At 42.4% G+C, this 72,089-nt stretch overlaps 3 protein-coding genes across 4 annotated transcripts in view; 1 reads left to right on the top strand and 2 right to left on the bottom strand.

Moving 5' to 3' along the window:
- cnksr2a (connector enhancer of kinase suppressor of Ras 2a) overlaps positions 1–3,696 on the bottom strand; it is a 172,868-nt gene extending 169,172 nt beyond the window's left edge. Inside the window, exon 1 of the mRNA XM_060900564.1 lies at positions 3,633–3,696. Within this exon, the coding sequence (XP_060756547.1) occupies positions 3,633–3,696 (64 nt within the window). The remainder of the gene's footprint in view (positions 1–3,632) is intronic.
- Positions 3,697–13,087: 9,391 nt separating this feature from the next.
- Positions 13,088–46,434, bottom strand: chrnd (cholinergic receptor, nicotinic, delta (muscle)). 2 transcript variants are annotated; one of them, XM_060899704.1, is made up of 12 exons: positions 46,302–46,434; positions 34,536–34,681; positions 34,375–34,419; positions 31,260–31,369; positions 31,025–31,180; positions 30,818–30,933; positions 28,931–29,131; positions 23,679–23,790; positions 23,466–23,580; positions 21,880–22,147; positions 20,939–21,057; positions 13,088–13,782 (listed from the first exon to the last, which is right to left on the bottom strand). In XM_060899704.1, the coding sequence occupies exons 1-12, from the start codon at positions 46,351–46,353 to the stop codon at positions 13,600–13,602; spliced, it is 1,623 nt and encodes a 540-aa protein (XP_060755687.1). In that variant the 5' UTR covers positions 46,354–46,434; the 3' UTR covers positions 13,088–13,599. The 2 variants fall into 2 exon arrangements, with proteins under 2 accessions (XP_060755687.1, XP_060755688.1); XM_060899705.1 differs by having other exon boundaries at positions 21,937–22,147.
- A 3,527-nt stretch (positions 46,435–49,961) lies between these two features.
- Positions 49,962–50,489, top strand: camk2n2 (calcium/calmodulin-dependent protein kinase II inhibitor 2). The gene is made up of 2 exons (XM_060900815.1): positions 49,962–50,130; positions 50,419–50,489. Exons 1-2 carry the CDS (start codon positions 49,962–49,964, stop codon positions 50,487–50,489), a joined length of 240 nt encoding a protein of 79 aa, XP_060756798.1.
- Positions 50,490–72,089: the final 21,600 nt, after the last annotated feature.

Raw genomic sequence — 72,089 nt, 5'->3', positions numbered from 1 at the left:
AGGACACAGTTATAGAAGCCAGTTATTTATAATCACGCTATCTGTTATCACCCAAATGAGGATGGGTTCCCTTTTGAGTCTGGTTCCTCTCAAGGTTTCTTCCTCATGTCCTCTGAGGGAGTTTTTCTTTGCCACCGTGGCCACAGGCTTGCTCATTGGAGATAAATTAGGGATAAAATTAGCTCATGTTTAAAGTCTTTAATTTTCTGTAAAGCTGCTTTGCAACAATGTCTGTTGTTAAAAGTACTAAACAAATAAACTTGACTTGACATCCCAGACCTCAGAAACCACAAAAACAGTTGACACTGATTCAGTTGTTTCAGCACACAAAGAAGCTCTTCAAGCATCCATCAGAAATGTCCGACGTGCTCAAATCAAACTAAGTAGAACATTTGTTTGTTATGAAGACAGGTACACAAATGACATTCTTCGCTTGTTTGAAACCCCAGCAGTTGCCTTTATCATCAAAACCACCTGGGATCTTGTGAAGCAACTTTCAGGCAAAAGAACTCATCGTCTCATATTTATCACCTCAAAATTTGGTAGAACCACTTCAAAAATTTACTGAACGTTTATCCAGTTTCACATAATGACCAAGTTCGAACTGAGAATGTTTTTGACACCTTCACCCAATATCAAACAAGGCATTCTGGCATTAGCTGAACTTGACGCAACCATTCGATAGTTACAGAACAGTAAAGCTCCAAGTCTCAATGGGCTCGCACCAGAATTTGGGAAAATGCCAAAAGTGAGATTGAACCTGCTCAAATTTTGCAGTGAGACCTATAATTGAAATTGACCAAAAGGATGGGGAACAGCTGGTCTGGTACCTACACCAAAGAAAGGTGACCTGACACAAACCGACAACTACCGTAGCATTTCATTCTCTCATGTTGCGTCTAAGATCGATAACCGCTGCTCGGTTTGCATATAAATAAATAAATAAATAACAGGAAATGAGAAGAACTGTGCAGGAGGAAAATCCAGTCATCAAAAATGTCTTTTCCTTTGTTTCATTCTTTTCCACAGGTGAAAGTTCTTTATCCATGGGAGCTAACGTCTGATTTGTGAGGAAGACATAGCATTTCGGTGCTCGTCCTGTTTTTCTGTCAGCCTTGTTAAGTAACGCTGCACTGGCTGAGTGTAACGTGTAGGCTCGAGGCTGAACACGACACACACTGATCTCTCAAGCGCACCGCGGCTGTCTGACTCACACACTCCAACCCATTATGAGCCACAGACGCACAACTTGTTCATATAATCCAACAATGGCTTTTTCATCACAACCACACAAACTCACTCTCTCTCTCTCAGAAGAGCTTTTTCATCAGCGTCATCAGTTCTCCTGACACATGACAAATGATAGGGACAAAAGAGCTTGAATTAAACACACTGCTTTTATTTATCTACAGTATGGAGATAGATAGATAGATTGAGAGAGAGAGAGAGAGAGAGAGAGAGAGAGAGAGAGAGAGAGAGAGATTCACGCTACTATTTTTTGATGAGGTTTAGCCCTATTCGGAAGCTCAAGCTTTATTGAGCCAGACACAATGCTCATTAACCCATTTCTATTCCTATCTCATAAAGTTTTTCATCTTCAGTAAGCAATTTATCTGGTTCAGGATGGCAGTGGATCCAGAGTCTATCCAAGGAATACTGGGCCCGAGTTGGAAATACACTCTGGACCACACACACACACACACACACACACACACACACACACATATTCATATCAAGGGTCAATTTAGAGTCCACCATCATTTTGGGAAGTTGGAGGAAACCAGAGAACCAAGAGGAACCCCACAGAGACATAACATGTGTAACAGGACTTTAATGGTGTGTGTGTGTGTGTGTGTGTGTGTGTGTGTGTGTGTGTGTGTGTGTGAGAGAGAGAGAGAAAGAGAATGTGTGTGTCCCAGGAAATTCCCATGTGAACGACACAAAATCTGAACATCACTGATACATCAACATCAACTCCAGTGAAAGACGCTTCTCTTCTCTGTAATGCAGCCCCAGTGCTTTCAAATAAAATAAGTGAGAGCATCTATCCACCTACCCACACACACTCACACACCCACACCCACACACGCAGCAGGAGTGTGGGTGTCTTACGCCAGGCTTTAGCTCTGAACTGTCACCATCTTTCTCACCTGTTTTCTCACAGATGCACTGACTGTGACTGCTCTCTCTCTCTCACATGTGCACACACGCGCACATACACACGCGTATAATCCGAGACCACCACTGCAGCTTCAGAACCACTTTCAACCCTAAACCACTTTTTAAAATAAAGGACGTTTACAGCAATGATGTATCTGTCCTTTAATAAATAATAAATATAAAAAGAAAAACAGACAATGACATGCCGTTACAAGCAACATGCCACACTGACAAGACACAAAGTCATTACACCATGATAGAAAAAAAGCTGAGATCTGGCTTTATATTTCTATGATGCAAAAATAAATGGAATAAAATATTGATGTTCCTGCTTTATTTCTAAGTAAGGATTTGAATAAATAATCCAAAGCGTTGTTGTTACATCAATATTTTCATTTGTTAAAGTTAAAATAATCTCTATTTAATCCACGAAGATTGAACACAAACAAATAAATGATGATTAGACATGGACTTTATTCGTCCTGTAATGTAAAGAAAAAGAAACAGTACAGTATATCAGAGATCACTTTGACTTTTTATTCATTTTTTTCTTTTCCTGTCACTTTTCTTATTTATTTTCCTTTTTTTTTGCTTTTTTTTATTTCTGTTTTAACTTTAAACTCTAAAGCCCTTTGAGCTGCATTTTACACATCTAAAAGGTGCGACATAAAGAAAGAAAGAAAGAAAGAAAGAAAGAAAGAAAGAAAGAAAGAAAGAAAGAAAGAAAGAAAGAAAGAAAGAAAGAAAGGTCACATGAGTCTAAAGTGAATGAATTTTCTTGTGTAATGTTTTCGAGATGGACCGAACACAGAGGTTTTGTGGAACTGGATAGGAAACTATCCAGTTACTGATACTGGTGTTGTAGAGAATCCCGGTATTCTCTGGGAGAACTTCCAGTTAATCCCAGTATCTGTTCTAATCCTCATCACCTGGACCAAGTGCTTTCAGTCTGAACTCTTCAGGAAGAATGGGATCTCCAGAGGAGGAGGAGCTGGTGCTGTTCTTGAAGCTTAATAGACATGTTAGTCGGGGTGCCCTGAGGGAATGTCTACAGCTCGTTCTGTTCTCATGTCGAACAGGCCACGCCCACTCACGAGAACGGCGGCGGTGCGTTATTGCGTAATTTCCACTGACCTGATGGTTCACTTTTCAGCTGCGACTGCAAAAACATTCATTCATTCATCTCTCTCTCTCTCTCTGCTTCGTGTGTGATGAAGTTCCATGTTTGTCCTCACACACATCATGAGTGTATTCGGTGTAAAGCAGATCCTCAGCCTCTCACAGCCCCACAGAACAGAGCACACACCACTGACAGAGAAGAAACGTGATGGTGGAACCGGTCACCATGACACACACACACACACACACACCTGGTCACAGCCAGAACGCGGCTCTCCTCATCAGGAACCACAGCAATGATGATATGAAATCTACAAATGTTTGAAAGAATTGAACTCATCTCCATTCCTTACCTTTCATCCAGTCCACCACCTGACTGGGACTCCATTTGCTCACTGGTTCCATGACGAGGGCCATCAGGAAACTTTCTCTGGCCGTGCGTGATGAGCAGGAAGTGTGTGTGTGTGTGTGTGTGTGTAGAGGAGGGGATTCCGTTAATGTTGCGGGTCTGGATCTCGTCCCGCACCTCGGGACCCGTTCAGACTCCGCGCCTTTCAGACTCCGGTTTCATGACAGTGTGAGGATGTGCACACCGGACCGGACCGGACCTCACCGCACCGCCCGGACACCGCTCCCACCGCCTCTCAGCTCATCTCATCCCCTCTGGGTTTAGCTTTCTTTCTTTCTTTTCCTTTTTTTCAGTCTTTGTGCGGAGAAATCCCGCACACGCAGAAAACCTCTTCACGGTTCGGTTCGGTTCGGTTCGGGCGCCTTCACATCGCGGTTGTTCTCCAGGGGCGCGTCCGGTTACTGTTACTGTTATTACTGTTACTGCAACAGCGGGTGCAGTCTGATCCTCTAGCAGACAGGAGCTGATGGGGGGGGGGGGGGGGGGGGACAGAGAGAGAGAGCGTGTGTATGTAAGAGAGAGACAGTGTGTGTGAGTGTGTGTTAGAGAGAGAGCGTGTGTGTGTGAGAGAGAGAGAGAGAGACAGACAGACAGATAGAGAGAGTGTATGAGAGAGAGAGAGTGTGTGTGTGTGTGTGTGTGTGTGTGTGTGTGTGAGAGAGAGAGAGAGAGAGAGAGAGAGAGAGAGAGTGTGTGTGTGTGTGTGTGTGTGTGTGTGTGTGTGTGTGTGAGAAAGAGTGTGAGTGAGAGAGAGTGTGTGTGAGTGTGTGTTAGAGAGAGAGCGTGAGAGAGAGAGACAGACAGAGTGTGTGTGTGTGTGTGTGTGTGTGTGTGTGTGTGTGTGTGTGTGTGTGTGTGTGTGTGTGAGAGAGAGAGAGAGTGTGTGTGTGAGAGTGTGTGTGTGTGTGTGCGTGTGAGAGAGAGAGAATGTGTGTGAGAGAGCGTGTGTTTGTGTGTGAGAGAGAGAGTGTGTGTGTGTGTGTGTGTGTGTGTGTGTGTGAGAGCGAGTGTGTATGTGTGTGTGTGTGAGAGAGAGAGTGTGTGTGTGAGTGAGAGTGTGTGTGTGAGAGAGAGCGTGTGAGAGAGAGCGTGTGTAAGAGAGAGTGTGTGAGTGTGTGTTAGAGAGAGAGCGTGTGTGAGAGAGAGAGACAGACAGATAGAGAGTGTATGAGAGTGTGTGTGTGTGTGTGTGTGTGTGTGTGTGTGTGTGTGTGTGTGTGTGTGTGTGTGTGTGTGTGAGAGAGAGTGTGTGTGTGTGTGTGAGAGAGAGAGAGAGAGAGAGAGAGAGAGAGAGACAGAGTGTGTGTGTGAGACTGAGAGAGTGTGTGTGTGTGTGTGTGAGAGAGAGAGTGTGTGTGTGAGAGAGTGTGAGAGAGAGAGAGTGTGTGTGAGAGTGTGTGTGTGTGTGTGTGAGAGTGTGTGTGTGAGAGAGTGTGTGTGTGTGTGTGTGTGAGAGAGAGAGAGAGTGTGTGTGCGTGTGTGTGAGACTGAGAGAGTGTGTGTGAGAGAGAGTGTGTGTGAGAGAGAGAGAGAGAGAGAGAGAGAGAGAGAGAGGGGCGGTGTGGATTCTAAAATATCATAAAATAACGTGTTGCATAAACACATTATGGGATGAATATGTAAATGAGCAGACAGACATCACTTCCTCCAAAGTTTGTGCGCGAGAACGCTGATTTCAACAGCAAAATTATTTTGTCATGAGTTTTCCTTCTTTTTTCTATTTTTTATTCATTTTGAAATGAACTCAAAGTAAATTACAGAGCCATTTCTTTAATTGTACAGGCAGCCAGTGATGTCATTACAGAAATCACCTCACGCGTGAAGTAAACACACATACAGAAGCTACACACGTGCTTTTAAACATGTCACGTGTTACAGCTGAGCGTTTTCACAGAGCCTATTGAGGTATTTCACTCACGTGACCAAGTCATGTGACACTGCCATTTTGGACGGCACGGCTCGAATCAGTTTGAATGTGAGGAAGGCGACAAACGAAAAACATAAAAGAAAAAGGAGCGAGATGCAGAAAACACCTTCACTATCCAGCGACGTAGGGCATTTACAGGGTGAGCAGAGGGAGAGGTATTTGCAAAAATTGAGGTTAGCAGGCTTAGAGAGCGACGTTTACCTGCTTCCACCAGGATTGTTCACTGACAGCTAAGATTTGTTCACATTTTCATTTACTTTCGGTCCTCAGGATAAACAAAATGTTATTAAATGTCATTGAAATAACTTCTTAGTCTGTTGAGACATGGCCCGTTATAAGTTTTTCCTTTACTGTATTTACTAGTTTACTGAGCGCGCTCCGGGGCGGGCTGGCTGGCTGGCTAGCTAGCGCTCCGGGGCTAGCTAGCGCTCCGGAGCCAGCTGGCTGGCTGGCTAGCGCTCCGGGGCCGGCTGGCTGGCTGGCTAGCGCTCCGGGGCCGGCTAGCTGGCTGGCTAGCGCTCCGGGGCCGGCTAGCTAGCTAGCGCTCCGGGGCCGGCAAGCTAGCTAGCGCTCCGGGGCCGGCAGGCTAGCGCTCCGGGGCCGGCTGGCTAGCGCTCCGGAGCCGGCTGGCTGGCTGGCTAGCGCTCCGGAGCCGGCTGGCTGGCTGGCTAGCGCTCCGGGGCCGGCTAGCTAGCTAGCGCTCCGGGGCCGGCAGGCTAGTGCTCCGGGGCCGGCTGGCTAGCGCTCCGGGGCCGGCTGGCTAGCGCTCCGGGGCCGGCTGGCTGGCTAGCTAGCTAGCGCTCCGGGGCCGGCTGGCTGGCTAGCTAGCTAGCGCTCCGGGGCCGGCTGGCTCAGTAAACTAGTAAATCCAGTAAAGGAAAAACTTGAGACTGAAAGGTTTTAACAGTCATCCAAATGACTGACCGTAAACATTGCTACAGTAACATACCAGCTACTGTTGCTGACATTAGCTAGCTTGCCGTCCGAAATGGTGGACACCGGGGCGTCACGTGACCCTGTGACGTCAGGTGAAATACCTCAATAGGGCAAGCTTATAAGACAGAAGTCATAGGTTTGAAGAATTTGATTTGATTGTTTACACATTTTTCAACAATTAATTTCATTTGAATTAATTTTTACACAATTTATTTTCACACAATTGGTTCATTTTAAGGTTTTTTTGCACTTTTTTTTAAATTTTCATATTTAATTGCTAACTTGTGCTAACTTGAGTGTTCACTTTTCCACGTCAACACAAATTACCTCAATGGGTGGGTTGAAGGGTGGAACCAGGGTCTAACTGGAGTGGCCTGGGGTCTTCTGGGTGATTATGTGAGTCACCTGAAACTTTGGATACAAAACCCTTTCAGGTTAAATATGGTGGGGTTTTTTTTTATTTTAATTTTTTTTTTTGCTGCTGTTTTTTTTTTTTTTGTCTGGTGAAGACCAAGCAGCTTCTTCATCAAGTCAGTGTTTAAGTATCGACTTTCTGTCACCTTGGGTTTAGCAGTTTGGACATGGAGAGAGAGAGAGAGAGAGAGAGAGAGAGAGAGAGAGAGAAGCCTTCAGGGAAGTTAATCCATGGTGCATCACGGAGTGGACAGTTTCAGCACATTTCTCTCGTGGAGTATCGCTGATGGTGCTTTCTCAGTATTTCCTGTTAGTGTCAGTAATACTGTCACATTAGTGAAGTCCATACTGCTCTCATCCACACCTTCTTCACGAGTCCATCCTCATGTCCTCCTCCTCCTTCTCATCGTCATCATCATCAGCCCTCCTCCTGATGATGCTCCTCAGCTCCTCGTGCTGGAGGCTGAGAGCAGATGGAAGCAGCAGACTGGAGGCAGTTCCACACAGACCCAGATTGAGCCTCAGGGTGTCAATATGAATCATACACGAGGCTTTCGGGTGACGCTCAGTGCTATAACAACACTGCAGGTTCCTCAGCACCTCACCTTCTCACATTGCAGAGAGGCAGATCGCCACCTCCTGGACATCAACAGATGTGCAATTTGTCTTTCTGAGAGCGCTTTAGGTCACAGCTTCTCAACCTCAGAAAACCCAGTGTCCTACATAGGAACAGTGAAAACATAGGGTTCTCCAGGACCAGGCTTCAGGACCTGCACTTTAGTTAGATGGACAACCTCAGTGTATCTTCATGAAATAAATCTCACCTTGGTTCTTATTGTGACCGCAAATATTCATGAGACGTTTTGTTAATGTTTCCCACGTCTAGTGATCGTGGTCCTGATTATGTATTCTGGATTCTGATTGGTCAGAAGGTGTTGATTAATTAAAGCAGCACTGGTTTAAATTAATGCACTTGTTCTAATATGTTTCTATAGTAACAGCTAATTCACGGGGCACTCTGCTAATAAGAAATGGATTAAATAAATGGTTATGGTGAAGTTTTCTTAAAATAAGATATTTATGTAACATTTCTGGAAGGAGTCTCCACTGTCAGTGCTTTGTAACAGTCAGAGATGAAGATATCATTTTAAGTTTTCTGACAATCAGAGTGCTTCATCACCTCCACACTTGAGCCTTTGGAGGGTTCTTGAACGGTTCTTTATGGGTTCATCGTATAATTAATTAATGATTCTTAGCTTACAAAAAGTAGGTTTTCAGATAAAAACCTAAAACATTTTTTTTCTTCTGTGATATTTGCTTTATCTTATGTGGAACTTGTTTTACCTTTCACTGGTGGATTTGTTCTAGGTTATTATTATTATTATTATTGTGTTTTGTTCTTCACAGGGATGCGGAGTGGTGAAAAAAAGCTCTGCAGGATGCATCTGTCTCCATCTTGGTCTCCGTCTCGGGCTGCCTGAGAGACGTTTCAGCTCCTTTCATCCCTGCATCGTTGCTTATGCTGCACAAACAGCATGATAAACAAACGCCCCCGGACCAAGTCGAGGGTTTAATGTGTGGAGGGGGAGAGTGAGGTGTGTACTGCACTGCCTGCTGAGTCTGAGTGGGAGGATGGCGTTTTCAGAGGTTTCAAGAGATGCCAGGCATTTTTATTTAATGCCCCCCCTTCTGTTTCCCTTCCAAAATGTGCATTTTTTTTCTCTTGAGAAATTGCAGAAATGGTGAGGGTTTTTTTTAAACACCTCTTTTCCAGGAGAGAAAATGAAGTTCAGAATCCATCAACTGGAATGTCATTGTTGGCCATGATTCCTTTTAACAAGGGTCCGAGTAGAAGTACTGCATTAGAAAGATCGAACCATTATATCTACATTCACAACATCACTGAGGTTTCACAGAGAACTCTTCAAACACTGTTTTTAAGATGTGAAAATATGAAGTGTTTTCCAGACATCAAGGCTTTCAGTTTGAACGCGCTGGACCCCCCCCAAAAAAAAAAAAACACAAAAAAACAAGAGTGCTTTGAGAGCACAATATCCCCCGCAGGCAACTCTGCCATAACTCTAGTAAAATGTGACTGAATTGAATGGAATTATAATGTGCATATTACCGACATATGACAAATAATCCTGCCAAGTTTCATGAAATTCCTCCAAAAATTGTGAGAGGAGTTGATTTCAGAAGGTGAGTACCCTTCCTGGGATGGACAGACGGAAATCGCCATGACATAATTCCCCTTCGGGCCTTTTGGCCAGCGGGGGATAAAAATTGTGAGGGAAGTTGATTTCAGAAAGCAAGCCCACCTTGATGAAATTGCCAAACTACAAGTTTGTTAATAATCAAGGGCATAACTCTGGGAAAATTTGTCCAAATTAAACGACATTTCAATATGCATATACAGTAATTGTCATATAACAAAGCCTTTTGCCAAGTTTGGTGAAATTCCTCCGCAAATTGTGAAAGGAGTTGATTTCAGAAGAACGTACACCCTCATGAAATTGTCAAAGTACAAGTTATTTAATCAAGGGTCAAAACTCTGGTAAAATTTTCACAAACGAAATTAAATCGCAATATGCGTATTACCATCATATAACAAGGCCTTTTGCCAAGCTCTGAGAAATTTGTCCAAAAATTGTGAGAGGAGTTGTCAGAAGGCAAGCACACCTTCATGAAATTGTCAAAGTACAAGGTTGTTAATCAAGGGCTGTAACTCTGGTAAAATGTGACCAAATTTAACGAAATTACAATATGCATATTACCGACATATAACAAAGAATCCTACCAAGTTTTGTGAAATTCCTCCAAAAATTGTGAGAGGGGTTGATTTCAGAAGGTGAGCACCCTTCCTGGGATGGACGGATGGACATCGCCACGACATAATCCCCCTTCTGGCCTTTCGGCTAGTGGAGGATAAAAAACCACAACTTTTGGAACCATGAAAATGTTTTACATAAATAAAGCTCGTTTAAAAGCGAGAGTTTATTACCTTCACAAATAAGAGTAGCTAAGAATCCCTGATATACAGATAGCTGTGTCTTGAGTTCATCTTATAGAAATCAAGCCTTTTTAATAGCAATTGTGTTTATCATAGATGCCTTAAATATTGACACCCTTGAGAGAAAATTGTAATGATTTTTTTCTCAATAAACATTAAACACAACCTTTCAAACTGTTGACTTTTCTCTTGAGAACTTTTAAGGTGCTAAAATACTCAAGCTCAGATTTGCTCATGAAATATTACTTGCAGGGGTGCCAATAATTTAAGAATGCACTGTTAGGAACAAACTTTAAATAGTACATTGCAAATCTATAGGTTTAATGCAGAATTTGAGTAAAGAATTCAGCGAGCAACATCAAATCAACATGGCTGCTCAGAGCATTAGCAATAAACACACATACTGTATATACACAAGTATTAGCTTTAGACAAAAAAAGATACATTTGTGTTCACTTGTTAAATCTATAACACTGACTCTACAGCATAGAGATCAGTAATGATGTCATTTCAAGTTCTTACTTTGGAGGTAAGTCAAATTTACAGTAGCATTAAGTCAAATATCACTAATCGCATCTTATACAGTTGTGGTCAGAAGTTACATACAGTGACATGAATGTCATCTTGGATATGAATGTCATGGCAATATTTGGACTCTCAGTAATTTCTTTGAACTGTTCTTTTTCTGTGGCAGAATAATTGTACAGCATACAGCTTTAATAAAAAAAACACTCGAATTTGGTGTACAAGTTTTAATTTTCTTTGGGTTTTCTGAAATCAACACAGGATCAAAATTATAAATACAGTGTCAAAAATTTACATACACTCGCTTAGATTATTAATTCAGAGGTGCTGAAACTTCCAAAATGTCTCTTATCTTGCCAAGGCCGAGGTCTCTTAACTTCCTCTTAGTGCTCATGATTGACTACAGCTGGTAGCTTCTCTGTGCCTTCATAAAAAGGGTTTGTTTACAGCACTCATTGGATTTACCAACACACGGTAAAATGGGAAAGTCCAAGGAGCTCAGTGCAGATCTGAGAAAGAGGATCGCAGATATACACAATTCCAGAATGTCTATTGGAACCATTTCTAAACAACTACAAATTCCAAGATCAGTTCAAACAATTGTATCCAAGTTATTGTGAGGTGTAGTCACTTTGCCAAGCCACTTTGCTTCAAGAAAACCCAAACTGTCACCCTCAGCTGAAAGGAAATTGGTTTGGATGGTCAGGAACAACCTGGGAACCACCATGGCACAGCCCTGCCATGAACTGGAAGCTGATGGATCACTGTTCAGATCACCATGGACTAAGAGGCTGCTATCCAAGAAATAACCCCCAGCTCCAAAATTGACACCTTCAAGCTTAACTAAAGTTTGAAGCTGACCACACGGACAAAGAAAAAGCCTTCTGGAGGAAAGCTGTATGGTCAGATGAGACAAAGATTGAGTTGTTAGGCCAGAATGACCACCATGTACAGAGGGATACTGTACCAGCTGCTGGTGGTGGTAGGATCATCATGCTCTGGGGCTGTTTTGCTGCCAGTGGAACTGGTACATTGTACAAAGTGGATGGAATAATGAAGGAGGAGGACTATCTCAGAATTCTTCAGCATAAACCATCAGAAACTTGAACATGACTTGGGAATTGGGAGTTACAACAGGACAATGAACCCAAACACACATCAGAGCTGGCTGTGGAGGATAAAGCAGGCTAACATTAAGCTTAACCCTTTGATGCAAAACATGGGTCAAAAGTGACCCGGCTGAGATTTTATCTTCTATATCTTTGCAATAAATTAATTCCATCATTCAGTATTCAAGGTATTCCTCAATTAACTTGTTTTTGATCATCATACATCCTTATTTTATTTTTTTCCTTTCTTACTTTTTGAATAAAAACCCTTTTTGTATCACTACCCTTCTAATGCACAACATGGGTCAAAAACGACCTGCATTCATTTTCCAGGTTATTTCATGTATGGCTGAGTGTTTCTATGATCTACTTTTGAAATAAATTCATTTTGTCATTTACTTTTCCAAATATGCAGTAAATATCTTGTTTTTGTTTAGCACAAATCATCATTTTTATTTTTCCTTTCTTAAGTTATGAACAAGCACAGCTTTTGTAATTCTACATTAAGTTTACACACATGGGTCAGAAATGACCCGCATGCATTTACTACAGCGTTTGGTGGGAACTGTGACTTGTGCTTGTGTCAGACATTTCACAGCTCAGCACAGCACCCTTTGCCCATCTAATACATGTAAGTAATGTTTTTCAATTGTTCTAACATTACCTTAGAAAAAAACTGATTCTGTTTAGGTTACCTTGAGAGTGAGTAGATTACTTGTCAGAAAGTTACAAGTAATTACTATTAGCTACCTAGCTGTTGACATATTCTACTTTAGTTAGCTAATTTTATTGTAGTTGGCTTAGCTAACTACATAGTTAATAAATAAATAACTGGCCCCATTCACTGCTAAAGTAATTACTTGAAACAAATTATTATTATAGTATTAAGACATTTAATTTTAAATCACACTTGGATGACCCATGTGTAGTAATATAAAAAGTATTTTTGTTCATAAAGTAGGAAAAAAATTAAATTAATGATTTGTGGTAATTAAAAACAAGATATTTAAAGAATACTTGGAATATTCAATCATAAAATAAATTGATTTCAAAAGATAGAGCAAAGAAAAACTCAGTCAGCATGAAATAACCTGGAAAATGAATGCGGGTCATTTTTGACCCATGTTGTGCATTAGAAGGGGTGTGCATATGTTTTACATCAAAGGGTTAAAACAAGTCCTGACTTCAACCCTATTGAAAGTATATGGACCGTGCTTATAAGTCGAGTCTTATATTTGCAAAGTTAATTGAACTCTACCAATTCTACCATGAAGAGTCGTGAAATATCCAACCAGAATTCTGCCAGAAGCTTGTTCATGGTAAACAAAAATGTTTTACCTAAATATTAGGTGTGCTGTATGTATAATTTTGATCCTGTGTTGATTTCAGAAAACCCAAAGAAAATTAAAACTTGTACACCAAATTCTAGTTTTTTTTTTTATTAAAGATGTATGCTGTACAATCATTCTGCCACAGAAAAAGAACAGTTCAAAGAAATTACTGAAAACCCAAATATTGCCATGACATTCATATCCAAGGTGACATTCATGTCACTGTATGTAAACTTCTGACCACAACTGTACATTAATACTTGGGTTTTTTTAAGGGTGCCAATATTTCTGGAGTTTGCTCTATATCAAGTCAGACTTATAAAAAAAAAAAAAGCTGTATGGCTCATCCGTGTGCTTTATATATCAGTAAAGGGGTCTTGTGAGAATGGAGAACATGACAACAAAACTCAAACATCTCAGCATTCCCTTCAGTTTCCTGAGCAGTAAAGCTATAAAAAGTAATTTCTGTGACTGGAATCAGAAAGTGTCTCAACAAATAGACTGTATAATCACAAAGTAAATTTCAGGTCTGTTTATTTAGCATCAATTCCCAACATACATCACATGCAGTACACGGAAAAAACTGTACTGAAATTGAATCATGCAAAAATGAAAGATAGAACCCAAGCAAAGGATTCCTGGGAGTCACCGCTGAATCATATAAAGCGTTTGTCTGCCTCTCTGTACGTGAACGAGTCACCCTCAAACGGAAGAGGAGGCGGATGGTTGTAGATTCCCGTCAGGAAGATGCACACGGTTCCGATGGTCATGATGGGAGTCACTATATAGAAACAGAGACGGTCCACCGTCCTGGCGATCCCACTCCAGTTATCCTTCTCCTGCAAATCACACAAGTCCAAAGGCATCGAGTCAAACCATATTCTGTAATGTGTCAATTGCAAAGGAGTCAACTCTTTGAGTCAAATCTTTTAGGTGAGTCTTTTAGGTATCATTAGTTGTTATAGAGCTGCGGCTACAATTATCGACAGTCCATAATTATCGACACCTTTTCAGATTTACCAATAAAAAACAATTTTATAAAGGTGAGTTTCAGTTCCAACAGTTATTATTGGTTAATTAATCAACCGGAAGACAAACCCCCCCCCATGATCTTGTCGTCTGATGACAGCTCCAGGGATGAGAATGAAAAATATTTAAAAAGTCTGAAAAAAGCCGGGGGTTTGGGGGCCACAGGCACCCAGCGGGGCCCAGGGGCAGAGCCCCGGTGGGGACCCAGGGGGCGGGAGCTAATGATTATTGGCTATTTTTTTTTTACCCCAAAACCATTAATTTTATCAGCAAAAAGTTGCAATTTATTTGGAAATAAATTCCCCTTCTTGGTGGACTACCAGGTGAAAAATGATTAATATGGTACAAGAGACTTGTTTTTAATCAATTCACATTTGATGATTGCAAAAAATCAATGCACCTTTTAATATAAACGAGCTCTACAGTATTATATTTCTGCATTTTTGCTATTCATGTCTTTGAACACTCTAATCCTTTAAAATGAAGTGCAAACCAGAAAAAAGTTCTATCATATAATTCTCTTAAGCTTCCTTCTGATGTTATCATGGTAGCAGGAGGTCTTGCATATTAAGCAGGCAACATTCAACATCACTCATCACTTCCCTTTCAACTGTTGTGTGTACTAACTAGGTTTTATCTGGACAGGATGTTGTGTAATATAATACAGATACCATATGGTCAATTTGAAGATCAAGATGGTGATTTTGAATTAAAGAACAGGCATGTACAATTGGCATTACATACTGGAAATTTTTTTAAAATCAAAAACTATAAGTTCAGCTCGGCCTAAAAAATTTGGGCAGATGCTCCCGCGCGGCACATGCCAGCAATTCCCCCCTGTCCCCCTATGAAATGAGCAATAAGTAGGAGAGTTATACATGGTATCATACCTAAAATTTTATCAGAAATATAGATATGATAATCTTTCGATTACGTTCATTATGTCTTATATTAAATATAGTTAGTTTTTTTTTCCTTTTTTATCAGACATCTAATTTATTGGGTTTGTTTACCTGACATGTTTCGACGTACAACTTCCGTCTTCCTCAGAGTGTCACCGGATGTTAATTGGTGACGCATCTTTTATCAGCTGCTGTTTCTGAAGGCGTGGCCTTCCTGTCTGGTTAGCATGTGAGAAAATACAGGATCAGGGACAAAAAGCAGCACTAAGAAACGCAATAGCTGGTATATTGAAAACGGCCAAACCACCACCCAGTAACATCACAAAACAGGAAGCCAAAGCCATGAGAACGTTAGCAAAAAATAAAGACATCACAATCCTCCCAGCAGATAAAGGCAGAACAACAGTTATTATGGACACTGATGAATATGAACGAAAAATGAATGAATTACTCAGCGACAACGCATTTGAAATATTAAAAAAAGACCCAACAGAAGACAAGAAAAAGAAACTTAAAGCACTACTAAAACCACTACTCAATGAAAATAAAATAGATAAGCAGGATTACAATCACTTAGTACCCACAGCCAATGTCATCCCCAGGATTTACGGCACACCAAAAATACATAAACCAGGAACACCATTACGCCCCATAGTAGATAGCATTGGTTCAGTCACATACAACTTATCAAAAGCACTCACCGAAATAATTAAACCATTACTAGGACTCACAGACCAACACTGCAAAAACTCAAAACATCTGGCAGAAGAACTAAAAAACATCAAAATGCAGCAAGATGAAGTTTTCATTTCACATGATGTCATATCTCTTTTCACCAGAACACCCACGGAAGCCACCATACAGATAGTACAAGACAAATTAAAAACAGACAGGACGCTCAAGAAACGTACAAACCTCACCGTACAAGACATCACTCAGCTTCTTCAATTCATCGCCACATCCACATACTTTCAGTTCAGGAATACAATCTACAGACAGAAGGAAGGTTTTGCCATGGGAGACCCACTATCAGCCATCATGTGCGGTTTTTTCATGGAGGATCTGGAGCAAAAAGCACTCACCACAATACCAGCGGAATACAGACCAACACTCTGGAAACGGTATGTGGACGACATATTGGAAAAAGTAAAGAGGGGACACACTCAACAACTCACCGACCATCTTAACACCATAGACAATACCGGCAATATAAAATTCACACATGAAGAAGAAACGGAGCAGTCAATAGCATTTTTGGATTTAAAAATACAACACACAGAAGATGGGGATATCAAAATAAAAGTACACAGAAAACCCACACACACCGACCAATATTTAAACTGGACTTCCGAACACCCCATAATGCACAAAATATCCGTAGTTAGAACATTACATGAACGCACAGCAATAATTACAGATCCACAGGACAAAGAACAGGAGGAACAACATATACAACACGCACTGAAAGCATGTCAATATCCACAATGGGCAATATCCAAAGGGGCGGAACAGGTTAAAAACAACAAAACACAAAAGAAAGAGAAAAAACAAACTAACAAACAAGAACACAGGGGAGTAGTTACATTACCATACATCAGGGGAATAACTGAACGCATTCAAAGAGTAATGAGGAAACACAATGTTAACACACCTGTCAAACCACACACAACACTCCGTCAGATCCTGGTGCATCCCAAAGACAGAATACATCCGGACAACAGATGCAACACCATATATGAGATTCCATGTAAATTATGCAATAAAACTTATATTGGGGAGACAGGAAGGAGTTTCAACACAAGAAAACATGAACATAAGAAAGAGTGCGAAAAGGAGACAGCTACAAGACAAACCCGAACAATAAAAGAAAAGGCACAACAGGAAAATTATAAGTCAGCTATAACAGATCACTGTAAAAGGGAAAATCACATTATGGACTGGGGGAATGCCAGAGTCATCCGCACAGAAGATAACAAACATCAGCGCTGGATCAGGGAGGCCATGGAGATCCGTAAGCGAAGCCCGAGGACCATCAACCGGGATGAGGGAGCATACATGCTCTCCCACACCTGGAGTGCCATCTTGCAGGGGACAAACAGACAGTAGAAGGCGTGACCGACCTGTCAAACCAGACAGGAAGGCCACGCCTTCAGAAACAGCAGCTGATAAAAGATGCGTCACCAATTAACATCCGGTGACACTCTGAGGAAGACGGAAGTTGTACGTCGAAACATGTCAGGTAAACAAACCCAATAAATTAGATGTCTGATAAAAAAGAAAAAAAAACTAACTATATAGATATGATACTATGATTCTCCCCAACATGCTACATTAGATAAGGTAACCCCATTTATAAAAGATACACACTTGTATATGACATGTATTTGATATATATATACACACACACACACACACACACACACACACACACACACCATGGCACTGATTCGTGCGATATACATTATAAATATAATGAATCATTGAACAGGCAAAATAATTTTCAACCTACCTTTGTGTTTTTTGGTGTGTATGTGAAGTTCAATAGTCCTTGCCCCTCTACTAGTGTAGTTAATCATGTCAGAACACAATGAGCAAAGTACTTTTCCTGGGACATCTATTTTTCGTATGTGATCACCGAGCTTCGTTGTGATCTCGACATTCAGTGTTCTTTCTAACCAAGCCCATCGAAAACAGTTCTTTATTCCTGCACCTTTATCAGTCTCCCTCGCTCGATCCTCTTCTTTCTTATCTCGGACTTTTGCCATTGTCGATATGCTAAAATATTCCGCCTGAATACGTGTCTTTTGGATGTTACCAATGCGTATCGTCAAACAGTGTGTACGGTCGGTGAACAGCAATTGCAAGCCACGCGTGGAGAGCATGGGCACTTGTGTTTATACACTGCACGCGATGGGATTTCCCGAAAATTCTACCGCAAATAAGTCAAACATTGTCGCAAAAGTGAATGTTAATTATGACATGTTGAAAGACTCGAGTGTGTTAACCCGGAGCCCACCAAGAATCAAGACGTTTTAAGGTGACCACAGATCGTTAACCATACCCCCCGAAAATTTCTCAACAGATTTACATCGATCTCAAAAACAATCATCAGGGGCATCGTGGCTCAGGTGCCATACCATAAATCCAGGGACTTGGGTTCGATTCTGACCCAAGGTCGTTTCCCGATCCCTCCCCGTCTCTCTCTCCCGCTCATTTCCTGTCCTGTCTCTACACTGTCCTATCCGATGGAGCACTTGCATGTGACATCACAGCCGATCCAGATTGTGTCAAACGCCATATTTCCGCCTTCTGGTTCTACTTCTACCTTTTCTTCTGGAAAACCCTACTATATACAATTCTACTACAACGGCTGCGGCTACAAGCTCTCCCTACCTGTGCACGTTTATGTTTTTTGTGTGTATTTCTGCGTGTTGTTCGTCTGTACCGGACTTCAAAATCCACTACAACCGTATGGACTTACTGGACATTGGTTCCCAGCAGAAAATGACGGTTTGTAGCGATTTCCATCGCATGCACAACATTCCGGACGAGATAGCGAGACCAGTGGGGTCTCCGTGGATTGTTATCGGAAGCAAAGCGAAGGAGGCGGCGCTGGGAGCGGAAGCAAAAGCGAGGCTGCAGAGCCGGCCTGTTGACTAAGCTCAGAAAACAGCCACTCAAATCTCCACTGCTAAGCCTCTACCTCTCCAACGCCAGATCCATGGTAAACAAGACGGACAATTTGGAATTACAGCTGGAATTACCTTATTCTATTCTATAATCGGCTGGTCAGTGCTATACTAGATACTGATATAAATACTGTTAGTACTCAATACTTAAGTGACTTACCCGTCCAATGAGGATAGTTATTTTCTTGTTTACAAGATGCCACATCTGAGTCGCTGACAAATCCTGAATTTCTGTAAAGATAACTGTCCAGAGATTTATAAGCACGCAGTGCTTCACCACTGAACAGCGAGGGAAAGTTAATGAGGTAATTATACACGTCTGGGTATTCCACCTCTGGCAGTTCAACATCCACTGACACGGTCGTGAAAACTCCGTCCGGTAAGCCATAAGGGTCACTAATCTGTAGATCGTTTATTTTAGACATACAGTATATCTAGTTATCTGTTCATTAGAAAAATGAGCCGTGTAGTCCGTCGGTTGAAATTGATCCATTCTGTACAGGAGTGCAGCAGTATTCAGCGGTGTTTTTTACCGACAAGATGGCGGCTGTGTACTTTCCGGTCACATGACTGCAAGCTCTCCATAAAGGTGAAAAAAATCTTTAAAAAAAAAATGATCATTTTGGTCTGAAAAAGTCGGAAATCCGCCAATCGGCGGAAAATTCTCATCCCTGCAGCTCGTTACCTGAGATGGAATTTTTTTTAGCACGATAAGCAATTTGATGAAAACCCGAACATTATTATTGCAGGTAAGCATGGTGGAAAGATCATGGACATGTTTTTACTGATCAAATTCACCGATATTTCGTGATCTCCTCGTCGAAACCTACTTTGTTTCTTACTCTTTCATTTGACAGTCGCCATTTTGTATCTAAACACGCATTTGAGAAGTCACGTGAGGTGTTGATAATAGTGATCACTTTCACCGGTGTCCACCATTATCGACACCCTGTGGAATTAAGTGACATTTACAACTGTTATGGGTCAGTCTTTGTGCAACATTGTTGAAATCAATGAAGTACTTTAAAAAAATAAAGGTGCTGTGATTTATAATATTTTTTCTGATTCATAACAGAATGGGATGTTTATAGAGTATTTGGCATCCGATTGCAATAAATAGAATTAGACCAGAATTAAATTCCTCGCATATAAAAAATTGCATGCTTGAAATATTCAGATTTTTCTATTCCATTCAGAAAATATATTTTTTGCAGTTTGTTGTAAATATCTACCACGTATTACGAAAATACTTAGAAAGTGGGTAGAAAGCAGAACAAAAAGATCTTCTGAAGCAGGTTCAACATTATCAGTTCATTTGTTTACAAACATTAGAATTACTTCCTCATTTACGTAAACACTGACATATATCGATATATTTACATAAAAGATATTTTGTACTAAATATAAATTTATGTAAAACACATTTTAAATAAAAAACTATGTTTTGTTAAGACCACACACCGATAATTTTTTTTTTTTTATAAATAATCATCTGGATGTCGATAATTGTGGAACAGTGTCACGTGATCCGATATGCTAAGTAATCGGGAATCAACTCTTTTTTTTTTCAGTGGAAGTTTGAGTAATTATTCATGCACAATTTACGTATTGAAAGTCTTCTACTTTTGCAATGGCCAAAAGATCGTTAAGGTGTTGATAATGCCGCCGCTCTGGTGTATTCTGGTGCAATAATGGTTATTAGAAATTTCCACCTGTTTTTGAAACACATAATCACCTGGAATTTTCCAGAAGCACAGTGTGTGATTCTCCATTATAATAATAATAATTTTAAAAAACTGCCATGAAAATGTCTTGACTTTAGCAGATGGTGGTTAGTAAATGTTTTTCTATCAGAATTAGGACCCGAAGGAGACATTTAGTTAACATTTAACTAAAGGAGTCTCCAGTGTCAGATATAAAGTTATAACTGTAAGTGTTCTGATATCTTCAGGACAGAGGAGTTTACACTGTACAGGAGGAACTAATTTGTTTCATGGAATATTAAATGTAATGATAAAAAAAAGCACAGCAAGGAATAAAACACTCTGAGACGTAACAGGAAAATAATAAAATTGATTTTAACAATATGATCCATTTTATCCAAACACATTTATTCCCTTCATAATTTTTTTAATTTCATTTTAATTACCATGTAACTCATTCAGTCTTATGTTCTATATTTTATTCAGTAAATAACAAACTTTAGAAATGTATTTTACAACATCCCTTTCTTTGAGAAATATTATTTGTCAGTATTGTATTAGTGACTGATAAATGATTAAATAAATAAAGTGCAGATTTTTTGGGTCCTACATTACTGATAACACCTCAAACGTTTACGCAACACGTCACACACCTCTGAGCACTGCTCTCACCTTGTTATAGTCGTTTTTGTCATGCATGTACTTGACGATGTAGTTGGCTCCTTCCACAGCTGGTTTCAGCTCGTTATACAGCTGATCAGTCACCTCCGAGTCACTGCTCGATTTATAGACTGCAAAGAAAAAAATCACCACAGACAAATGAGTCGAATCATCTGATGTGCATTATTAAAATCAGAGCCATGGTGGGATGATGAAACCTACAGAGACGAGGAACAGCACGGCAACAAGCAACAGCAATTCTCTCTCCATAGGAAAAAATATTTATGGATTTGATTTGTTGTTTCATGGCACCATTAAAGCCTGTTATAGAGATGAGAAACTTAAACTCAAGCTTTTGCTTCCACTTGTGTTTTTTTTTTTTAGAGGCCTCTCGCTGCAGCCTGTGGGATTGGATCCAACCATGTAAGGACAAGTACAGGATACACCCTAAACCCTAACCCTAAACCATAAACCTTGCTCCATATATATGATAAGTGCATGACATCTGTCTCCGCCCACATCCAAACTCACAGGTTGCACTGAGACAAACTTGCTTTTTTTTTTTCAATAAATTTGAAATAAAAAAAAAAAAATCAAGATAACATGACCTCTGTCCATCATAAATAATCTTTTGAGAGCCAGTTTAAATTATCTTGGGTTTTGTGTGAAATTTGTTCGATAAAACTGCTGTAAAATATTTTAAGAATGTCATTTTAACTTCAGTAAGGAGTACGTAAAATACAAATTTCTTCTTTAAGAGTTAAAAAAGTGTGAGATTTAATTTACTGTTGGTAGTCTGAGATCAGTTCAGATACAGATGGATTGTTTCACTTTATTTCTTTATCTCTAAAGAGAAACTTGGGAAACATATTATTATTAAAATGTATTTCACATTAGATATTGAGTCTTGTTTAGGATTATTGCACATTTAATAAAGTAAGCAAAAGTCTGACCCAAACAGGATGAAAAGATTCTGTTTGTATGGTGCAGTAAGCCATTGTGGTCCTGACCGGCGGTGGGCGTGGGCCTCGTGGCCAGGCCATGTCTCTCTGACTGCTTCTCAAACATCAGCTCACTCCGGGACTTCAGGCTGTAATATTCCTCAGCTTTGGCGATGTAGCCCACGGAGCTGGAGCGTCTGGGCAGCGCTCCGTCCCACCGCGGCTCGCTCTCAGCCGGACGCGACATGTGGAGGATGTGAGGAAGCGTCTCCAGGAAGAACTGAGTAACAACAGGATATTTATTTTGTTGGTTGTATATGATGTAATGTGTGTATGCCTCTGTGTAAATTAATCAATTATATTATTGTTATATACAGTATATATTCTTTAAAATATGCACATTAAAAATTCCTGCGTCTTGTGTCAATGTTGGGAGTGAAAAAAAAAAATGTAAGGAAGTTCCATTTTGATTAATAGTTACAAAGAATGATCCTTATTAAATGATTGCTGTGATAAAGAGACCCTTATGGCAGCCCTACAGTAGATAAAATGTGATAAAGTGCCCTCTAGGGTACACCTATAGTAGATAAAATGAGATAAAGTGCCCTCTAGGTGCCCTTATGGTAGATAAAATGTAAAATATAAAATGTGGTAAAGTGCCCTCGAGGGTGAACCTACAGTCGATAAAATATGATGAAGTGCCCCCTAGGGTGCCCCTCTGGTATATAAAATTGGTAACGTGCCCCTACAGAAAATAATACATGATGAAGTGCCCTCTAGGGAGCCCCTAAATTAGATAACACATGATGAAGTGCCCTCTACATACCCCTACAGTAGATAAAATGCAAAATATAAAGTGCGGTAAAGTGCCCTCTAGGGTGAACCTACAGTAGATAAAATATGATGAAGTGCCCCCTAGGATGTCCCTCTGGTATAAAAATTTGGTAACGTGCCCTCTAGGGTGCCCCTACAGAAAATAAAACATGATGAAGTGCCTTCTACTGTGTCCCTACAGTCTATGAAATGTGATAAGATGCCCTCTAGGGTACACCTATAGTAGATAAAATGAGATAAAGTGCCCTCTAGGTGCCCTTATGGTAGATTAAACATGATGGAGTGCCCTCTAGGGAGCCCCTAAATTAGATAAAACATGAAGAAGTGCCCTCTAGGATACCCCTACAGGAGATAAAATATAAAATATAAAATGTGGTAAAGTGCCCACTAAGGTGCCCCTATGGTAGATTGATGTAATAAATTGCCCTCTAGGGTGAACCTACAGTAGATAAAATGCAATACACTGCACTCTAGGGTGCCTCTATGGTATATAAAATATATTTCCCTCTAGGGTCAAACTACAGTAGAAAATGTGATGAATTGCCCTCTATGGTGCTTTTATGGTAGATAAAGCATGATGAATGTGCCCCTCTATGTGACGTGAGAAAACATGAAGTGCCCTAGTGGGTGCATAATAGGAGGTGTCCTTTTGACTGACTGATTTTTTTTATTTTTTGCCTTGCCCCTCAGGCAGGCTTTGTCTGCCCCTGAGCTGATCTGAAGGTCATGTGAATATGAAAGTAAACGGTTCTCAGGTCACTAACCTCTTTGGTCCACTCCGTCATGAAGTGTGTGCTGGGGGTCCTGAAGTGGAGGTTCAACACAATAACGCAATTCAACACCACCACAGTGACCAGAACCATGATGAACATCAGATACCTGCAAGAACCACATCCAGGTTGCCGATTCTCTCATTTTTTGACTTTATTAAAGCTGCTATAACTTTAACAACATTTCCTCAGGGTCATCTTACTCACTTAACAATCAGCGGAACAGCCATGGAGGTCTCGGGTAAACGCTGCGATATCAGGAGCAGGAACACAGACTGGGCCAAGAGCACTGAGATGGACAAAGTCATCTTCTCTCCACCTGAACAGGGTCAGAGAAAAAAACCCCATAAGTTTAATATCATTAAACGATTTAAGGAACCTGGAGGAATTTCGGTGATTAAAGGGCAAGAGCTCAAGACTAATCTGAACACCTGTGATCTCTGATCCCTCAGACGGCGCTGAATCAAGAACCATCATTCATCTATAGCTGACAGAACCACATGAGCTCGGGATTACTTTGGCAAACCTTTGTCAAGCTACAATATGGAGTTACATCCACAAACACCAGTTAAAACTTTACTGTGCAAAAAGGAATCCTTATGTTCACTGTGTCCAGAAGTGCCGTGGACTTCTCTGGGCTCGGAGGCATCTGGGATGGACCATCACACAGTGGGAATGCGTACTGTGGTCAGACGAATCAGTACTCCAGGTCTTTTTTGGAAGAAATGGACCAAAGATGAAAAGGACCATCCAGACTGTTACCAGAAACAAGTGCAAAAGCCAGGGTGTATCATGGTATGGGGTTGTGTCAGTGCCCTTGGCAAAGGTAACACACTTCTGTGATGGAGCATTAATGCACCAAAGTACACTGAGATTTTGGAGCAACTTTGCTGCCTTCAAGACGACATCTTTTCCAGGGAGATTTCAACAAGACGATGCAAAACCAAATTCTGCACATATTACAAAGGCATGGCTGTGGAAGAAGAGGGTGTGTCCCCTCTGTCCCCAATAGAGAATGTGTGCAGAATTTAGAAATTAAAAATATGATGACCCCATACTATTACACACCTTAGGACCTGTTTGCAGGAAGAATGGGACAAAATAACACCTGAAACACTACATCACTTGAGGTCTTCCGTCTCTAAACATTTTTTAAGTGTTCTGAGAAGGAAAGGGAACACTGTAAAGTGGTAAAAGTTTTACTGTAACAACTGTTTTTGAAATGTGTTGCAAGAATCAGAATTGAAATGTGTTCATTTTGAAAAGAACAACAAGAGTGCTCTGAGAGCACAATATCCCCACTGGCAGCTATATCTATGTTATAAGTAGCAATGGCAGGCCATTTTTAAATCTAGTTGTGTTCGAGGAGTGTAGCATATCAAATGCAAGAGTATGAAGTTCTGAATTCAAAACTGGTTTTATTTTACTCCTAGGTTAAATACAACATAAGTTAGAGCTGTTTGAAATTTTCAATTTTTTGAAATTTAAATTTTTCCCCCGTCAGCCTTATTTGGCCGCTTCTAGCAATATACATCCATCTTGAAAAAGTAAAGTAAAGCAAGTTCAGGAGCAATTCTTGTGCCCTAAACATCTATCAATTGCTCAGAGTTTAAAAATGACCCTTTTGCTCAAATATTTTTTATTTATTTTGAAATTGAATTGCATTATTTGCATAGTGAGATGACGTAAACTACTCAAATCAGTTTCAACAACTGAGCAATGGCATGGCCAGAACTGTTGATTGTAGGTACTTTGCTGGCCATTGTACCGAATCATTCAAACCCAACTAAAGATCATTAAGGACAATAACGATCTACATAGATTCCTTTTAAAGTATTAAATCTGTCCTCTCTGACTGTATACTTTTTTCTAAACTCGCCTAATGGGCCCCTTATTGCGTGTGATGGCACAACAAGGCAAAAGGTGGCAGCACATGTTACTTTTCAAAGGGCGGCACTCAAAAGCACCATGTATTACATGTTTCAAATCAAATGTAACTTCTTTATAACACTATGATTAACATCCATGAACCTTCTCTTTTTTTCTCGATCCTCCACAATCCAATATTTTTATTGTTTTCCACAGAAGGATACACATCTATTGACCGTGACTATAACTTCCGCTGTCTCTGGCCAGCTTCCGGTTTGACCGAAATTACCGCAAAAAGGCCCACCAGGGGTCATTATTGTTCCTGACCTCTGGTATCAATTTCGGCCAGTGTCAACCAATAGAAAGCGAGCTACAGTCTAATGTCACAGGGGTGGCACATCATCAGCTTTCGACCAAAATCCAACATGGCCGTGTCCAGCGGTTTCACTGTCAACATTCAGAAAAAACATCGCCGTGTCAAAAGTAATCAGTATTGTACAAATCTGAGTGCATATTCTGAAAATTCAGGCTTTTTCCTATAAAATCCCCAACTCTTGTGAAGCTGAATGTACTTTTTATATTAGTACACGCCGATCGAAAATTTGCAATTTACTATGTAAACGGATAGGCGCTTACCACAAGTCAAGTGCTGCTGGCATTGTGAATATAAGTGCTGAATGCACCCTCATAAAATTGTCGAAGTACAAGTTTGGTAATCAAGGGCTGTAACTCTGGTAAAATGTGACTGAATTGAACGAAATTGCAATATGCGTATTACCGACATACAGTGGTGGGCCATCAGGGCCTGCAAGGCCTTCTGTGCTGGCCTGAAAATATCTAAAAAAAATCACAGACAGACTGATTGATGTTAATTTTTTGTTTATTATTTTTATTTCATTTCATAACTATTAAATAATTCCAAATGGTCTGGCCGTTTCCTTTCCCGTGGCTGCGCTGCTGCCAGACGTGTATTTTTCACGTTGAAGCATTTTTAACCAATCACACTTCGACCATCATTTGTTGCCAGGCAAATAAATCTGCCTGGAGGCCAGTACAATCAGTTCTGCTGGCCTGTCTGTGTCATAGACTGTAGATTCAAGTTAGCGAGCCCAGAACCAGTCGTATTAGGCCGTCTCTGATGAGCCCCAACAGCCCATTGCAGGCGTATATGCTCTGATTGGCTCAAAGCATGCATAAGGAAACGTCATTGTATCCTCACCATTTGATTGGGTAGATTTCCACTGGAGTTGCGATGACGCGAATGCTACAAAAAGTCATTGAGTGCTAGTCAACTTAGCAATTTTTTAACTGCATTAACGAGCTTCAATTTTTAATAGTTAAATAATATAAATATCTGTTTTATCAACCCAAAATGGCCGAAGGAGGGGGAGAAGTTGATATAGTGGCAAATTTATTGTCACAACCATTTTCCCGGAACTGTCTCCCACGGGTGGCACCAACACGTTGGCAGTACACATCCAGAGTGGTCAATACAGTCTTTGAAAAGAGAGACGCTCTAAAGGAACTGTTTGATCACATTCTGGATAATCATGACGAGTTTGATGAGGAGTCTGTGTGAGCTGCTGATGGATTTAAAGCACGTCTGGATGATTTTGAGTTTTGTTTCTTGCTTCACACCTTTAATGGCATTTTCGAGTATTCAGACGTGCTCTTTTCAATACTGCAAGACAAAAAACTGGATGTACAGTTTTGTCTGGCAAGGGTGAAGGAGTTCTGTGAAGGAGTTGAGCGAGAGAGGAGCAGATACAATGACATCTACGAGGCCACTGAACACACCGCAGGTGCTCCGAGCGCACGAAGAGGCCCAGCGCAAGATCCTCGCGCGCACTGCCACCAACTCCATGGCAGGATTCTGGATAACATTATTTGCCAGACACAGAGCAGATTTCAAGACCACGAAAAACTGTTGTTTGCCACTCTCCTCAACCCCCAGAAGTTTAAAGACTACCAGAAGGATTTCCCACATACAGCCTTCTCCAGCTTGACACAGAGTCACGGAACACTTTTCGACCTTTCCCGGTTAAGAACAGAACTGACCATCATGTATGGCATGGATGATTTCGCCGGAAAATCCCCCACTGATCTGCTTGACTTTCTTCAGCAGAAACAGCTGAGTGAGAGCATGGGGCAGCTGTACAAACTGGTGTGTTTGGCTGTGACCATCCCCGTATCCACTGCTTCTGTCAAACGGACATTTTCAGCCCTCAAGAGAATCAAAACATATGCGAGAAACATGACAGGACAGGCTTGACTGTCTGCATTGGCCTCGATGGCCATCGAACGGGACATTTTGATGGGACTGAAAAGAACAAACGACTTCTACGACAGAGTTATTGATGTTTTCTTGAGGAAAGAAAGGAGGATGGATTTTCAGTTCAGATAATCTCTGTATTGGTGAGTGATGTCATTTACTTCGCCTATACTGACTGACCTCATTCGCATACATGCGCACAAGGTCTCATAAGGCACATAAACACACACATCGATAAAATAAAATGTTGCTATTTTGCGAACACATCGATAAAATAAAATGTTGCTATTTTGCGAAATAACATTGCAATATGAGGTTGTTATTGATGTTTTTATGAATGTCGCAGCTGTAGCTGCAGTAGAAGTTTTATAGGCATTATTGAGGGGTGGATTTAATTCAGACAGAGCAGTACTGAAGGCCCATGTGTGAAATGCACGGCCCGCCACTGCCGACATATAACAATGAATCCTGTCTTTGTGACATTCCTCCAAAAATTGTGAGAGCAGTTGATTTCAGAAGGCGAGTACCCTTCCTGGGATGGACGGACAGACGGACATCGCCACAACATAATCCCCCTTCGGGCCTTTTGGACAGCGGGGGATAATAAAATTCATGAAGTAAAACATCAAATAATGTGCTGCTGTATTTTTTTTGTGCAATACAGGTCAAAGATTATTTACAAATCACTGTTTTCAGTTTTAATTTAAATTTCAACACACCGTCCCAACCCCAGCACAGTGGTGTAGTGGTTAGTGCTGTCACCTCACAGCAAGAAGGTCTGGGTTCAAGCCCCATGGCCGGCGAGGGCCTTTCTGTGCGTAGTTTGCATGTTCTCCCCGTGTCCGTGTGGGTTTCCTCCAGGTGCTCCGGTTTCCCCCACAGTCCAAAGACATGCAGGTTAGGTTAACTGGTGACTCTAAATTGAGCGTAGGTGTGAATGTGAGTGTGAATGGTTGTCTGTGTCTATGTGTCAGCCCTGTGATGACCTGGCGACTCGTCCACGGTGTACCCCGCCTTTCGCCCGTAGTCAGCTGGGATAGGCTCCAGCTTGCCTGCGACCCTGTAAGACAGGATAAAGCGGCTAGAGATAATGAGACGAGATGAGATGAGAACACACCGTCCCAACCCTTTCTGATTTGGGATTGTAAAAATAGCTGGCACATATTAGAGGCCAGGAGCGCAATAAACATTAAAACGTTCCAACACAAGTAGCTTACGATGGCATTGTTCTACCACAGAGGTCTCCAAAATCCCCCAAATTCCCAAAATCCTAAAGCAAAGCGTACAGACAGGAATTTCACGAGATTGGTTGACTCACTGTCTGCAGGCAGGTAGTACACCAGTGAGGCCAGGAAAGAGATGAGGACACAGGGGATGATCATGTTAACGATGTAGAACAGAGGCTTGCGTTTGATGATGAGGTAGAAAGTGATGTCTTGGTGCTTGTTGCTGTCCATAGGGATGCTCTTGTAGGTATTTCTTCTGGCAGGTCTGTGAATGATCTCCCACTCGCCATTTTCTAAGATATTAAAAAAAAAATTAACAGCTAATCAAACTATTTATTTATTTATTTATTTATTTATTTATTTAAGCATGATCTGTTTACAATGGTGCCTGAAAGTTTGTGAAACCTTACAATTTTCTATATTTCTGATAAAACATCATCAGATTTTCATACAAGTCCTAAAAGTAGATAAAGAGAACCCAGTTAAACAAATGAGACAAAAATATTATACTTGGTTATTTATTTATTGAGGAAAATGATCCAATATTACATATCTGTGGGTGGCAAAAGTATGTGAACCTCTAGGTTTAGCAGTTAATTTGAAGGTGAAATTAGAGTCAGGTGTTCTCAATCAATGGGACAACAATCAAGTGTGAGTGGGCACCCTGTTTTATTTAAAGAACAGGGATCTATCAAAGTCTGATCTTCACAACACATGTTTGTGGAAGTGTATCATGGCACAAACAAAGGAGATTTCTGAGGACCTCAGGAAAAGCGTTGTTGATGCTCATCAGGCTGGAAAAGGTTACAAAACCATCTCTGAAGAGTTTGGACTCCACCAATCCACAGTCACACAGATTGTGTACAAATGGAGGAAATTCAAGACCATTGTTACCCTCCCCAGGAGTGGTTGACCAACAAAGATCACTCCAAGGGCAAGACGTGTAATAGTCGGCAAAGTCACAAAGGACCCCAGAGTAACTTCTAAGCAACTGAAGGCCTCTCTCACATTGGCTAATGCTCATGAGTCCACCATCAGGAGAACACTAAACAACAATGGTGTGCATCGCAGGGTTGCAAGGAGAAAGACACTGCTCTCCAAAAAGAACACTGCTGCTTGTCTGCAGCTTGCTAAAGATCATGTCAACAAGCCAGAAGGCTATTGGAAAAATGTTTTGTGGACAGATGAGACAAAAATAGAACTTTTTGGTTTAAATAAGAAGCGTTAGGTTTGGAGAAAGGAAAACACTGCATTCCAGCATAAGAACCTTATCCCATTTGTGCAACATGGTGGTGGTAGTATCATGGTTTGGGCCTGTTTTGCTGCATCTGGGCCAGGACGGCTTGCCATCATTGATGGAACAATGAATTCTGAATTATACCTGTGAATTCTAAAGGAAAATGTCAGGACATCTGTCCATGAACTAAATCTCAAGAGAAGGTGGGTCATGCAGCAAGACAACGACTCTAAGTACACAAGTCGTTCTACCAAAGAATGGTTAAAGAAGAATAAAGTTAATGTTTTGGAATGGCCAAGTCAAAGTCCTGATCTTAATCCAATCGAAATGCTGTGGAAGGACCTGAAGCGAGCAGTTCATGTGAGAAAACCCACCAGAGTTGAAAACCCAGAGTTGAAGCTGTTCTGTACAGAGGAATGGGCTAAAATTCCTCCAAGCCGGTGTGCAGTACTGATCAACAGTTACCGGAAACATTTAGTTGCAGTTATTGCTGCACAAGGGGGTCACACCAGATACTGAAAGCAAAGGTTCACATACTTTTGCCACTCACAGATATGTAATATTGGATCATTTTCCTCGATAAATAAATGACCAAGTATAATATTTTTGTCTCATTTGTTTAACTGGGTTCTCTTTATCTACTTTTAGGACTTGTGTGAAAATCTGATGATGTTTTAGGTCAAATTTATGCGGAAATATAAAAAATTCTAAAGGGTTCACAAACTTTCAAGCACCACTGTACCTGTGAATCCTTCAGGGTCGATGACGATCCATTCCACACGGTAGGTCTCATTGGTTTTGGGATCCACGTCTTCTTTGAGATTTAAGCTGATCTCTTTGGCATTGTAAGTTAAAGAGCTGAAACATTTAGCATAAAAACATGTTGGATCTGACTTATAAAGTGAATATTTGTGTTTGGTTCATGATGATGGTTAATGAAGCAGCAGACCTGAACTTTAAGGTGCAGTTTTGCCAGTCAAAAGGAAAATAGTAGACGTTGATGGAACAAGGACTACGGAAGATAGCGGGAGGCAACCAGTACACAAAGCCACTGGAGTACACCAAGACGTTACAGTAATAAGCCACCTCGAACTGGGCGTCGTTACTAACGCCAGGAGAAACACGATGTATTAACAACTTTTAAGAACTTTCAGCTATAGAATGTCATCACAGAGACGTCTTACTTGTTCTCCAAAACAATCTCTGGAAGCCACACCATGCTGGACGGCAGACGCAGGACCGTGATGTCATCAAACTCGGACGTGTTCCACGCAAGTCTGTGGTCAGTCCAGCCCTAATCATAATCATGAGGAAACCCACAATCAGAACTTGGAACACTGTTTAAAAAGATGTATTGGTAGGACTTCGTGCTTCTTGATGCAAACTACCTTAACTTTCTAAAACTTAACCTTCAGGAATCCTCTAAAATCTTCTTGTATTTTTTTTGTTGCTGTTGTTTGTCCCTTGAAAGTAGTTTTAAGAAACAAACACAAGGAATTTTTTTTTAAATGATAAAGTGGCTGCTTTAAAGCTGTACCGCCTTTCAGATTTTTCAAGTGTAGGACATATAAAGAATTTTCACCGACACCCAATTATTTTTGTTTAGTGGACCGAAAGCTACTGAATTCGAATCACAGACTTCAAATTTTATTCTTATTTTTAAAAATACAACAATTAATGATTTAGAGCCACATGGCCCTAAATTCTCCGCTATTTTTTTCCTGCTTCACCATGACCCAATACAAGATACTATGTCATGCATGACGTGGTGGGCTTTCCCTGTTCGCGCAAGGCATTGTGGGATACAAATTTGAAACAGGAAAGAAAATGGAGGACGCGAATGAAACGTGAAAGAGCGACTACAGTAACGTAAAGCGAGAAGAAAAGACGTTATGTTATATATGAAAGAAAGGAAATACAGGACTGAACTAATAAATATCGGCGGTCAGCGAGCACCTCGGTGTGATCAGCTGTTCGTTTAGTGACAGAATGATGGAACTGTTAGTGCAGGGTCAAAGGTAAACCTGCGCATGTGCACACACACGGACTTGCTCTGTCTGCTTGACTCCGCAAAGTGAGCAATTTCATGCACATTATTTGCTTTAATACCCTCAAATTAAATAACTTCCCAGCCACACAACAGAATGGCCTGATATTTTGTGAAATATTACAGAAATAAACATATATCACAATGTCCAAATTTCAGAGGGAACTACAGTGGTGCTTGAAAGTTTGTGAATCCTTTAGAATTTTCTATATTTCTGCATGAAGATGACCTAAAACATCATCAGATTTTCACACAAGTCCTAAAAGTAGATAAAGAGAACCCAGATAAACAAATGAGACAAAAATATTATACTTGGTCATTTATTTCTTGAGGAAAATTATCCAATATTACATATCTGTGAGTGACAAAAGTGTGTGAACCTCTAGGATTAGCAGTTAATTTGAAGGCGAAATTAGAGTCAGGTGTTTTCAATCAATGGGATGACAATCAGGTGTGAGTGGGCACCCTGTTTTATTTAAAGAACAGGGATCTATCAAAGTCTGATCTTCACAACACGTGTTTGTGGAAGTGTATCAAAGGAGCTTTCTGAGGACCTCAGGAAAAGCGTTGTTGATGCTCATCAGGCTGGAAAAGGTTACAAAAACATCTCTAAAGTACAGTATTTGGACTCCACCAATCCAAAGTCAAACAAATTGTGTGCAAATGGAGGAAATTCAAGACCATTGTTACCCTCCCCAGGAGTGGTCGACCAACAAAGATCACTCCAAGAGCAAGGCATGTAATAGTTGGCAAGGTCACAAAGGACCCCAGGGTAACTTCTAAGCAGCTGAAGGCCTCTCTCACATTGGCTAATGTTAATATTCATGAGTCCACCATCGGGAGAACACTGAACAACAATGGTATGCATCGCAGGGTTGCAAGGAGAAAGCCACTGCTTTCCAAAAAGAACATTGCTGCTCGTCTGCAGTTTGCTAAAGCCAGAAGGCTATTGGAAAAATGTTTTGTGGATGGATGAGACCAAAATAGAACTTTTGGTTTAAATGAGAAGTGTTAGGTTTGGAGAAAGGAAAACACTGCATTCCAGCACAATAACCTTATCCCATCTGTGAAACATGGTGGTGGTAGCATCATGGTTTGGGCCTGTTTTGCTACATCTGGGCCAGGACGGCTTGCCATCATTGATGGAACAATGAATTCTGAATTATACCTGTGAATTCTAAAGGAAAATGTCAGGACATCTGTCCATGAACTGAATCTCAAGAGAAGGTGGTTTATGCAGCAAGACAACGACCCTAAGAACGCAAGTCGTTCTACCAAAGAATGGTTAAAGAAGAATAAAAGTTAATGTTTTGGAATAGCCAAGTCAAAGTCCTGACCTTAATCCAATCGAAATGTTGTGGAAGGACCTGAAGCGAGCAATTCATGTGAAAAAAACCCACCAACATCCCAGAGTTGAAGCTGTTCTGTACAGAGGAATGGGCTAAAATTCCTCCAAGCTGGTGTGCAGGACTGATCAACAGTTACCGGAAATGTTTAGTTGCAGTTATTGCTGCACGAGGGGGTCACACCAGATACTGAAAGCAAAGGTTCACATACTTTTGCCACTCACAGATACGCAACGCTGGATCATTTTCCTCAATAAATAAATGACCAAGTATAATATTTTTGTCTCATTTGTTTAACTGTGTCCTCTTTATCTACTTTTAGGACTTGTGTGAAAATCTGATGATGTTTTAGGTCATATTTATGCAGAAATATCAAAAATTCTAAAGGGTTCACAAACTTTATAGCACCACTGTAAATTTCATCGATTTTATAAAACCAAAAGGCTGTCTAGCTTTAATAGTTCTTAGGTTTGTCACTCTGTGATGACCTGGCGACTTGTCCAGGGTGTACCCTGCCTTTCGCCCGTAGTCAGCTGGGATAGGCTCCAGCTTGCCTGCGACCCTGTAGAAGGATAAAGCGGCTAGAGATAATGAGATGAGATGAGGTTTGTCACTCTGGAGAGTTTATCACCTTAAAGGTCCTGTAATAACTCTGCAACTGAAGGTTTTCTTTTCAGAAGGTTCTAAGTAGAATCACTATAGGAAACCAAAACCCTTCAAGAAAAACTTTTTTTCAAAAAAAGTTAAGTTTTGCCTGGATCACATAAACTGATTTAAAGTTATGGTTCTAAGCCCTGACACTGTGCTCTTTATTCAGAAGAAATCTGACAGTTTTGATGCAGAACCCTGACTGGAAGGGAATATCTCTCGATCCCTGACACCTTTATTTTTTATCAGAGAACTTACGTGCTCCATCCACACACTCGTCAGTAAAGTTTCACTGACTTCATTCTGGCACAGAGAGATGAAAATCAGAATAAAATATCAACTGATACGAATGTTATGAATATTAATATTATTGAGAATAAAGCACGTAGTACATTGCAGCTTTGTGTTCACATACTCACCAGAGAGATGAGGTTGGAGAGTGTGAGTGAGAGATAAATCATCACTGTCTCATCTTTACTTTCCACTGGACGCAGCTCCTTGTTGTATCCACGCTCTTTTATCAGATGGTGGATGAGACGCTCCGCCTCATTCCTGCCGCTGCATCCTGCATGTGAGACATGAATATTTATATGCTTTATATCCTTCATCATGAGGATAATCCAGCCACTGGGGGTGCATAAGTGTACTCTTGGTGCCGGTCCCAAGCCCGGATAAATTGGAGATGGTTGCGTCAGAAAGGGCATCCGGCGTAAAACTATGCCAAATCTAACATTCGGATTGAAAAGAATACCATACCGGATCGGTCAGGGCCCGGGTTAACAATGACCACCTCCGGTACTGTTGGTCAACAGGGTGCCGGTGGAAAGTATGCTACTGTTGTGTCAAAACAGAGAAGGAGAAAGAGAGGGGGAAGGCGTGTTAGGAGAGAGTGTGAAAGATGGAAGCTTAGAATTGAGGGTAGGAACACTAAACATGGGAACGTTGACTGGCAGAGCGAGAGAGTTAAGTATGATGGAAAGAAGGAAGTTGGATATTTTGTGTGTGCAGGAGACGAGGTGGAAGGGAAGCAAGGCCAAGAACATTGGAGGTGGATGCAAGTTGTTTTATTATGGAGTCGATGGAAAGAGAAATGGTGTTGCAGAGTTCTCCACGAGGGGTTTTAGAGGTGCGGGCCGCCCCCCTTTCTGTGATTCCCGCCCCCGTTTAATTTCTGCCGCCCCTTTACAAAAGGAAGAGACGTCCCTTTGTTTTCTTTGTGACAGATAGCCTTTCTCTGTTGGAGTACCGACAACGCGACAACACCCGAGTGTGAAACTCATTTACCAGCAATTAGTTTAGTCAGTCTGACGATTATAGTCTAAGAAAAGCGTTTCACACTTCGGCGTTTTTGACACATTGTTCTTGCGCTGGGAGATAACACGCCTTTATAATAACGTGTGAATCGACACCAAGTTCGAGTTCGAGGTAATTTTGAGTTAGTTTCTTTCAAATATCAAAGCATTTTGTGCAACCATATTTTAGAGATCATGTTACACTGTAAAAAATAGAATTACGCTTTGTTCAAGTAATTCCATATTCAGACATGAAAACGGGTCAGGGGTGAAAAAGGTGAGAAGGGTGCGCAAGTGGTGACGTGGCCTCTGGTGTTGTTTTATTTTGTTTGGGGGGTCCTCCCCCAGAATAAATATTATAGCCTCCTTACTAAGTATACTGTATTGACATTTGCACAAGGACATACAGTACAAATACATGTAGTTATAGTGAAATTATGCCCTGGAAAAAAATGCGAATAATAGAACGAAGAAAGTGGAGAACACACAAGGAATAGTGATCATTTTTTCCTTTTATTTGCCTGGACCACCAGTGTCTCCATGGCCCACTTTCGCCGAGTTGCCACATGTTTCAGCCTTGCCCGCTTCTCTCCTTCAGCAGTCTGTTTCTTGGCCTGCTGAGCACTGCAAGTTGCTTGAGAGCCATACTTGCTCTGCTGCTGCTGCTTTTCCTCCTTGTTCACCCTCTGCTGGTGTTTGTATGTGGCTGCTGCAGAGTTAATGTTCTTGCACAATGTTCTGTCCACTTCCCCAAACTTCACGTCCTCCCTTCTAAAGAGCTGCATAGCTGTCTTCCCCCTGGACATCAGCGTGTACTTGACCGTCTGTATTGCATTAAATGTTTCCACATTCATGTTGCCACTCCTTTGATCAATTACATCATTCATCAGACTAAATGAGGACTCGACTCTAGGTCCATGAAAGATGGAGAGGCCATCCCTTGTCTGGTTTGTCGAAGACATGACCCCACCACTCCACGATGCTCTCTCCCTCCTTGAAGCTGGGGATGGTCAGGTCAACACTGAACCGCACAAGTTCCCTCTGGATATCCTGGTCTGCTGGCAAGAGGTGCCCCAGCATACCACTCAGCCTGCCAAGATATGGAAGTACCTGCAGCTTTCAGTTCTTTTTAAATCAAGGCTGAATACTTTCTTCTTTGCTGCTGCCTTTTATTAAATCAAATTTGAGACTTTTAATTTGATTTCTTTCAGCATGGACAGCACTACAAAATGGCGTCTCCACTATACAGTGCCCTATATAGTGAGTAGCGAGCAATTTTGGACACAGGGATTGTCAAAAGACGAGCGCACTCTCTTTCGAATGCTGATGTAATCAAGCCGGAAGTTTTGTTTGTTTTGATGGCAAATCAGGAAAGTCTGAAAAAAGTAGGAAATTCAGTCCGATGACTCAATCCAGCTTCCAGCGGTCTGGTCTGCACTCTGACTGATGTGTGCATGCTCTGGCCAGCAGGTGAAGAGGCGCGAAATGATGCCGCTTGCCCTTCGCAGCAAGATGTACTCGTCGCTATGGCATCAATATCAAAGCAGGAGGAGGAGGCGCAAACCAGCACGAACTGTCTATGGGTGCGAAGCGACCTCCTTGCCCTTTGGGTCAATATCAAACCCCCCCCCATTTTTTTTTCTCATTGGATCTACAAGATTCACGTAGGTCACCCATTTTGGTTTCAAAACGGCAAATTTCGCCGAAAGATGAGGGATTTTCATGCATGCATATTCACAATTGAATGGACAAGAAAATATGAATAATTATTAACGAACAGAAAAATCCACATCAAACTGATAGGGTGCACTTCAATGATGTGTAAATATACAATAGTGAATAATCTGAATTGAAAATACATAATTGCCACAGGTGTTTATTCAGCGCATGCTCTTAATGACCAAGATATGGGGTTTCCTCTCCCAAATGCAAGGGCTGGGCAATGTGGTTCTCTCTCCGGTTGAAGTTGTGCAGGCCCATGTTCTGAACCAGCCAGTGTGTATTTAGGCTGTGCAGGGTCATGTTCTAAGTCAATCTGCATCTTAACAGTTAGAAGGGCCATGTCCCCCCCTTAAACATGAATGTTTTGACATGGATGTAGCTTGTGTTTCAGAGCAGCTAGATTAGAATGACAAGACGCCCCAATTACAAGTGCACTTATTATTGCACTCAGTGGCGGCTCCTGAATTTTTTTCGGGGGGGGCAATTTCCCCCCGTTATGTCTACACGGACCGTAAATGTCCACAGGACTGAAGTAAATTGACCTAGGTAGCAAATCAATTGGCCGAACTTGTTTTTGCCTGGTAAATTCAGATATCAATATAGACAATATCTCTTCTCTCCACTAGGTGGCAACACTAAGCAAGTTAAAGGTGGCAAACCAAGGGCGGATCTAGAAAAATATTTATGGGGTGGCAAGAGGGGGGCAGGAATTTTTGAGGGGTGGCAACGTATTACAGACGTATACAGTTAGGTCCATATATATTTGGACACTGACACAAATTTTGTTTTTTTTTACCTGTTTACTGAAACATATTCAAGTTATAGTTATATAATGGACATGGACATAAAGTCCAGACTGTCAGCTTTCATTTGAGGGTATCCACATTAAAATTGGATGAAGGGTTTAGGAGTTTCAGCTCCTTAACATGTGCCACTCTGTTTTTAAAGGGACCAAAAGTAATTGACTCAAAGGCTATTTCATGGGCAGGTGTGGGAAATTCCTTCATTATGTCATTCTCAATTAAGCAGATAAAAGGCCTGGAGTTGATTTGAGGTGTGGTGCTTGCGTTTGGAAGATTTTGCTGTGACGAAAACATGCGGTCAAAGGAGCTCTCCATGCAGGTGAAACAAGCCATCCTTAAGCTGCGAAAACAGAAAAAACCCATTCGAGAAATTGCTACAATATTAGGAGTGGCAAAATCTACAGTTTGGTACATCCTGAGAAAGAAAGAAAGAAAGAAAGAAAGAAAGAAAGAAAGAAAGAAAGAAAGAAAGAAAGAAAGCAAGCACTGGTGAACTCATCAATGCAAAAAGACCTGGACACTCACAGAAGACAACAGTAGTGGATGATCGCAGAATAGTGTCCATGGTGAAGAGAAACCCCTTCACAACAGCCAACCAAGTGAACAACACTCTCCAGGAGGTAGGCGTATCAATATCCAAATCTACCATAAAGAGAAGACTGCATGAAAGTAAATACAGAGGGTTCACTGCATGGTGCAAGCCACTCATAAGCCTCAAGAATAAAAAGGCTAGATTGGACTTTGCTAAAAAACATCTAAAAAAGCCAGCACAGTTCTGGAAGAACATTCTTTGGACAGGTGAAACCAAGATCAACCTCTACCAGAATGATGGAAAGAAAAAAGTATGGCGAAGGCATGGTACAGCTCATGATCCAAAGCATACCGCATCATCTGTAAAACACGGCAGAGGCAGTGTGATGGCTTGGGCATGCATGGCTGCCAGTGGGACTGGGTCACTAGTGTTTATTGATGATGTGACATAGGACAGAAGCAGCCGGATGAATTCTGAGGTATTCAGAGACATACTGTGTGCTCAAATCCAGCCAAATGCAGCCAAACTGATTGGGCGGCGTTTCATAATACAGATGGACAATGACCCAAAACATAAAGCCAAAGCAACCCAGGAGTTTATTAAAGCAAAGAAGTGGAATATTCTTGAATGGCCAAGTCAGTCACCTGATCTCAACCCAATTGAGCATGCATTTCACTTGTTAAAGACTAAACTTCAGACAGAAAGGCCCACAAACAAACAGCAACTGAAAACTGCTGCAGTAAAGGCCTGGCAGAGCATTAAAAAGGAGGAAACACAGCGTCTGGTGATGTCCATGAGTTCAAGACTTCAGGCAGTCATTGCCAGCAAAGGGTTTTCAAACAAGTATTAGAAATGAACATTTTATTTACAATTATTTAATTTGTCCAATTACTTTTCAGCCCCTGAAATGAAGGGATTGTGTTTAAAAAATGCTTTAGTTCCTCACATTTTTATGCAATCATTTTGTTCAGCCCACTGAATTAAAGCTGAAAGTCTGAACTTCAACTGCATCTGAATTGTTTTGTTCAAAATTCATTGTGGTAATGTACAGAACCAAAATTAGAAAAATGTTGTCTCTGTCCAAATATTTATGGACCTAACTGTATACTGAATTTAATCACAGTTATCACAGTTTGATGACAAATAGTATGTACACACTACAAAAGGGCACGGGCTGCCATTTACAAACTCATACAGACAAACTTAATCTCATGCTTTTATTGTTCATGAAGAACACACATTCTCAGATGAGGTCTATACCGTTTCTGGACAGTTTTATACTGTATATGCAAAAGAACAGACACTAAAAAACAACAACAATAACAACACTGCTTCAAGTTCAGCATGATTTAAACCATTTACATCAGTGTCACATTTTATAGTTTTTTTCTTACACTTTGTAAAGGCTCACCAGTGAGCATAACATGAACTTGTCATGCCTACAACAGCTGAATGCGGCGATTTCCATGTTGCTCAGCAAAACGCTTCACATTACATGTATAGTTAGCTAAATGACATTCTCCAACCTGATTTTTATCCTCTCAAAATCAGCATCGCAACTATGCTAGCACTGTTCATTCATTATAATTTCATTTCTTGATAGATAGTTAATCAGCTTTTACCTCTTTCCTCCCGTGTCTCAATTCCTCGCGACTCCTGGCTCTCTCGCTTCGTGCCTCTCAATTTTCCAAAACAAACAATCTCGTGCTGCATTCGCCGCAGTCGGACATTGGAAATTCGCGCACGTAAATGTCAAATTGGCCGTAATTTTTCTTTGAATTCGTCGCTGCCAACTGGGGTGGCAGCAGAGGTGGCAAGGCTTTCTTTTAGGGTGGCATTTGCCACCCTATGCCACCCCGGTAGATCCGCCCATGTGGCAAACTAAGGTAGCCTAGTAAACTAGACCCACCCGCCTAGCGGCCAAAAATATTTTTGCCTACGAGTGGCAAATATTCACATTTAGTCTGGCTTGCCAGGCTAAAACTAAGGAAGATTCATTGTGAAGCCTTCAAAGCAAAACATCTGGCATCACAATCAATTAATATTACATTACTCATTTATTTTCTCATATTATTCCAGTATTCTATAATAAGTAGACACAAATTCTTAATTATAAACATATTCTAATTTCTTCAATTCTAAAGAATGCAATTAAAGTGGCAGGATATAAATCCAAAAACAAGTGTTTAAGTTTTGGAAAAGATGAAGAAAAGCATAACCATCAAACAAACATGTGCAGCTTAATTATGTGGGGTTTTTTTTTATATGGAATTGCACCATTTTAACAACAAATAATAATTCTAAATAAATTCTGCAGTTTTTTTCCCCAAGAATTCCTCCAGAAAGCCATGCCTTAAAAGGAAATTTAAAGCATTACAAGCATGTCAATGAACACAAAAGGCTTTAGTTATTTAGCTATATACACACAAGGTTACACAAGGTTTTGTAGTCAGTGCAACTTGGCTTAACAAGTTGGAAAAAAGGTAAGGTGCTGCTGGCTCCAATGAACACAGATATACTGTACAATATATAAAAACTGAAAATATGCTTAATTTACACCAAGTCAGAGAGAACTTGAGGCTACTGAAATATTCCAAGCATGGCAATGTTAAACTGCCATTGGTAAAACAAAAACATGGCAATGTTAAATTGCCATTGGTAAAACAAAAACATGGCAATGTTAAACTGCCATTGGTAACACACACACACACACACAAACAACTTTTGCCTAGTAAATTCAAATATCAGATATCACTGTACCGTCTGCTGTGCTACTTCCAGGGTGGAAGAGAACGCAAGGGTAGCAAAAAAGAGCATTGACTACATCACAGCCAGCTAGCCAAGTTTTCCGGTGGTACCAGTTCTTGTTAAAACCTCTTGAGTAGGTCTTCTCCCCCTTCGTAGACACTTGCTTGATGTTTAAATTTAGTCTAGGAGGTCCTAGCTGTTTGATTGCCGTTTTCTCCTCATTGGTACGACGACTAAAGGGAACTTCTTTCAGAGATGCTATCATATTGTTGCACTCAACACTCGCCGCCATCTTCATAGAATGTTCACACATTTCCCGCGCAAGTTGCGTTTTCCAGCCCAAAATTATGTTCAAAACCCGCCAAAATGCACTTAAAAGTGCCCAATCTGGCAACACTTGGGCGCCACAACAGGCGTATGACGTAAGCACGCTGCTTGTGCGAGCACATAAAACCTAATAGAAAATGCATTGGGAGCATGATTTTCGAAAAAAACGTACGTACCATTACTGTCAATGGGAGATTTTGGGGCAAATCTGAACCTGACAGAAATCGCCCCAAAAGGGCGTGGCTACACCAGGTGCGACCTTAGCCTGATTGGACCAACATTACTGTTGCCGTGGTAGTAGGAGTAGATAAAAAAAAATCTCCCTCCCTGTTTGGGAGTGCGTCGCCCAAATCGCCCCTATTAACGAGCCACCAGTGATTGCACTGTAGCTTGGCCTGTGAAACCAAGTTCAAGTACTGAAGGGCCATGTTTTGATTAAAGAAATGAAACCCCATGTAGCCTATTCATGCTTAAAAAGACGGAAAATAGATTGAACTCAGGGGGCATGCGCTGTAATTATACAAATACTTGATTTTGTTCAAAAGTGCTTATTGAAATAAAGTTTTTTAAAAAGTGTGAAGTTGGGGTGTCGTGGCTCAAGTGGATAAGGCACCATACCATAAATCTGGGGACCTGGGTTCGATTCCGACCCAAGGTCATTTCCCGATCCCTCCCCGTTTCTCTCCCGCTCATTTCCTGTCTCTACACTGCCCTATCCAATAAAGGTGAAAAAAGCCTAAAAAAAAGTATGAAGTTTATTGTACATTATTGAAGTTTTGTAATTGGTAGAACAATGAAAAAAGGCATGTATAGTTTAATGATAAATTGCCTTTTAACCTCAATTGCCTTTTTGTACTACTGTGAATGCCACTGTTCAGCAAAAAGAGAAATCTATGTTGGCAGAATGAGGAATTGAAAATTGACTTAATTAAGAATTCTTAATAAAGATAACAGTGTTATCATAGTTTGGATTATCATGGGCACATCGTTGGCAAAACATAAAATTCTTAATGCAGACGGTTGCCTTGAAATTTCAAGTATTCTCAACTATTTTTTTTTTTACAGTGTACGTACTCTCAGAAGGGGCAACCTGAAGGAGATTGGAGACTGTAAAGTGATGGCGGGGAGAGTGTAGCTAGACAACATCAAGTGGTCGTGTGCAGGAGGAGCTTGAAAGTGAAAAAAGAGGAAGCGTGAAATAGTGGAGCCGAAGATTAAGTGGTGGAAACTAAAAGAGATTGATCATCAGAAGGAGTTTAGGGAAGAAATGAGACGAGCACTGAGTGGTAATGGAAGTCTGCCAGAAGATTGGGATACTACTGCTATACTAGTAAGAGAGGCAGCAAGGAAGGTGCTAGGGTGGTCATCGGGAAGGAGGAAGGAAGACAAGGAGACATGGTGGTGGAACAAAGAAGTGCAGGAAATTATAAAAGAGAAGAGGCTAGCAAAGAAGAATTGGGACGATCAGAGAGACGAGGAAAGCAGGCAGTTATACAGAGAGACGAGACAGAAGGCAAAAAGAGCAGTAGCGAAGGTGAAAGCAGATGCATACCAGGAGTTGTACGAAAGACTGGAGACCAAAGAAGGAGGGAAAGACCTGTACAGACTAGTTAGGCAGAGAAACAGGGAAGCGAGGGATGTACAGCAGGTAAGAGTGATGAAAGATGGAAATGGAAATGTGCTGACAAACAAAGAGAGTGTATTAAGAAGGTGGAAAGAGTACTTTGAGGATTTATTAAATGAGGAGAATCCAAGAGAGAAAAGGTCAGATTCGTTGGAGACAGCAAATCAGGAAGCAGAGTTGGTTAGTAAGGATGGGGTGAGGGCAGCCATGAAAAGAATGAAGACTGGGAAAGCAGTCGGACCAGATGGTATCCCAATTGATGCTTGGAGATGTTTGGGTGAGACTGCTGTGGAGTTCCTAATGAGATTGTTTAATAAGATCCTAGAGAATGAGAAAATGCCAAATGAATGGAGAGTGTGCTAGTCCCAATATACAAGAATAAGGGAGATGTACAGAGCTGCAGTAATTAGAGAGGAATAAAATTGATGAGCCACACCATGAAGCTATGGGAAAGGGTATTGGAGGCGAGATTGAGAAGAGAGGTAGCACTCTGTGAACAGCAGTACGGGTTTATGCCAAGGAAGAGCACGTCGAATGCAATTTTTTGCTTTAAGAATGTTAATGGAGAAGTACAGGGAAGGCCAGAGAAAGCTACATTGTGTGGTTGTAGACCTGGAGAAGGCATACCGGTATGATCGAGTGCCGAGAGATGAGTTATGGTATTGTATGAGAAAGTGTGGAGTGAATGAGAAGTATATTAGAGTGGTGCAAGACATGTATGAGAACAGTGAAACAGCAGTGAGGTGTGCAGTTGGAACGACTGAATGGTTCAAAGTGAAGGTGGGACTCCATCAAGGATCTGCTTTGAGTCCTTTCTTGTTTGCCATAGTGATGGATAGCTTGACGGACAAAGTGAGGCAAGAGTCACCATGGAACATGATGTTTGTGGATGATATTGTGATATGTGGTGAAAGTAGAAAGGAGGTTGAGTTGGGTTTGGAGAGATGGAGGTATGCATTGGAACGAAGAGGAATGAAGGTGAGCAGTAGCAAAACAGAATATATGTGCATCACTGAGAATGGGGATGAGAGTGTAGCGAAGATGCAAGGAGTAGACGTAAAAAAAGTTGGTGAATTCAAGTACCTGGGGTCAACTGTGCAGGAAAATGGGGGCTGCGATAGTGAGATGAGAAAGAGAGTGCAGGGAGGGTGGAGCAGCTGGAGAAGGATTTCGGGAGTCATTTGTGATAGGAAAGTCCCAGCAAAAGTGAAAGGTAAGATGTATAAGACAGTAGTGAGACCAGCTATGGTGTATGGATTGGAGACAGTACCCTTAACAAAGAGACAGGAGGCAAAGTTGGAGGTGGCGGAGTTGAGGATGTTAAGGTTTGCGATGGGAGTGACAAGGTTGGACAAGATAAGGAACGAGCACATCAGAGGGACAGCACATATGGATAGCTTGGGAATTAAGCTAAGAGAGATGAGACTAAGATGGTATGGACACATCCTGAGAAGAGATGCAGAGCATGTTGGAAGGAGAATGTTGAGGATGGAGCTGCCAGGCACATGAAAACGAGTAAGACCAAGAGGAGATACATGGAAGTGGTGAGAGAGGATGTGAAAGTGGCAGGTGTGGTAGAGAAGGATGCAGAAGACAGGGAGCAACGGAGACGAAAGATCTGCTGTGGCGACCCCTAATCGGGAGCAGCCAAAAGAAGAAGATCCTTCATCATGAGGATCAGCAAGTTTCCGTTTATAGTGAGATGAATTAAATATCAGAAACCATTTTTTTTTCAAATGCTACAAATGATGAAAAACTTAATTAATGTAGTCTTTTCTCTGATTTTCTTTACTTTCTTTCATTTTCTTCAGGAAACTTACTGAATTATTGAATGTATTCCAAGCATTATATTCAAAAAAAGAAAAGAAAAAAGGAAAAAAACACTTTTCAGGCTAAAAGAAAATGCTACGTGCTAAAAAAGAGGTTCCTTGGCAATTCTTAGCTTTGTAGAGACTTGGAAATGTCTCTTTAAGAGAAGCTGAGGTTCTCTATTGGACCATTAAAGGTATCAGGAGTAAAATGCACACAACAAAGGACTCAGGTTCTAGATTTAACGGTGTGTACATACTGTGCATTCTTTCTCAAACCGATACAATGCCATGGAAACGTTTCTGGCAGACGCGTAGCTTGTGAACAGGCAAGGCAGGCAACTGCTTGGGGCCCCTTTGCCCAGGGGCCCCCTGAGAGTTGGGGCCCGAGGGCTTATTTATTTTGTTTTTTATTGTTTTTATTGTTCTTTACCATTGTATTTTCACATTTGGAATTTAAAAAACTTTGGTTTCATACATTTTTCGTTGGTGTCAGATTATTTATAACATATTGGTGATGAACACTGGTCAGAAGGGCCCCCTGGAAATTTTTGCTTGGGGCCACAACAGACTCTAGAATCGCCTCTGGTTTCTGGGATGTGGAGAGGGTAATGAAATGACTGGCGATGTCATCAAATATTTTTAAAAAGTGTCCCGTAATATACCCGGACTCACCCTGGAACACGACACACACATTGTAAAAGTGCCAGAAAAGTTTTGCTGTTGTTGTTTTCTGGAAATAGCATGCAGATTTATTTATTTATTTATTTATTTATTACACATGAGTCATTTTTTTAAAACTTTTTCTTCCTTTCAGGGTCCCTTCAGCTGTATTTCGTTTATAATAAAATTGCTTTCAAATATAATTTTGATATTTGGATTTGCCAGTTCATTCTCACTGCAGAAATCAGAAAGATCTCACACCGTTTTGGGCAAATCTACTCTTCTACAGTATTGCTGTCGTGGACACTGTTTTTGTTTTCTTTTACTGAAATCCTCTGCTGTTGAAAAGACATGACAAGAAATGAAACTCAGATTAAACCTGAAAACTCATTAAACTGAAGCTGAAAAACATTCAGGAACATTTTGTTAGGAGTGATAGTCATGTCCAGTCTTAAAAGTCAGGATATTTTAAGCTCTGAAATCCGTCTTAGGCTGGACATCGAATAAACAAACAAACAAAAAGTCCAGACATGAGATTTGTTCTTGAAACAGTGAAACCTGACATATGCACTGGTGAATTAAGTGTAAATATGAACACAAGGTGTTAGTAAACACTGAAGAATTGGTTTAATGAGTTTGATTAGTTTAATTAATGATTTGTCTTACCTGCAGGAAAGAAGGAGAGCAAAACTGGAAGCAGATAAAAAACAGACTTCATTTTATTTCTGTGCTTTTTGTGTGTTTTCCGCTTTTCTCTTCTTGTTGCTCTGATTGTGTGAATATGAATCTCTTCATGGATTGACTCGGACAGGTGGCACAAAAAAAAACTCACAGGGAAAAAATAGACACACAATCTCTCACTTCCGGTGCTGAGTTACAGTGCGCAGGAGGAGGAGGGTGTAGTCAGGGTGTAGTACGGTATACTGCTTCTCACACACACACACACACACACGATGTAGTACGGTATACTGCTTCTCTCTCTCTCACACACACACACACACACACACAAACACACTTTTGGTCCGTTCACTGCACAGACGCATAAGAAATGAGACAGTTTGAGCTAAATGTATCCAGCAGATGGCGCTAAAGGATTAGTTAAAAATAGATGTTCAAGTTCCGGTTTCTGTAAACGCGAGCGCGGGGGTGCATTCCTTCCTGACTACAGACTGCTGAAGGGTGAAGTTGTTGCCCAGCATGAGCTCAGAGCTGAACTCAGGGTGTTATTTTTCAGACCCAGCGGTTTAGAAGCAGCCGGATTTGTAGGAACACTGTTAGAATGAAGAAGATTATAAAACTCCTGAAGCAATACAAATGTCAGAGAAAGGGCACTAACCCGTTCCTTTCCTTCTCTCTGAACTGGTCAGTTGCTTGTACCTGTAGTGTGTATTTATTATCCAGGAAACTTCACTCAAAAATAATGAAATAGACAATACAGTGATTCAGGGGCGGTTCTAGCCATTTTGGGGCCCTAGGCGAAATACAGACATGGGGCCCTCAAAAGTCAGTCTTGAAACACACATACAGAATAACGGTCATCCCTACTTGGCACATGCCATATCTCCTTGCTGTAAATTCAGAAAAAAAGATAGCAAACTGCCACTAACAATGTGCCCAAATAAGCTCCACAGTGAAACAGGTTTGAGATTACTCCAGCATTTGCCAACATTCTGACAGTGTTTATTGCTCAGATCAAGCCAGAAAGAGAGAGAGCGACAAGGCAAACAACAGAAGAAGAGACAGTAGAGAGAGAGAGAGAGAGAGAGAATTTTAAGAGTCAATCTCCATATTTTAATAAAACAAGGATATCTGAAATCCAATTATTAATTTTACTCCACAGATACATATTACCAGATATAAAATCTTATTCTTATCAGAAGTAGAACACAAATGGATACATATTACCAGATACACATTACCAGAGATACAAAATGATCTTACTGTTATCAGAACTACAACACAAATGGATATTACTCTATCGAAACCTCTACATTTCAATGGGATAAGACTGATGCCAAGATAAATGTACGAGAGAGAGAGAGAGAGAGAGAGAGAGAGAGAGAGAGTGTGTGTGTGTGTGTGTGTGCGTGCGTGTGTGCGGGGGGGGGGGGGGGGGGGGGGGGGGGGTAGAGAAAGAGAGAGGTATGAGTTTTTAAAGGTTGCAGCCAGTACATTACTGAAAAGTCTTTAATCTCCAAATGTCCATTGTTCATCATAATCATATGAGAAAGAAAGTCCTACTTGTTTTTGGGAAAATCTACTCCTCGTATTTGTACTGGACCTTTTTGGACAATTGAACACCTCTCTGAGTCTGACAACGTTGCTAGCCACAGTGCCGGATCATCGCTATGACATTGTCTCCACTTTAGTTTTCAGAAGTGCAGCTGCATTCTTTTTGCTTTGTGCCCTTTTTTTCGTTTAGCGCAACCAGTCTCATAACTGCGCTTCGTCTTGTTTACGGTTCCCGCTGCTTCGGTTTGAATTTCCGTCGCGCACCTGTCTACGTCTTCAGATCATGGACTAGTCCAATGTAAAACAACCGGGGGTGGGGTGCTGAGACAAATACTATATACACATGAATTCGATATTCTGATGCTTTTTTGGTGTGTTTTTCCATTTATATCGTTGACTACTTAATATCAGAGACAAATTAAGATTACATATATATTGTTTGGTGTTTACCGTGACAGGGCTGACTGTTAGGGGCCCCCAAATTTTGGGGGCCCTATAGGCAACCGCCTTGGTTTGCCTAATGGTAAGTCCGCCCCTGCAGTGATTTTAGGGGCAGCACGGTGGTGTAGTGGTTAGCGCTGTCGCCTCGAGGGCCTTTCTGTGTGGAGTTTGCATATTCTCCCCGTGTCCGCGTGGGTTTCCTCCGGGTGCTCTGGTTTCCCCCACAGTCCAAAGACATTCAGATTAGGTTAACTGGTGACTCTAAATTGACCGTAGGTGTGAATGTGAGTGTGAATGGTTGTCTTATGTGTCAGCCCTGTGATGACCTGGTGACTTGTCCAGGGTGTACCCTGCCTCTTGCCTGTAGTCAGCTGGGATAGGCTCCAGCTTGCCTGCGACCCTGTAGAACAGGATAAAGCGGCTAGAGATAATGAGATGAGATGAGACACGACAAGCACAAACAAGATAGCCTTCGATAGATAGATAGATAGATAGATAGATAGATAGATAGATAGATAGATAGATAGATAGATAGATAGATAGATAGATGGTCACTGATGGTGTTCGGTCAGTGACCCATCCATTATCCATAGCCGCTTATCCTGTGGAGGGTGGTGGGTGAGCTGGAGCCTATCCCAGCTGACTATGAGTGAGAGGCGGGGTACACCCTGGACAAGTTTCCAGATCATCGCATGGGTGACACACAGAGACAAACAACCATTCACACTCACATGCACACCTACGGTCAATTTAGAGCCACCAATTAGCCTTACCTGCATGTCTTTGGACTGTGGGGGAAACCAGAGCACCCGGAGGAAACCCACACAGACATGGGGAGAACATGCAAACTCCACACAGAAAGGCCCTCGCTGGCCACTGGGAACCCAGAACCTTCTTACTGTGAGACGACAGTGCTAACCACTACACCACTGTGCCGCCCCTTGTTTGTTTGTTTGTCCGTCCGTCCGTTCCACGTTAATCTAATGTGATTGCGTCCTGGCTGCTGTCCGAGGTGCTGAAAGTTTATCACGTGCACTTCAAAGATTTTTCACCAGCTGAAATGTGAACACCTGGAAAATCTTTTATTGTCTGTCTCTGTGTCTGTCTTCCTTTCTGTCTTTTGCTTTTCTATTCATTCATTCTTTATTTTCCTTTTGTTTCTCTTTGCATATCTATCTGTCTATGTTCTTTCTTTATGCTCTCTCTTTCTTTATGGGTTTCTTCCCCCCGCCTCTGGCTATAAACCCGGATGAATGACTTCACTTTTCCGCCTGGGTGTTCCTTTATGGTCTTTGGGATCTCCCTGCCTCACCACCAATCTCTCTCTCTCTCTCTCTCTCTCTCTCTCTCTCTCTCTCTCTGTGTGTGTGTGTGTGTGTGTTTTACCATAATAGCTCACTGAGTCCGGACTTGGAGCGAGCGCGCGCTGCTGGAGTTGGAGTCTATACGCATCCCGAACCCGAACCTACTCTCGTTTTTAAATCTCTCTCTCTCTCTCTCTCTCTCTCTCTCTCTCTCTCTCTCTCTCTCACCATAACAGCTCAGTGAGTCCGGACACGGAGCGAGCGCGCGCTGCTGGATTTGGAGTTTATACGCATCCCGAACCCAAACCTGCTCTCTCTCTCTCTCTCTCTCTCTCTGGTGTCCTCAGCCATGTCCGAGGTTTTGCCCTACGGTGAGGGGAAGATGAACGGCTACGGCCCGGATGACGAGGTCGGACAAATGTCGTTCAGCTGCCGGCTGCAGGACACGAACTCGTTTTTCGGCGCGTCGCAGTCAAAAAGGCCGCCGAAACTCGGACAGATCGGGCGGGCAAAACACGGTGAGTGACTCGGGGATGACCGGAAGGGGAGCCGGGGTCACTGTCAAAAAGAGAAGAAAGAAAAAGAAAAATCACAATTCGAACCAGTGCACTTCTCAGCATGGCACTGTGTTGATTATGATGATGATATTTGTGGTATTTATTTAATTATTTATTTATTGTCGGACAATGTATTATTATTATTATTATTATTATTATTATTATTAATAATAATAATAATAATAATAATAATAATAATAATAATAATAATTTAGATGACGCATCCTCATGGTTTCTTCTCTTTCTCAGTGGTCATTGAAGATGACCGAATAGATGAGGTCCTCAAAGGCATGACGGATAAACCGGCCCCCGGTGTGTAGAGCCGCCTGAAGCCCAACAACCTTTTTAGTGCATTTAATCATCGGTTTGAAGCGCCGCATGTAAATCAGTGATGAGCGACTGAGAAGCCTCTGAGGATCAGGATGCTGAGAGCGGACTGAGGAAGAGATGATGATGATGATGATGATGATGATGAACTGACATGACCGCGGGAGTTGGGTTTTAAGGGGGGAGGGAAGGGGAATAAGTGGAATTTTCTTTCCAAGCTGCTGGTTTAGCTTATAATATTTCTTCAAACAAAACCCATCTAGAAAATAAATCCACCCACCTTCATCACAGGGATAAGGCGAAGAAGAAGAAGAAGAAGCAGAAGCAGTCCTGCTCGGGTCCGAATTCATCCGTCATCACGATATCAGTATTCAGTATCGGACATCGGTATCGGTTTTAGAGCCACGTTTCATCGATGTAGCTGCAGTCACGTGCTGTCGGGGATCGTAGGAATAAATACGGGTCACAAGCTCACAAACGACGCAGCTCTGAGTTTTAATACTAGGACATTAAAAAAAGAAAAGCGACAGTTGATGATAATTGTTTGCATGAGACATGCATGACATTTCAACTGTATAGTAATTATTCTGACATATTTCAATATGAATGTGTTCGACTATAGAATAGTGTACACTCCGAGAAATAAAGGAACCAAACTGTACTTCTTGGAACCTTCGAAGGCCCATGTTGTTCATCTTAATTAAGCTTTAAACCTGTACTGCCTTTCAGATTTTTCAAGTGTAGGTCATAAAAAGAATTTTCCCCAACACCCAATTATTTTTGTTTAGTGGACCGAAAGCTACTGAATTCGAATCACAGACTTCCAATTTTATTATTATATTTTTAAAAAGAACAATTAATGACTTTAGAGCCACGTGGCCCTAAATTCTTCGTTATTTTTTCCTGCTTCACCATGACCCAATACAAGATACTGTGTCATGCATGATGTGGTGGGCTTTCCCCATTCACGCAAGGCATTGTGGGATACAAATTTGAAACAGGAGAGAAAAATGGAGGACGTGAGTGTGCAAATGAAACATGAAAGAGCGACTACAGTAATGGCAAGCGAGAAGAAAAGACATTATGTTATATATGAAGGAAAGGAAATGCAGGCCCAAACTAATAAATATTGGTGGTCAGCGAGCACCTCGGTGTGATCAGCTGTTCGTTTAGCGACAGAATGATGGAACTGTCAGTGCACGCTCAAAGGTAAACCTGCACATGCACACATGGACTTCCTCTGTCTGCTTGACTGTGCAAAGCGAGCGATTTCATGCACATTGTTTGCTTTAATACCCTCAAATTAAATAACTTCCTTGCCACGGAATAGAATGGCCTGATATTTTATGAGATATTACAGAAATAAATATTTATCACAATGACCAAATTTCAGAGGGAACAAAATTTCACTGATTTTATGAAATCGAAAGGCCGTTTAGCTTTAAAGCTACATCAGTTCTCCAGTTAAAAGTTTTCAATTATTTTAAAAAAGCAAGAAAAGTTCACCTTGGAACATATTATTTATCACAGTGCAGCCAGAACATCATTTTCAGTTTGATTGTGTTTGCTGTAGATGAGCTGCAGTGTTTTTTATGTAACAGCTACATCTGTGTTTTGTTGGTTATTTCCACTTCCGGTTTCTCGTCATGTCCTAAGCTACACACTTCTGATATGGAGATACGGTAGAGGAGCACTTGAAGGTAGCATGAGCTCATTTTAAAATTCAACATTACACACACGTGTGTGAGAACCAGAGAAGAAGGCATATGCAAATCCGAACAAAATATAATCATGGGATGACATGATAAAGATATGATAATTATATGATAATGATCCCCATAATGAAACAGCAAGCAGGCGAGCATGAAGTTTCCATCTAACGCCAGAAAGGATCTAAAAGAACATGGAGGAACACTAATAATCATCATTCTAATTTAAATCAAAGAGCGAGGAGGATATCTTGTTTATTTCATTTCATCTTTTTTTTTTTAAATTTCGTGTATATAGGTAGGAAATTCTTTTGGTGATTGAGTTTGCATGAATTTTGTGCCAATGCAGGTGTTTGCACCTGTCAACAAAACCTTTCTTTTACTGAAGTTAATATTTGTATTTAATATTTTTATAAATAAATAAATATTTGTTACTTAAAATGAGATGCTAGTGTGCATTCTGAATAATAATAATAATAATAATAATAATAATAATAATAATAATAATGGAATGTTTCTGACTTTTTTAAAACATCAGTATATTATTATTGCTCGTCATTCCAGAACTATAAATATTTCTACTTCATTCCATTTTTCCATTAAATCATCAAACGCAGTGTTATTTTTACTTTTATTTTTATTTATTTATTTGATTATTTTATACTGTTCTGTATGATTTGTTGTGCATGAAATCTTAATATTTTCCAAATGAATAAAGATTTTTATATAGCAAAAATAAATAAATAAATAAATAAATAAATAAATAGTCTCAGCATTTATGGGGAATGAACCATTGTGTACTCTGACACCATTTCACTCTACCTGCTGAGTTAATAAACAGAGACTGAAGTTGTAAATCTGGCTGATTTATTTTTAAACATTTTGCTTCCACGATGATGTCCGATCCGAGACGAGCAATGTGTCAGGTAGATGGGAAAAATAGGAATTTCGGTTGTTTATACTGTACTTTACACCCATATGACAATGTTCTTCATATAAACTAGATTAAAGATAAATGAATTTCAACAGAGACAGAAAATGTACGAGCAGCACCAATGAATATAAAAGACGCACAGCCGGATGAAGTTTTCAAGAAGTTTTCTTCAACAAAATGTCAAAAAAAGGTCATGCTTCACAAATACACATCAAACTCTGGATCAAAACTGATGTAGCTTCTGAGAAGCTGAAGACGTGAATCTGTAATGATCCTGATGAATCTACCTGGCAGCACAGGTGAGTATCTGTAGAGACAAAACAGAAAACTTTAATCAATCTGGAAACTCAGACATGAGCATATTCATCATCAGACCTGGGATTGTTTCACTCAAGTCAAAACAAAAGGTCTGAAGTGGAGCTGAGGGACATAACTGAAGATGAGTACATCACTGGGAATGAACAGAGAGTGTGCTCAAAACAGATACAAATATGATCAGGAGGTGCACTATTTATTGTTGGTTTGGTTTATTTTCTTAAAGAAATATCTTGGTTGAGACGAGAGCTGTGCATCGGGACTGGGATCCTGCAAGATGCAACAAAAAAGTGGTCTGAGCGAATGGGAGGCTTTTATTTTCATGCAGGTGTTTGTGAGCAGTCAGATACGAAGAAAGACCACATTCATCAACACCATCATGGTGCTGTGTAATGCACTGACAGCTTCATTCACTCATCCTTAGTAACTGCCTGTTCAGAGTCACAGTAGTTTAAAGTAGAATCAGGATATCAGTTTGTTTATATTTTTAGGAAACAGAATTAACTACATTACGTCATTAAAAAGCATCGGAGCCAGCATTCATGAGTTGCACAACAGAAAACTTTCACTTTATCATCAGGAGCTCATACATTGAAATCCCGATGATGCCACAGCCATGAGTCAGGAGATCAAAATGAACCGTGGTCTAGCCTTGACTTGCAAATGACGTCAAAGCAAAATAGAAACCCGGATATCGACCATGTTGGTGGATATACAAATGCGGGGTCAAGCGACATTCCATGTAAAACATAGTCACGCGTGCGCAACTCTCTTTGTTTTTCCACGGCTTTATGCATCCTTTTAGCTATGCCATATATTTGTGCTGGGTTGTGGTCACAACAGTACTCGTGACCGTGGCACGTTCCGATTTTTTCAGAATTTCATCTGTGATTTGGAAAGAGGGCAAGGAAACTCTGAGGCTTAGTACAGAGAGGAGACGAGGGGATCAGGACACTTCGTCCAATGACCATTTCGTCCAATAGTTAACACATTTAGTCCAAAGCATTTTTCATATGCACTATCAATTATTTTATATTTCAGGTATTACGGTGTTTGCGAACGAAGCCCCTGCGAGAGCGCTGTTCAGCACCTAGAGATTTAACATGATCCAGCTGGGTTTAAAAATTAATAACTCGGCCAGGGGAGCTCACAGTGAAGCCAAATTTTACAGGCACCTCCCTCTAAGCATCCCCCTTCGAAAGAGCATGCATGGTCTTGGGTCGGTAGGACTGCGCCTCGGCCCGGGATTCGCGAATGAAGCCCCCATGAGAGCGCTGCTCCACACCTGAAGATTTAATATGATCCAGCCAGAAATATAGACATACAAGCAAGCAGTCTGCAATGACAAGGGAGTTAAACTCATCCCAGGGTCAGCAAGTGGCATGGGCCGATGTGGTTACCCCCCTTAGTACGCTCTTTAGTGTCGAAGAGCACGCACTATGGCACTCATTTTCTCTACAAAAATGTGTTTTGTTTCCATCAAATTCCATCAAGAATTCCTCCTTTTTTCGAACAAACAAATACCTGAAATATAAAATAATTGATAGTGTGTATGAAAAAGGATTTGGACAAAATGACCTGTATTCGTACTTGATGGTCAGTAGAAGCGTCTTATCTTCAGAAAAGTCTGACTTTTTAAAATAATATGGGTCAAAATCACACATATCTATAGTATCTTCTCTTTGTATCGAATCTTCACTCGATCGTTCAAATCGTGGTAATACTGAGAAAATTCAGCATCATTTACAGACTCACTTTCAGCGGCTGCTGTCCTAGTTGCTTTGTATATCCACCATCATGGCGGACGCTCATGGCGGACGCTCATGACGTAGCACATTTTGATCACATGATTGCCAGTCATCTATTGTTTAGGGGAGGGGCATACTCTCTCAGCACTGTCAATCACAGCAAGATTAGCCAACTGTAGGCGTCTGTGAGATCACGTATGCAGAAGTTGGTGGTTAGCGCTTTCCTTTGTGTGTGTTACACAATTTGAAAAGATGCACTTTGCTGGTTTAACATCCAGAGCAAGCAAGACTGAATTTGTGACAAAATGAAAGTAAAAAAGAAAATAATAAAAATGGGTGCAAAGAAATACAATAAACAATTTTAAGAAACAGTTCTAATTGAGAGCGATTATGAAATGGAGTGAAGTAGCTGAGGTTGAGGAGCAACAATTCATACGCTGTACTGACGTTACTTACATTTCTACTGGACGCCTGCGATTCTCCAGTGGATAGTGTTAGAGTTCCATCCATCCATTATCTGTATCCGCTTATCCTGTTCTACAGGGTCGCAGGCAAGCTGGAGCCTATCCCAGCTGACTATGGGTGAGAGGTGGGGTACACCCTGGACAAGCCACCAGGTCATTGCAGGGCTGACACAGAAACAAACAACCATTCACACTCATATTCACACCTACGGTCAATTTAGAGCCACCAATTAGCCTAACCTGCATGTCTTTGGACTGTGGGGGAAACCAGAGCACCCGGAGGAAATCCATGCAGACACGGGGAGAACATGCAAACTCCACACAGAAAGGCCCTCGCCGGCTGCTGGGCTCAAACCCAGGACTTTCTTGCTGTAAGGCAACAGTGTTAACCACTACACCACTGTGCCACCCATGTTAGAGTTCATATCAATTAAAAAAAAAAGGTTTCAGGTTTAGGCCACGCCCACTTCAGGTTAAAATCTGATTACAGATACATTGTGTTAAGCTAGTATCTCACTGGGTTGTGACAGCCTGCAACTAGTTGGAGACACAACAATTGCAATAAAATATGCGAATTGGCGACAATTTTCACTTGGAATCACACTGAATTGATATTCACATATTTTACTGCAATTGTTGTGTCTCCTGTGACTAGTCACAGGCTGTCGCAGCCTGGCTTTCCCTCGGCAGGCAGGGAAGTAGAGGAAGCCTCACAGAAACTGACTTGAGAAGGGTTCGCGACGGCTTTGCGACACCATTGATGCATTTGCGGCTATTTTGAGAGAAATTTTGTCGCACAAATTTTTTGAACACGTTCAAAATTTCAGCGACGAAGGAGCGACACTTTGTGACTCATGCGAGGAAATTAAGAAGCCCCGCAAATCTTTCAAGACACTTTTGAAACTCTCTCGTGAATGACGTTCTCAATTTGTCGCAAGCTGTCGCAGCCCAGTGAGATACTACTCTTACACTCCTAACATCAATCTTCACCTTGAACAAAAAAGCTAAGTCAGAGATCAATGTTTACATCATCTGAGGAGCTCCAGCTTTATTTTTTAACACTTACATCTGTATGAATGCAATTCACTTGTGTTGGACTCACACCACACTGTCGGACTCCAGTATTTACTCCAGTATGTAAATGCTGATGAGTCATGTGTGTGTGTGTGTGTGTGTGTGTGTGTGTGTCATGATATTCATTTCAGTGACAGAAATATGTTTATCACTCATGTCTAAGACACCAGACATCCCAGCAGACCCTTGTTCCTTAGCGAATGTCATTTTAATGACCTAAAACACACACTCATCTTAACCGAGCCCACAAATCTGTTAAATATCTCAAAGAAACTTGGCAGATTTCAGCACCATGGCTCTAATGACAGCCTGGAGCTTTTCATGAGCTCTGTTAACACTTTAATAATAAACAGCACATGGGGGAAAAGCAGGCGTTGTGCTGGGTGGCTACTGCAGCATAAAGTGGTTTGACAGGAGCGAGCTGATGGCGCTTTGACTCAACAGCATTCAAAATGTTCTGAAGCTGTCCTGGCCCAGTGGAGACAGAAGAGACTGAAGACACACAGAAGCAGTGAAAAGATCAATGAAACACTGGAATCAGGTGGAATAACCACAGGAAACTAATTAGCATGAGCTCTAAAATCATCACATGCTGAGAACATCGTAATAAAAAAACAAACTCTTTCGGCTCATTGAGAGCGCTGTCGTTCATCGCTGCCTTTCACATGTATTCAGCAAAATACGTCTATTCAAGAATAAATCAGTTCTTAGTTTGTTTTCTGTTTGGCAGTGTAAATAATATTCTAAACACACAACAGTCAAATGTGGCGTTTCTCAAGGTTCCGTATCAGGACCGCTCCTGTTTCAATCTACATGTGAGTCGGGAGAGATCTGGAATAATTTTATGCTAATGATAAACAATTCTTTTTGTCTCATTAGCCATATGAGTCCTCAGTCATACAGAAATAGGATGTTAAATAACTTTGGCTCAAATTTTATTTTATTTTATTTTATTTATCTATTTTCGTCATGGAATCAGATCGCACCACTTTGCAAGTTTGGATCAATGCCATCACACTATAGATGCCACATTGAGCTGAGAGTTTATAGGAAATCCAGCCTTTCGTTCTTAATCACGCAATATAAAACAATAAGAGATTTTCAACTACATTTCCCAGAATGCACTGCAGCCAGGAAGCCGGGATGTAAGAGAAATTGTTTTCTTGAAAATTTGTGTCTTTTTAATCTTGGAATTTGTGAAGTTTTAATTTCACAAAATGTGAGTTATTTCTCGGAATATCCCCCCGGCTCTGATTATTTATTTATTTATTTTACCTACAATAGTCCTAATATGCTGTGGTTCTATTTTGTCTTAGTTACGTATTTACTTTAGGGTTACTTATTATTATTATTATTATTATTATTATTATTATTATTATTTTCTTTGTACGGTTTTTCATTTGTAAAGCAATTTTAGCTGCATTTTAATTTTGAAAAGGTACTCGAGTGGCGGCTACAATTATCAACACCTTAACGATCTTTTGGCTGTTGCAAAAGTAGAAAAGATGTTCAATACATAAATTGTGCATGAGTAATTATTCAAATTTCCACTGGAAAAAAGACTTGATTCATGATTACTTAGCGTATCAGATCAACTGATGTGATACACTCAATTATCAGATCGTACAATTATCAACTTCCAGATGATTAATATCCAGAAAAAAAAAATCGGTATGTGGTATTAAGTTAACAAAACATAGTTTTTATTTAAAATTTGTTTTCCATAGACTTATATTTAGTACAAAATGTATTTTCTATAAATGTATGGATGTCAGTGCTTACATAAATGAGGAAGTGATTCTAATGTTTGTAAACGAACTGATAATGTTGAACCTGTGTCAGAAAATCTTTTTGTTCCACTTTCTACCCACTTTCTCAGTATTTTCTTAGATCACATTTTGTTAATCACTCATTGTTGTTTGTATTAATTTCTAGTTTTGTAGTTTACCAATAAATGTCAACAGGCAATTGACATTGTAACTACATGAAAATCCAGGTCAAAGGTCACATGCCATTCCTCGAACCAAAATATAAAATGTCTACTGATATTGTAAAATGTGGTAGATATCTACAACAAACTGCAAAAAAAAAAAATCTGAATGGAATAGAAAAATCTAGATGCAGTTAGGTCCATAAATATTTGGACAGAGACAACATTTTTCTAATTTTGGTTGTGTACATTACCACAATGAATTTTGAACAAAACAATTCAGATGCAGTTGAAGTTCAGACTTTCAGCTTTATTTCAGTGGGTTGAACAAAATGATTGCATAAAAATGTGAGGAACTAAAGCATTTTTTAAACACAATCCCTTCATTTCAGGGGCTCAAAAGTAATTGGACAAATTAAATAATTGGAAATAAAATGTTCATTTCTAATACTTGGTTGAAAACCCTTTGTTGGCAATGACTGCCTGAAGTCTTGAACTCATGGACATCACCAGACGCTGTGTTTCCTCCTCTTTAATGCTCTGCCAGGCCTTTACTGCAGCGGTTTTCAGTTGCTGTTTGTTTGTGGGCCTTTCTGTCTGAAGTTTAGTCTTTAACAAGTGAAATGCATGTTCAATTGGGTTGAGATCAGGTGACTGGCTTGGCCATTCAAGAATATTCCACTTCTTTGCTTTAATAAACTCCTGGGTTGCTTTGGCTTTATGTTTTGGGTCATTGTCCATCTGTATTATGAAACGCCGCCCAATCAGTTTGGCTGCATTTGGCTGGATTTGAGCACACAGTATGTCTCTGAATACCTCAGAATTCATCCGGCTGCTTCTGTCCTGTGTCACATCATCAATAAACACTAGTGACCCAGTGCCATTGGCAGCCATGCATGCCCAAGCCATCACACTGCCTCCACCGTGTTTTACAGATGATGTGGTATGCTTTGGATCATGATCTGTACCATGCCTTTGCCATACTTTTTTCTTTCCATCATTCTGGTAGAGGTTGATCTTGGTTTCATCTGTCCAAAGAATGTTCTTCCAGAACTGTGCTGGCTTTTTTAGATGTTTTTTTTAGCAAAGTCCAATCTAGCCTTTTTATTCTTGAGGCTTATGAGTGGCTTGCACCATGCAGTGAACCCTCTGTATTTACTTTCATGCAGTCTTCTCTTTATGGTAGATTTGGATATTGATACGCCTACCTCCTGGAGAGTGTTGTTCACTTGGTTGGCTGTTGTGAAGGGGTTTCTCTTCACCATGGAGATTATTCTGTGATCATCCACCACTGTTGTCTTCTGTGGGTGTCCAGGTCTTTTTGCATTGATGAGTTCACCAGTGCTTTCTTTCTTTCTTTCTTTCTTTCTTTCTTTCTTTCTTTCTTTCTTTCTTTCTTTCTCAGGATGTACCAAACTGTAGATTTTGCCACTCCTAATATTGTAGCAATTTCTCGGATGTTTTTTTTTCTGTTTTCGCAGCTTAAGGATGGCTTGTTTCACCTGCATGGAGAGCTCCTTTGACCGCATGTTTTCTTCAAAGCAGAATCTTCCAAATGCAAGCACCACACCTCAAATCAACTCCAGGCCTTTTATCTGCTTAATTGAGAATGACATAATGAAGGAATTGCCCACACCTGCCCATGAAATAGCCTTTGAGTCAATTGTCCAATTGCTTTTGGTCCCTTTAAAAACAGGGTGGCACATGCTAAGGAGCTGAAACTCCTAAACCCTTCATCCAATTTTAATGTGGATACCCTCAAATGAAACCTGAAAGTCTGGACTTTATGTCCATGTCCATTATATAACTATAACTTGAATATGTTTCAGTAAACAGGTAAAAAAAAGAATTTGTGTCAGTGTCCAAATATATATGGACGTAACTGTATTTCAAGCATGTAATGTCTTAATATGCTAGGAATTTAATTCTGGTCTAATTCTATTTTGTCAGTAACACAATAGAGAGCGCCACTTCCATTCGGACTACAAACATTGCCGATCAGAACTACAACACCCAAGAACTACAGTGCCCTCTATTGCCCTCTATTACTAATTACACCTGTCAATCATTTCCTGGTTAATCAGCCCATGCTATATAAACACCTCTCCCACACTCACTGGATGTAAAGTATCATTCAGTGTCTTACCTGTCATACCAAACTTTGTTATTCTGTCTGCCTTATCGCTTTCTCGGCCCTCGTTATTGTCTTGTTCTCGTTACTTTTTAGTCTAGCCCTTATTACTCTGTCTGCCAATCGATCGACCTCTGCCTGTCCTTTGATTTCAATTTCGTCTAGCATTTTAGATTTGTTTGGCAGTTTGTGTTCCCTGTTGTCCCCTGCATATACATCCATAAGTACCTGCATCCTGACAGGATACTTCGCCGCATATGGATGCAGTGGAGGAGGCATGGCAGACTGCTTTGATTGCTCTAGGGTGCCTCTTAGGAGAACATCAGCAGATGCTTGCCAATCTCAATACCAAGAAGGCTCAACTCACTATGATGATGCCACAGGCCCTCCTAACGCGCCCCAAAGCTCCTCCGAGTCCCACGCTCCCATTTTCACACCCGGAGAAGTACGTCGGGGATGTGCAAGGGGTTTCTGCTTCAGTGCTCTATCTACTTCTCCTCGCTCCCACACATCTCTGATTAACGCAAGATTGCTGGATTTCTTTTGCTTTTAACTGGCTACAATGGGCCAGCACAGTGTGGAGGAGCGGAGGCAAACACACCACCTCCTACAACAGCCTTTTGGAGTTATTCAAGCGTGTGTTTGATCACGAACTGGAGGAACTGAAGTCGGCGAGAGCCTACTCACCATCACCCAAGGTTCAAGGAGTCTCCAATTATGCCCTGGATTTCCAGACTCTTGCAGCTGCCAGCTGATGGAATGATCCAGCATTAAAGGTGGTGTTTCGCCAAGGACTTAACCCCTCAGTTTTGAGTGAACTAGTACACCATGATGAACATCTCACTCTGGATGCTTTCATTGATCTTGCCATTCAGCTAGACCATCTGCTATCCAGCCGTCCATCCCTCCGGGAGGAAGCCAAGCCTGCCATAACCTCTGATTCTCCCTCTCCCATGGAAGTTTTTCATGCTCGCTTGAAATGCTCTAAACAAGATTGGAGAAAGAAGGAAGGCTTGTGCTTCTGGGAGCTCCAGTCACCCTATCACCCAGTGTCCAGTCCATCCGCCACGCACCAACTCTGAGGAGACCAAGACTGATTCAGTGAATCCCATGAGATCACGAAGAGCTTGATCTTTCAAGCTTCCAGTATTACTGAAACTGTCTTCCTCTACACATGTGCTGTCTGCGTTTATCAAGTCAGGGGCAGAGGGAAACTTCATCACCAGCTCAGTCATCCAGAGGTCCAATCTGCCCACAAACTCACTGCAGAGCCCACTCAGCATTTGGTCCATTGATGGAGACCCCATTGGGGAGGGTCTCGTCACCTCCCGGACATCTCCCATGCATATTCAGGTGGGAGCTCTTCACTCTGAGCAAATCTCACTCCTCATCACAGCTACCAAGCATCACAACATCATCCTGGGCTACCTGTGGCTACAGCTTCATGACCTACTCATCTCCTGGCAGAACAAGAAGATTCTCCAGTGGTCTCCAACATGTTTCCAGAACTGTCTCCGATGTCCTCAGTTAAACCTTTCCTCCATCTCCGTAGACAGTCCTCACCCTGACTCCCTGGAAGGGATCCCTGCGTGCTACCTGGACCTAGGGGAGGTCTTCAGCAAGGGCAAAGCATGTGGCCTACCCCCACATTGTCCATATGATTGTGCAGTTGATCTGCCTGGTACTTCTCCCCCACACAACCACATTTACCCTCTGTCCCAGAACGAACAAGCTGCTATGGAAGAGTACATATGGGAGGCACTCAAGCAGGGGTACATATGCCTGCCCACTTCACCAGCATCAGCAGGATTCTTTTTCATGGAGAAGAGAGGGGGCAGACTTCGTCTTTGTATAGACTTTCAAGGACGCAATCAGATATCAGTGAATTACCTGTATCCACTTCCCCTTGTGCCCTCCACATTGGAACAGCTCCGCAATGCCACAATCTTCTCCAGGCTTGATTTACGTAGTGCCTACAACCTGGTCCACATCTGCAAGGGTGACAAGTGGAAAACTGCCTTCAGTACCAGCGCCGGCCATTTTGAGTCATGCCTTATGGCCTCTCTTTGGCACCAAGTGTGTTCCAGTGCCTCATTAATGACATGCTGCAAGACATGTTGGGGAGGTATGTCATAGCTTTCATCGATGACATCCTGATCTACTCTCCTGATGAAGAGTCATCTTAACCATGTTTGATCAGTACTCAAGCACCTGTCTAAGAACCGTCTCTATGTCAAGGCTGAGAAGTGGGAATTTCACATGTGTAAGATCTCCTTCCTGGGGTACATTATCAGTGCTGAGAGGGTCAGCATGGACCCCTCCAAGGTAACTGCAATCATATCTTGGCCCAAACCCACTTCAGTGAAGGAGCTCCAATGTTTCCTTGGCTTTGCAAACTTTTATCATCATTTCATTAGAGGGTTCAGCACCCTCACAGTGCCCCTGACCTCCCTCCTGAAGAAGGGACCCAAATGATGCCACTGGAACTCCACAGCTGAAGAGACCTTCGACAGGCTCAAAACGGCTTTCACCACAGCCCCTATCCTTCAGCATCCAGACCTGACCCGACCTTTCATGATCGAAGTGGATGCCTCCGAGATTGGTGTTGGATTGTGCTCTCCCAGCACTTCGGTAAAAGGCCCAAGCTCCACCCGGTAGCGTTCTTCTCCAAAAAGCTCACTCCAGCAGAGAGAAACTATGACGTTGGGAACCGAGAGCTACTGGCCATCAAGCTCGCCTTAGAGGAATGGAGGCACTGGTTAGAGGGGGCCACACACCCCTTTGTCATTTTCACTGATCATAAAAAACTCGAGTATCTCAAGAAGGCAAAGAGACTGAACCCACACCAAGCCCAGTGGGCACAGTTTCAACTTCACGATATCCTAACATCCTGGCACCAAAAACACCAAGGCTGACACCCTGTCACACATCTTCAGCCCATCTCTTCACAACCCGGAACCTCATCCCATCCTGACACCTGAATGCTTCGTCCAGGCAATCACTTGGGACCTTGACAAAGAGATAAGGGACTCACAACCACAGAATCCTTCAGTCAACTGCCCACAAGGCCGCCTGTATATCCCTAATCATCTCCGGAGCAGACTCATCACATGAGCACACACTTCTGTCAATGGTCATCCCAGCAGCCATCACACCCACCAACTGCTGCGGAACAAGTACTGGTGAGATCACTTGTTTCATCTCTTCATGCACTGAGTGCGCTCAAGTCAAGGTCCCTCTAACCCCTCCGGCTGGCAAACTATGCCCTTTTCCTGTGCCACAGAGACCATGGTCCCACCTGGCAATTGACTTCATCACTGACCTGCTGCCATCCCAAGGCAACTCCACAGTTTTGGTCATCAGTGACCGCTTCTCCAAGGCGCTGAGACTCATCCCATTATCCGGCCTACCCACAGCATTTCAGACCACTGAATTATTGTTCCAGCACATGTTCTGATACTTTGGCATCCCAGAAGACATAATCAGTGACCGTGGCCCTCAATTCATCTCTCGTCTGTGGGCCAGCTCCATGGAGTGGCTAGGGGTCTCAGTGAGCCTCACTTCAGGATATCTTCCCCAGTCAAATGGCCAAGTAGAGAGAGCCAACCAAGAAATAGGATGTTTCCTCAGAATCTTCTGCATGCGAAACCAAGGGGACTGGGCCTGATTCGTCCCATGGGCCGAATACATGCAAAACTCTCTCAAGCACTCAACCACACAACTTACACCCTTTCAGTGTATGCTCGGCTACCAACCTCCCCTGTTTCCTTGGGATGACTCTCCAGCACGGGTACAGGCCATGGAGGAGTGGTTCACCCGTAGACAATCGATTTGAGAGGAAGTTCACCAATGCATCATGTCAGTTAATGCCAAGTACAAGGAAAAAGCTGATAAGCACCGGAGCAACAACCCCGAGTACACTCCTGGTGATCAGGTATGGGTGTCCACCAGGGACCTTAGGGAACCCAACACATGCCGAAAATTACAGGCACGCTACATTGGACCGTACAAGGTGCTCCGGCGCATCAATGAGGTTTCCTATCGACTTGAGCTCCCACCTCACAGTCGTCTGTCACCCACCTTCCACATCTCCTGCCTCAAACCCTCCATCCAGGGTCCCCTGTCTGAGAACATGCCCACCCATGACCACCCGTCTCCTGGCCCAGAAGGAGAACCCATCTATCAAGTAAATTGGATCCTAGACTCTAGACGTAGTAGAAGAGGTCAGCTAGAGTACTTGGTAGATTGGGAGGGCTTTGGACCAGGGGAACGAAACTGGATGGGAGCTAAGGACATCCTAGGCCCTCTCCTTGCTCAAGAATTTCACAACCAACACCCCGACAAGCCCGCACCCAGAAGGAGGGGCCGTCCTAGGAAGAATGTAGCTCCTGCAGGGAGCCCCTTGAGGGGGGTCTGTCAGTAATGCAATAGAGAGCACCACTTCCAGTCGGACTACAAACATGGCCAATCTGAACTACAACACCCAAGAACCACAGTGCACTCTATTGCCTGTCTATTAATTACACCTGTCACTCATTTCCTGGTGAATCAGCACACGCTATATAAACACCTCTCCCACACTCACTCGATGCAAAGTATTGTTCAGTGTCTTACCTGTCATACCAAGCCTTGCTATTCTGCCTGCTTTATTGTGTTCTTGACCCTCGTTATTGTCTTGTTCTCATTACTCTTTAGTCTAGCCCTTATTACTCTGCCAATTGATTGACCCCTGCCTGTCCCTCAACTTCAATTTCGTCTAGCATTTTGGATTTGTTTGCCAGTCTGCGTTCCTCACTCTCCCCTGCACATACATCTGTAAGTGCCTGGATCCTGACATATTTATTGCAATAGGATTCCAAATACTCTATACGCATTCCATTCTGTTATGAATCAGAAAAAAAATTATCATAAATCACAGCACGTTTATTTTTTTAAAGTACTTCATCTACTTCAACAATGTTACACAAAGATCATAACAGTTGTAAATGTCACTTTATTCCACAGGGTGTTGATAATGGTGGACACTGGTGAAAGTGAGCTATTATCAAGACCTCACGTGACTTCTCAAATGCGCGTTCAGATACGAAATGGTGACTGTCAAATGAAAGAGTAAGAAACAAAGTAGGTTTCGACAAGGAGATCATGAAATATCTGTGACTTTGATCAGTAAAAACATGTCCATGATCTTTCCACCATGCTTAACTGCGATGATAACTTCCAGGTTTTCCTCAAATTGCTGATCATGCTAAAAAAAATTCCATCTCAGGTAACAAGACAAGATCAAAGGGCGAGGGGGGTCTTCCGGCTGATTAATTAACCAATAATAACTGTTGTAACTGAAACTCACGTTTGTAAAATTTTTTTTTTTTTTGGTAAATCTGAAAAGGTGTCAATTATGGACTGTCGATAATTGTAGCCGCTGCTCTAAATGAATAATTTTAATTTGTTTTTGTTTTTAAAAAAAATCTTGCAAATGAGACCAGTCCAAATGTATTGTTTTGTTTTTTAATCAAACGTTAAAGATTTTTATTTTAGCTTTAAATAAATCCTATAAGTTTATGTACAGCAGATGGAACAGTAGGAACACGGAGCAGTTTTCAAAGAAATTCAGATTTAGATCTTGATCCCGAGTTAATCGGAGCTTTTTGAGCTCATTCTTGAATCTTTTGGCAAATGTTACTTCCTTTAACTGCACTCAGATTCTTTAGTCTGGTGATTTTAAAATGTGATTTGTGGATTTTAATGATGTAAATATTGGAAAAGGCAGTAAAACTGGCAGTTTGGTAAAAACTGAGAGATGAGAGCAGTTGAAGGAGGGATCAGTCGAGGAACAGCTTTTCTGTTCTCACAACCTTTGAGTCAGAATCTGGTGTGTGTGTGTGTGTGTGCTTTCCATTCCCTACTGTGTTATCGAACAGATTTCCTGTTCTGATGGCTCCTAACCAGCTCCCAGTCAGTTCTCGTTCATCGTTCAGCCTCATTACGGAGCAGAAGCGAATCAGCAGTATGGAATTCTGGTCCGGTCCTGTGGAGATGTTCTGAGAGCTTCTGTCAGCCATCTTAATAACTCACGTCCACTTCTGAAAGGGCAGTTATTAAAATTGTGGCTCAGCTTGAGTGCTGAATAATGGAAAGTTCCAGATCCCGGTGATCGCTCAGTAAACATCTTCTGCATCTTTACAAGGAGGAAAAAAACCCAATCAGTACTGTATATCTCAGCTCTGAGTTAAAAAATATATTCTTTCTGGTTTATTAATGCAGGACCTGTGTGGAGTTCTACGCTCTTGCAAGGATATTTTTAGGAATGTCCCGGATAGTGGTTGTGTTTGATGTTTCGCTGTGATGAAAACTGAGGAAATGTCGAGTATGTGAATGTGGCAGCGGGGGCATGGCCAAGCGTCGGTCTGTAACTGGAGGGCAGAGTCGGGGAAGGTAAGTGGCAGAATCACTGCACCTGAGGTTGATTAATGTGTTTGTGTGTCTTCCCCAGTGACTGCGCCCTATTTAAGGAAGAGAGCGAGAGCAGAGAGGTCTCTATCCCCAACCTGACCACAACAGATGTGTGTGAGTGGAAGAAAGCTGAAAAGCAAGCTGAAAAGCTATAATAAACGGGTTTTGTGAACTCAGTTCTGGACTGCCGTCCTTCTGTGCTCCACCCACCCATCCGAACTGCTACAGTGGTGCCAAAACCCGGGATTTGGAGCGCCGAAGCAGAACAGCCCCATGGAGTCCTCCCCTTTCGCCAAGCTGGTCCACACCCTCGCCACGGCCCAGCAAAGCCAGCACCAGGCACTAGTTGCCCTCCGGAAGGAACAGGAACAGCAGTTCGAGGCCCTGGTGCTGGCTCAGCAGAAAGAGCGACAAGCGTTCCGGCACCTCCTCGCATCGGCGGGGTCCACCACCGCGGGGCCGTCCCCCTTCACCCTAACGAAGATGGGCCCGCAGGACGACCCCGAGGCCTTCCTCATGTTCTTTGAGCAGGTGGCAGAGACCTCGGGGTGGCCGATGGAACGGCGCGCGGCACGCCTCCTCCCTCTACTAATGGGAGATGCGCAGCTGGCCGCGCTACAGCTCCCCGCCAACCGCCGGTTGGCCTACGCAGACCTCCAGCGTGTGGGGCATACCCCTGAGCAACAACGGCAGCGCTTCCGCGCTTTGTGCTTGGAGGAAGTTGGCCGGCCGTTCGCGTTTGGCCAGCAACTCCGGGATGCCTGCGGGCAGTGGTTGAGGGCCGACAACCGTGACGCCGAGGGGATCATCGACCAGGTGGCGCTGGAGCAGTTCATCGTGCGTCTACCAGCCGGAGCTGCAGAGTGGGTCCAGTGCCACCGCCCGGCGTCGCTGGATCAGGCAATCAAGCTGGCGGAAGACCATTTGGCAGCTGTCCCTATGGCAGGACAGCAGACAACCTCTTCTCCCCTTTCCTCTCTCTCTCCCTCTCCTCCTGTGTCTCATCCTCGCCCCGTTCCCCCACCGCAGAGGCGGGGGCCGGCCCCACCCCAGCCGGCCCGCCACACCCGCGGTGCCCTCCAGTTTCTCCCTTCTGTGTCTGTCTCTCCCCCCCCTCAGGTGAGTGAGCCCCAGAGCACCAGTGCAGAGAGGAAGCCCGGGCCGGTTTGCTGGCGCTGCGGGGAGCTGGGCCACCTCCAACAGCAGTGCTGGGTAATGGAGGTGGGTGCAGTGGTTCAGATCCCCGATGCACCAGGAGCCGCCCTCGATCAGGCCGGAGCATATTGCATACCAGTGAGTATCCAAGGGGATACACATCAGGCGTTGGTGGATTCTGGTTGTAATCAGACCTCAATCCACCAAAACCTGGTGCAAGACAAGGCATTGGGGGGAGCACAATTGGTGAAGGTGTTGTGTGTGCACGGGGATGTTCACAACTACACTTTAGTGTCGGTCCACATTTTTTTCGAGGGGAAAAATTTGTAGTGAAGGCGGCAGTTAATCCTCGCCTTACCCACTCTATAATTTTGGGGACGGATTGGCCGGGATTTGGGGAATTAATGAGTCACCTAGTGAAGAGTGGGTCCTGCCGTAGTTTAATAAGGGGAGGTCCCGGTGTCGCGTTGGCGGGAACAGCTGTCACAGAGTCGTCTACGTCAGCTCCGTGTCAGAGTGAGGAGCCGCCGGCTCCTCCTCTCTCTATTGGGGAATCCCTCGCGGATTTTCCATTAGAGCAGTCGCGAGACGAGACTCTGCGGCATGCATTTGACCAAGTGAGAGTAATCGATGGTCAAATGCTCCAGCCAAACACCACCCCGTCCTTCCCCTACTTCGCAATTATGAAGGATAGATTATACCGAGTGATGCAGGACACTCAGACTAAAGAGCAAGTCACGCAGGTGTTGATTCAGAAGAGCCACCAGGAATTGGTATTCCAGGTGGCTCACTTTAATCCCATGGCTGGACACTTAGGGCAGGATAAAACACTAGCCCGAATAATGGCCCGGTTCTATTGGCCAGGGATTCGCGGCGATGTCCGTAGGTGGTGTACGGCGTGCCGCAAATGCCAGTTAGTAAATCCAGTGGGCATTCCAAAAGCGCCTTTGCGCCCTCTCCCATTAATCGAGACCCCGTTCGAGAGAATTGGGATGGATCTTGTCGGGCCATTAGATCGGTTAACACGAGGGTATGGCTTTATATTAGTTCTGGTGGACTATGCAACGCGATACCCAGAAGCAGTGCCTCTTCGCAATATCTCAGCACGCAGTATTGCAGAAGCGCTCTTCAGCGTTATCTCCCAAGTTGGAATCCCGAAAGAGATTCTGACTGAACAAGGCACCTCGTTTATGTCACGTACACTAAATGAACTGTATAGGTTGTTGGGTATTAAACCGATCCGCACCAGCGTGTATCACCCACAAACGGACGGTTTAGTTGAACAGTTCAATCGCACCCTCAAGAATATAATTAAAAAATTCGTAAGTGAGGACGCACGTAATTGGGATAAGTGGCTCGAACCCTTGCTGTTTTCAGTGCGAGAGGTCCCCCAAGCCTCCATGGGGTTCTCCCCATTTGAATTGTTATAGGCCGTAAGCCGCGCGGCATTCTAGATGTGCTGCGGGAAAATTGGGAGAAGGGACCTTCACCAAGTAAAAATGAAATCCAATACATTATTGACCTGCACGCAAAACTCCACACACTCACCCACTTAACCCAGGAGAATTTGCGGCAGGCCCAAGAATGGCAAACCTGCCTGTACGACAAGGGTATGCACCTCAGGGAGTTCACACTGGAAGATAAAGTACTCATACTGTTGCCCACATCGAGCTCCAAATTACTCGCCAAGTGGCAAGGACCCTTTGAGGTCACACGGCGAGTCGGAGACGTTGACTATGAGGTGAGGTGAACGGACAGGGGTGGGACACTACAGGTTTACCACCTCAATCTGCTCAAACTCTGGAACGAGGAGGTCCCCGTGGCATTGGTGTCGGTGGTTCTGGAGAAGGTGGAGCTGGGGACGGAGGTTCAAAAGGGAACATTGGCATCACGTACCTCTCCGGTCCCCTGTGGAGACCACCTCTCCCCGACCCAACTCGCAGAGGTTGCCCAGTTGCAGGCCAAGTTTTCGGATGTATTCTCGCCCCTGCCCGGCTGCACCAACCTCATAGAGCACCACATTGAGATGCCCCCGGGTGTGGTAGTGCGTAGCCACCCTTACCGGCTACGCGAACACAAGAAAAAAGTGGTTCGGGAAGAACTCGAGGCCATGCTCAAAATGGGCATCGTTGAGGAGTCCCATAGTGACTGGAGCAGCCTGGTGGTCTTGGTACCCAAGGCCGATGGGTCGGTCCAGTTCTGTGTAGACTATAGGAAAGTCAACGTGGTGTCTAAATTCGACGCGTACCCAATGCCTCATATTGATGAGTTGCTCGATCGACTAGGCACAGCTCGCTTTTACTCGACACTGGATTTAACAAAGGGTTATTGGCAGATCCCCTTGACTCCATTATCCCGAGAAAAAACGGCCTTTTTCACACTGTTTGGCTTACACCAGTTTGTCACACTTCCTTTTGGGCACCCCAGCCCGCTACGTTTCAGCGGCTGATGGATAGGGTCCTCTGCCCCCACGCCACCTATGCGGCCGCCTATCTTGACGATATCATTATCTATAGTAATGACTGGCCGAGGCACCTCCAACATCTGAGGGCCGTCCTTAGGTTGCTGAGGCGAGCGGGTCTCACAGCCAACCCAAAGAAGTGTGCAATTGGGCGGGTGGAAGTATGGTATCTGGGCTTCCACTTGGGCAATGGGCAGGTGCGTCCCCAAATTAACAAGACAGCAGCATTTGCGGCCTGCCCGAGGCCCAAGACCAAAAAGGGGGTGAGACAGTTCCTGGGTCTGGCTGGTTATTATTGTAGGTTTATACCTAATTATTCGGATGTCACCAGCCCACTGACTGATCTGACTAAAAAGGGGGCACCAGATCCGATCCAGTGGACAGAGCAATGCCAGTGGGCTTTTTCTGGGGTAAAGGCTGCACTGTGTGGGGGGCCACTTTTACACTCCCCTGACTTTTCTCTCCCCTTTATGTGACAGACAGATGCGTCGGACAGAGGGCTGGGGGCTGTTTGGTCCCAGGAGGTGGAGGGGGAGGACTGCCCAGTGCTGTATATCAGTAGGAAGCTGTCGGTGCGTGAGGGGCGCTACAGCACCATTGAAAAGGAGTGCCTAGTGATCAAGTGGGCAGTCCTCGCCCTCCTTTACTACCTGCTGGGATGCCCTTTCACCCTCTGTTTGGACCACGCGCCCCTCCAGTGCCTCTACCGCATGAAGGATGCCAACGCGTGGATCACCCGTTGGTATCTGGCACTCCAACCCTTCAACTTCAAGGTGATCCACAGGCCAGGGGCGCAGATGGCCGTGGCGGACTTCCTCTCCCATCGGGGGGGGGGGGGGGGGGGGGGGTCGGCTGCAGGCCAGACAGCCGCCTGGCCTGAGTCGGGCGGTGGGGGTATGTGGCAGCGGGGGCGTGGCCAAGCATAGGTCTGTGACTGGAAGGCGGAGTCGGGGAAGGTAAGTGGAAGAATCACTGCACCTGAGGTTGATTTATGTGTTTGTGTGTCTTCCCCAGTGACCGCGCCCTATTTAAGGAAGAGAGCGAGAGCAGAGAGGTCTCTCTCCCCAACCTGACCACAACAGATGCATGTGAGTGAAAGAAAGCTGAAAAGCAAGCTGAAAAGCTATAATAAACGGGTTTTGTGAACTCAGTTCTGGCCTGCCGTCCTTCTGTGCTCCACCCACCCATCTGAACTGCTACAGTGAAGTGTTATGATGTCTTC

The sequence above is a fragment of the Neoarius graeffei genome, chromosome 19, assembly GCF_027579695.1.
Source record: "Neoarius graeffei isolate fNeoGra1 chromosome 19, fNeoGra1.pri, whole genome shotgun sequence".
Taxonomy (NCBI): domain Eukaryota; kingdom Metazoa; phylum Chordata; class Actinopteri; order Siluriformes; family Ariidae; genus Neoarius; species Neoarius graeffei.
The sequence above is the reverse complement of the archived record's forward strand: the minus strand, read 5'-3'. Positions and strand labels throughout refer to the sequence as shown.

Excerpts from the sequence above, each read along its gene's own strand:
- chrnd (XM_060899704.1), bottom strand. The coding sequence starts at position 46,353 with ATGAAGTCTGTTTTTTATCTGCTTCCAGTTTTGCTCTCCTTCTTTCCT. Across the intron at positions 34,682-46,301 it reads GCTCTCCTTCTTTCCTGCAG|GATGCAGCGGCAGGAATGAG; the intron begins GTAAGACAAATC and ends TCTCACATGCAG. Across the intron at positions 30,934-31,024 it reads AACTGCACCTTAAAGTTCAG|CTCTTTAACTTACAATGCCA; the intron begins GTCTGCTGCTTC and ends TAAATGTTTCAG.
- camk2n2 (XM_060900815.1), top strand. The coding sequence starts at position 49,962 with ATGTCCGAGGTTTTGCCCTACGGTGAGGGGAAGATGAACGGCTACGGC. Across the intron at positions 50,131-50,418 it reads GATCGGGCGGGCAAAACACG|TGGTCATTGAAGATGACCGA; the intron begins GTGAGTGACTCG and ends TCTCTTTCTCAG.